General features: G+C 40.4%; 5 protein-coding genes and 3 non-coding genes across 8 annotated transcripts; 4 read left to right on the top strand and 4 right to left on the bottom strand.

The window, feature by feature from the left end:
- Nucleotides 1-7,273: 7,273 nt before the first annotated feature.
- LOC127682266 (late cornified envelope protein 3D-like) lies at nt 7,274-7,570 on the bottom strand. Its single transcript, XM_052178642.1, has one exon. It carries the CDS (start codon nt 7,568-7,570, stop codon nt 7,274-7,276), a length of 297 nt encoding a protein of 98 aa, XP_052034602.1.
- An 8,753-nt stretch (nt 7,571-16,323) lies between these two features.
- Nucleotides 16,324-16,620, top strand: LOC127682265 (late cornified envelope protein 3B-like). Its single transcript, XM_052178640.1, has one exon. It carries the CDS (start codon nt 16,324-16,326, stop codon nt 16,618-16,620), a length of 297 nt encoding a protein of 98 aa, XP_052034600.1.
- A 3,698-nt stretch (nt 16,621-20,318) lies between these two features.
- Nucleotides 20,319-20,421, bottom strand: LOC127683834 (U6 spliceosomal RNA). The gene has a single exon (XR_007977634.1). It is a non-coding gene; the product is annotated as a U6 spliceosomal RNA (small nuclear RNA).
- A 6,453-nt stretch (nt 20,422-26,874) lies between these two features.
- On the top strand, nt 26,875-27,171 carry LOC127682264 (late cornified envelope protein 3D-like). Its single transcript, XM_052178639.1, has one exon. The coding sequence runs from the start codon at nt 26,875-26,877 to the stop codon at nt 27,169-27,171; it is 297 nt and encodes a 98-aa protein (XP_052034599.1).
- Nucleotides 27,172-38,238: 11,067 nt separating this feature from the next.
- On the bottom strand, nt 38,239-38,342 carry LOC127683823 (U6 spliceosomal RNA). Its single transcript, XR_007977625.1, has one exon. It is a non-coding gene; the product is annotated as a U6 spliceosomal RNA (small nuclear RNA).
- Nucleotides 38,343-51,817: 13,475 nt separating this feature from the next.
- LOC127682263 (late cornified envelope protein 3D-like) lies at nt 51,818-52,114 on the top strand. Its single transcript, XM_052178638.1, has one exon. The coding sequence runs from the start codon at nt 51,818-51,820 to the stop codon at nt 52,112-52,114; it is 297 nt and encodes a 98-aa protein (XP_052034598.1).
- Nucleotides 52,115-55,729: 3,615 nt separating this feature from the next.
- Nucleotides 55,730-55,833, bottom strand: LOC127683836 (U6 spliceosomal RNA). The gene has a single exon (XR_007977636.1). It is a non-coding gene; the product is annotated as a U6 spliceosomal RNA (small nuclear RNA).
- A 4,653-nt stretch (nt 55,834-60,486) lies between these two features.
- On the top strand, nt 60,487-60,783 carry LOC127682261 (late cornified envelope protein 3D-like). Its single transcript, XM_052178637.1, has one exon. The coding sequence runs from the start codon at nt 60,487-60,489 to the stop codon at nt 60,781-60,783; it is 297 nt and encodes a 98-aa protein (XP_052034597.1).
- Nucleotides 60,784-72,089: the final 11,306 nt, after the last annotated feature.

Here is a 72,089-nt window from a genome sequence, read left to right as displayed (position 1 = left end):
TAAATAAATGTCGGTAAGCGCATACTAAATATTAACACAGCAGCTGTTTCCTGTCAAGAGTCCTGGAAGAGGAGCAACAAATGACTTTAGAATTCATGGAATTATGCCCACCCGCCACTTAGCACAACCTCAGTGGGTGTGCCTGGGAAAGGCGGAAGCCCAAGGATGCCTGTGTCCTGAGGACCTCACACTGCTGTCTGCCGAGTTTGACTCTGCCGGTTGCCTTCACATCCCTCTTAACCTAAGCACTGTATGAAAACACTAAGGTGAGGGATGATTTCTTGTACCCATTTTCGCCTTCAGCGTCATAATATGATTTAATAAAAAGTGCTAATGAGTAAATGTGAATTTTGAGGATTTAAAGTAGAAATGAATGATAGTTTTCTTTTAAATAAAAGTTTAGATTTGTGATTCTTTTGACCTTTTTTATAAAATCGGTTTTTAAGAGAAAGAATTGGTCCTTTTTTTTAGAACCACAAATTTCTGCCTGCCAGTAAAAAAAATAAAATAAAAATAAAAATAAAAAAACCAAGTTGGCTGAGAAAACTGCTTTGCTTGCTTACATTTTATTAATCTATAAAAAAGTTGCTTAGTTTTGAATGTATATGGGTTTTTGGGAATAATTTGTGGTTTTTCTTTACCCATACTATGTAATCTTTAGAGAACATACTGCTTTTTCATAATCATTCACTAGAAGAAAAATAGAATGTAATCATAATTTTATACTACTTGAAAGGTTTTGCTGTGATATATAAGCTATGGGATAAAAAATGAAGTTGTTTGGAGCCAGTTCATGGGAGTTTGCTCCATCCACCAAATATGTGTGTGTGTGTGTGTGTAAAGTTAGTTGGAGTTTTGCTCCATCCACCCAATGTGTGAATGTGTGTGTGTGTGTGTGTGTGTGTGTGTGTGTAAAGTTAGTTGGAGTTTTGCTCCATCCACCCAATATGTGGATGTGTGTGTGTGTGTGTGTGTAAAGTTAGTTGGAGTTTTGCTCCATCCACCCAATATGTGGATGTGTGTGTGTGTGTGTGTGTGTGTGTAAAGTTAGTTGGAGTTTTGCTCCATCCACCCAATGTGTGGATGTGTGTGTGTGTGTGTGTGTGTGTGTGTGTGTGTGTGTGTGTAAAGTTAGTTGGAGTTTTGCTCCATCCACCCAATATGTGAATGTGTGTGTGTGTGTGTGTGTGTGTGTGTATCTGTGAAGTTGTTGTCTTGTTTCATCCACTCAGTGTGTGCGTGTATGTGTGTAATTGTCTTCCCCTCCTTCCCCTCTCTCCCATCACCGGCTGCTATCAGTGACATCCTCCAGTCTCAGTGACATCCTCCAGTCTTTAACTCTACACTCCACCTCAGTTTACCCTGGCTGTCAAAGCTGCCCTTTGACACTTTCCAAGAATATTCTCAGGACAAACTAAAGCAAGCACAGGTGCCCAGCGTGAACTATAAATTCTATCTGGGGAAGCAGGAAAGCGAAACAGAAGGCCGCCCGCAGAGTCAGGGCTCGCTGAGGACAGCCCTCGGCGTATCCTTCCAGCAGGTCGGTTCTGTAGCTACGATGTGACACCCAACAAGAATAAACACCTCTATGAATTCAATAGAGATGTTTGTCAAAGGAGGCACAAAATCACATCCAAGAACAGAATGTACCTGAGGTAAAAGGCCCTCTGCCTTTTCCCCTGGAGCCTCCTGTGGCTCCCTAAGGTGCTGCTCATCATGCGCCCTCCCCCCCTTTATAACACAGTTCTGACAGTACAAAGTTTTATTTTTTCTGTTTCATATTATGCCAAGTAATTAGCATGTTGGATATTTTTATCATTTTAAACAAAGCTTAGGTTCTCTTTCAAATCCTACATAAAATGTTCATATTTTGTTCTAACAGCCAATTAATTGAATAAATAAGCCTTTCAAGTTCCAACCCATATTGGACAAATTTCAAAGTGTTTGAAGCCGTCTCCATATCTTTCCAGGCAACTACTGTGAGCCTGAGAATGGGCAACAGAGTGAAAATTCTCAGACCCTTGGTGTGTGCAGCCCTGCGTTAACCTCTGAAGCTGATAAACAGCTTAAGGAATCTTTTTTCCTAAGGGCTCCCTCCAATACTTTCTGGTTCCCTGGAACTAAATAAACTTCACGGTTAACTGATGCCCTTGAATCTCACTGCCATGTACAGGATCCTACTGAAGAGGGGAGAGAACTGGAGAAGAGCAGAGAAGACAGACCACATCATTCTGGACCACAGCCCTACCAAATGGACAAGGCTTCCCTCTCACAGTTCTGACTCTTACCAGCCTTTGGGCCAGCTGTACCACTGCTGCAATCAGAATTGTGTAATAAATGGACTGTGAAAACAGCGATTAATACCCTCCGAGTGACCAGCTTTCAGCGCTTGCACCCAAAACTAACACTAGATGGCGCTTAGTGCCCCTCTCTGAGCTTGGCAGGACACATTGACAGGTCGTCCCAGCTGCCTTGCCTAAAAGCTGGAAAAAATGCCAGAGCAAAAAAAAGGTTGTCTCACCACCATCCCAGGTCTACTTACAATCCTCAACGTGTGTTCTGGGTGTTGTTTTTAGTATCAGGAGCAAAATATTGATAAATGAGAATGTATTTTACAGAATACACAATGAGTTTCACTTTACGTAGGTGTTCATAACAAATGAACACCTTCATTCAAATTCACATTCAAACTTCTGATATATCTGCTCATGTTAGAATATTTTAATATTTTTACCTGTTTTGACATTAAGCCAGTGAGTTTCTGATTTCCTACCAAGTAGTAACTATTATGACTGGAGATAGTTATGATAAAGTTCCAGAATATGTATATATAGTAACATATACTATACAATCATATATTTTTTATATATAATGAGTCTTTCTTTATAAAATCCAAGCACAAAGCCTAGTACAACTCATCAGGTGAGCACTTTCAGAATCTCTCTCCTCCATGCAAATAGAAATCATTAACTGCTTTTTAGATTGTAAACAATAAGTGGAAATTTGGAAACTCAAGGCAAGTTAATTTCCATCTTATTCTCTGAGTAGGGTGCGTCTGTGTTGCCCCAGTAAGCTGCTCGCTTGTGGAGTGTAAGCCTCCTTTGCTCGCTCCTGGCTACTGTTTTCTGGGATGTGAAATGTTTTGGCAAGAGTGTTTTTTCCTTTTTACAATAAGGTAAAATTTACCGGTTCTAAATTAGGCACAGAAGCAGGGACGAATAAGCTAGGCCACAAAAGAAAAGTCGTAATTTAGTAATATGAAACAGAGTTCTAAATCTTCAGAATGGCAATAAACCTAATAGTTTAAAAAGGTGTTTAAAAGAGAGACATGCACAAGCATGATGACGTGAGTTCAGATCCCAGCACCTGTGGAAGACTCAACACGGCCACACTGGAAGACACACTGTGTTCACTGGATCCCTTTGTCCCTCTTTCCAGTGCAACCACATTGAATAAATTTCTAACTTCCACTTTTCAGAAATTTAGCTCTTTTAATTGGCTTATTGAGTATGGGCAGCTGGACTTGATTTGGCGCACAAGATTTAACACAAGTTTGGTAACAACTGCCTTGTCTGAATTTTCTTGTACATAATGTGTTATTTTCATAACGTTCATTCAATAAGTTATATAATATATCCTTTTTTCATAGCTACAATTTTTTTTTTTTGCATCTAGAATGATACAGAATAGGCAGTTAGTACTCTCCACTGTTGGGCAGCTCTTTTGTTGGGGGGGGGGGCTGCTCTTAAATATCTGAAAAATGTTGGGTGTGTTTGTATATGGTATGTATGGAGAACAGAAGCCACTGGCATTTCACAGGACTTTAGCTAAGGTGGACATTAGTTTGGAAGCACTTACCAGAGGACTCACCTCTGAGACACTAAGGAATCCCACACATAAATCTTAAACAGTACTTTTGTCTATGGCTTTGCTCCATTTAAATCATCTTATTGCCTTGCTTATTTAATTATTAATAAATTTTACAATGCCAGTTTTATCCTCATTTTAATAATGACATATGAGGCACTGGGATATTGAGTTTGTGATAAACAGTTAATCCATAGAAGCAAATAGAGACCCTGCCTGTTTGCTCCCTCTAAGGCCCTGCATGCCTTTCACATAACTCCATGTGGTCAGTTAAGCCTGCTCCCTCAGAAGCTGCAGAGCTCCTGTGTTCAGAAAAATGACTGGTTGACCTCATCAATTTCCTCCTGGAACTTTCAAAGGCATTCCCCTAAACCCAGACAAATTGCTTTTAACACTGAGATTCTCATCAAGTCTAACATTCAAGCTCCTGGTTTTGGAGTGTGGACACCTTCCTGTGAGTCACTGTCATCCAAAGATTCATCTCTGGAGAGCTAAAAAGTTAACTGTTCCTGGGTTCACACTAGAAACCCTGCAGAAGTGAACCAGGGTGTTTTCAGGTGTCAATGCCTTTTCTGAGAAAACTCAGATGACATTATTTCTTCCAAGCTCTGTCCTAGAATCCCAAATTAATCTCCAGTCTCCTTAGGCCTCTATGACTTTCAGCTTGTGAGACCTTCTGACTATTCCAATAAGAAGGCTCCTCAACCATCACAGGAACTGCTGTTTCCGTAGCCTACACAGCATTCACCTGGCTTTGCACAGAGCAAAGGAGAGGTGTTTCAACAAGAGAGGTGCAGAAATATTGGAGCTAGAAACAGCCTCATCTATGGCAGTGTTTCTTAACTGCAGAAGTTCAGATGTGGGTCAAGAACATAAGTATATACCAGTCAGCGGGATTCCTCTTGAAAGCTAACTCCCTGGGGCACTGACTTTCTTCTTACCAATCTCCAATTTTATTTTTATATTAAGTCAATCGACCAAGATCATTGTCTTTCTTTAAATGATCTTAATCTTCTCGGAGCTTTTCATTTAATTCAGCAAAGATTAATAAAATACCTCTATGTGGTCAATTTCCAATCCATCATACTTTAGGAATGCAAAAATGATAACACAATAAAAAACCTACCCAACAAGCTGTGTAGTGTGTTTGCCTAATGGTGCTTATAAACTAATGCTAATTTGGGGTCCCCAAAACTGTCAGCCCCAAAGACCAAACAGTCTACACAAAGCCCCTGTAACTCTACCCACGGTTAAATGTTTTTCTCTGTTCTAACCCATTCTTTGGAATATCTTTCTCATTCTTAATAAATATTTCTATTTCTAATCATGTGTCCTGGGTATAATTCTCTACTCTGAGATATAAAAACCTGGAAGTCTCAGGAGCCCTTCCTGCCCCACTCAGCAAACTCTGATTTATGTCTATAACCTAACCAAGTCTAAAGAACCAATTTTCCCTCTACCTGCTAGGACCTCATCTGACAGGAAACATTTCTAGTGACACAGCTATGTGTAATTAATTATATGTCTATTCTAATAACTGGCCTGCATCAGGTTGTGCTCTCCTTCCTCACTCCCTTTAGACTTACCAACAGCAAAAATCCTGATGCTGCTTTATTTCGAGAAGCCCAAGTCTGACTTACAAGTTTTTGAGCCCTGACCCTTCTTTTCGAGTTTTCACATTAAAGAACAAATGATAAAAATTAGTATTTATTTACATAAACCATTTAGTTCTCCAAGAAACTATTGTCCCATATGTTGGGTGAGGAGCATAGATGGAAACAGAGAGGAAAGCTGTTGTGCTCAGCTATTGTCTTCCGAGTTGTGATTTAACCTGCTCATCTCCCCTCCCCCAGGTTGTGCTGCTGGGATGTAACTGATGAATCTTAGTTTATCCACCCTGAAATGCACATGGTTCCCTGAGCTCAGGGTTAACCAGCACAGATTCACCAGTGTTTATAATTCTAGGTACGCAGTTTAACTAAATATGAAGCTGGATGTTCTCAAAAAGAGTTTGTCCATTATTTCCCTTTCGTCTGTGACACATTTTAATTCCCACTCTGTAGAGTACTTCCCAAGAACATCATGAAGATCATAAAGCCTATCCTGTAAATCCTCAGTCCTACTCAAAAGGGGTCCAATGTCCATGCTTACTTTCTCACAGAACTCTGTTCCAGTCAGTTGAAGGATTTGAGTCGTGGAGCAGAGGTAGCACAGACTCACATTCAAACTTCCTTTTGATATGTTTTCTTCTTTTTCATAAGAAGGTATGTATCGAAAAATAGTATTGCAAAGTAGGTGCCCAGTTGACTTTGGGAGAAAATGAAAAAAGAAAAGGTATTTGAGATATTTTATCCCATTAAATTCCCATCATTTTACACAGGTTTTGTTCTTAATCTAGACTCTCCATGCTCAGCCTACAAATACACTCAACTTCAACTGTGACTATTTTCAAGGTCTGGACACCTTTCTGAGGTTAATTTAGGAACCATAGGGCATATGATCTTCTGTAATAATGCAAAACCCAAACCATCAAGATGAAGACACACACACACAATTCACATGGAAAATGACCTTCATAGTTCACAGTAGAGATAAGCTCTGCTCTACTCCATAGTCAAAGTAGGTGACCCAAAATGGATTTCCCTTTGTAAATCCCATATCATTTTACCTCTTCATTTTGTAAGAGAAATTGAACTCTGCAATCTGCAGCCACTGAGATACTTCCCATATCCTCTTTTTCACAGTTTTTTTTCAACATGCACAATGCTTAGTTTGCTCAACTCCAATTTCATCAATTTACTAACTTTCCACTTGCTCAGTTTACCCTCTGGGATCTATTGTGTGTAGCTTGGCTTAATCTTCTACATATAGCCCTTTCTCCATATCTGCATCCTTTCTTCCATCTTACACAGAGATTAGGAATTTTGGTATCAAATAGTACTAATCCTCAAATACACAAGAAAACTCAGCCCTTTCCCAAGAGGCTCTTCAAAAACCTCATAGCATTCCCCCCTTCTATGCACACTTCTATCCTGAAAGTTCCCACAGAAGTCCTTTGTATGAAGAAGAATCTAAGGCATTATTTCTTCATTCTCAAGCTAAGATAACCCCAAGTGTTGGGTATCTTGAGCCTTCAAAGAAAGGGGGCACTGAGCAATGCTGTATGGAATAAATCAAGGAACAAGTAACACACTGGTGACATAGAAAAAGAATTTTATTCACCTACATGTCCGGATTCAAGAGATGGAACCATGAAGAGAAGAAGAAACCAGAATTTTGGAAAATCCATTAGAACGGCCCAAGAAAATATAGCCCAAGAGAGATTAGGATGTCTGAGAAAGAACAAGCCAACATGGCACTACTGCTCAGTACTCCAAACTTTCTTGTCTCAGCCTCAGGATCCAGGTCAGCAGCAGCCCCCAGAGCTGTGGCCACAGCCTGAGCCCCCAGACTGCTGACCACTACCACGGTCACAGGAACTGGAGCTCCTGCGCCTGCATCTGTGGGACCTGTGCCTGTGGTGGCTCAGGCAGCAGCCTCCCTCAGAGCTGGGGACACTGCAGCCCCCAGAGCTTGTAGCACAGCAGGAAGAGGCTGCAGGCAGACACTGTGCTGTGCTCTTTGGGGGACATTTTGGGGAGCACTTTGGGGAGGGGCACTTGGGAGGAGGCTGGCACTGCTTCTGGCTCTGCTGGCAGGACATCTTGGCAGGAACTTGACCTAGAAGAGTATAATAGAAACATTATAGAGAAGCTTCTGGTGAATGTCTACTGACTTACTCTATCTAACACCTGGCTCCCGTGACCTATCTGCTTCCTAAACCAAGATCTCTATGAAATAAATAGGACCATGGAGGCACACATCTATCTAAAGTATGCATTCTTAAGACTGTAATACAGAGCTACATGACTCTCTAGTAAATACACTCAGAACAATGTTTTTTAAAAAAAAAAAAAAAAAAGTTATCCTGATGTCATGTGGCTTGTAGGATTCTCAACTCCCTGATTGTGAGCCAAACACTGCTTCCTCCCTCACCATTACCTTCCCAGCATGGCCTGTTGTGGGACTTTTCCTGGGTTCTAGTTCAGATCTGGAGGGCATGCTGTCCCACACAGTCCCACATGATGACATGGCCCCAGATGTGCACTTACCAAATGCAAAGGTGACAGGAGACTTTCTGAGCAGGCTGTGGACGAGGGATCCAGAGCAGGCGCCCTTTTATTCTGTGTAGATCTAGTGAAGCATCACCCAAGCATGTTGCTGTTTTCACAACTAGGGGAGGTGACAATGCTAGTTACTTCCCAGTTACTGGCTTCCAGTGCTTTCCTGTGCACGTGTCTAAAGAACCTATAAGGTGGAACCAGGAAGCACTTGTGACTGTAAAATCGCTTCCTTTTATTCTTCCCCAGACATTGTCCCGTCTTTTCCCATTCATTCACAAGCTCTAACCCTGTTTTGATCACTTAAGAGCATTACCGTGGAGATGTATATAGAATGCCCATCATTCAAAATTTGAATACATGACAAGATTGCAGTTATCATGGATGTATTTATGAAGAGCTCAAGCATAAGGCTCCAGACTTTATAAGGCAAGTCCCCATTGTACTGAATACCAAAAATTATGGGACAGGACCTTCAGATGTTCTCTGGGGTAACAATAGAGAAAAGGCAGTGCTGCGTAGGGATACAATGTATAGAATAAGACAACAGAAAGATACCTGAGACCAGTTTCAGAGAAGGGATTTAGAGATAACAAGACTCACAACATTTATCATTAAGAAGAAAGATCTCCCCAGTCTTCTCACCCCCACCCTCAGAACTTGCCAACCTCCATTTTACACCATGCTCCTTTGAGTGCAATTTATTTAGAATCCAAACATAAATGTATTATGCAAAATATATCTGTTTATAGCTTATTTCACTTAATGTGATTATTTTCTATATTCATTCCTGTTAGCTCAAATGACAGGAATGCCTGTCATTTTTTCCAAAGGATGAATATATGTCACGTGTTCTATATGCATTCATCCACAAATACGCATTTAGGCAGATTCTTTATTATAGATCTTGCAAATGGTGCAGCAGTAAGTTTGAGGGTGTGTATATCTTTTCAGTGCATGAATGTCCCTTCCCTTTGGCCATATACACACTTAATGACACTGATGATCACACAGTAATTAATTTTTAATTTTTCAGGACCTCTATACTATCTTCTACAGTGGCTGGGACCCTTTACATTTCCACTAAATGTCCTCTTTTTTTCTTCTAAATTCTTGGCAATACTTGTTCTTTCTTGCATATTTGGTAATAACCATGCTAGCAAGTGTGAGGGGATATTTCATTGTAGATTTAATTTGTACTTCTCCGATGATTAAGGATAGTAAACCATTTTTCATACAGCTACAAGCCATTTGCATGTCTTCTTTTAAGGACTATTTCCTCAGGTAGTTTCTCTGATTTTAAGATCAGGATATTTTTCTTTGTTATTGAGATCTTTTAATTCTTAATATACTATGATATTAACTCTTTATAAGATGTATCATTCACAAATATTTCCCACCCTATCAGTCTTGACTCTTTATTGTTTCTTGGGCTGTGCATAAGAATTTTGTTTTGATAGAAATACATTTGTCTTGGTTTGGTTCTTCTTTGTTTTTTATCTTTTAGTTTCTTATTTGGTTGTGTGTGTGCATGTGTGTGTGTGTGTGTGTGTGTGTGTGTGTGTATAGCATTAAAAGTGCGTTAAATTACAAAAGTCTAGCACTTTGTATTTTAGCTTCATTCTTTTTGTTTCATAGATCAATAGTTCTTTTCTTCTTTATTTCTTTAGTGTGTGTGTGTGTGTGTGTGTGTGTGTGCACATACACACCATTTTTTATCCCATTCAGAAGTTGAATGTCATTTAAGATTTTTTGAGTTTGAAACAATTGTGAATAAAAGAAATACCCATACAAGTTCTGATATTTTCTATAAAAAATGACTTGAGTTTTTCTTGAACCAATATTAAAAAATTGAATTTCAAAACCAAACAGCAAGTACACGTTTAATCATTCAGGACAATTTTCAAAAACTTCCGACATGGTTCTGTATTTAGTCTTCTCACCAGCAGTGGCTGGATCTGGCCCCTCCACAGCCTCGACAAGATTCCAAGCTGCCCGCTAAGAGCTTTAGTCTAGCTGTTGCAATGTATACACGTAACCTGTCATTTTGCTCTCAACTACGTTTCCCTAGTGAGTAATGGCACTGATTAATTATGTTCCATGTCCCTTCTTGTTTGTTGAAGTATTGCCCTTTTTTAATAGCTTTCTATTTAATCAGATTGTCTGATTATTGCTTTAGAATGTTCTAAACACAAGCCTTCAATTAGATATTATTAATGTCTTCTTTGAGTTTATGAGTTTTAATTGTGAACTCCTCAAAATTTGCTTGTAACGCATACTTTTTCATTCTTTACTTGTTATACTGTTCTTTGTATCAATCTCACTGTACCTAAAAGTGGCCACAAAGTCATCTTTCTGTCGCAGACTCACAAGTACTAAAATTAGTCATAAATCAGTACAGGTATGTTTAATCATGTGCCATTACCTCAAAAGTTTAAATTGTGGATAGAGTTTAGCATTTTCCCTTTGAATTGTGTCTTTTTGTCATATATTAAAAATTATCATAAAAATTACATAATCATTGTCATAATATTTTGTCCTATATTGTATTTTAGAAGTTTGTATTTTGTTTTAAGCATTAAGATAATCTTTAATTATATAGTTTTATTCTTTTATTTTATCATATTATTTGTTATATATATATAGAATATTTTATTATTATAGCTTTTCATTTATAATATAATGCTAAATATGTTTTGATTAACATAGAGATGCCATTTGTTTCAGTATAATTTTTTTTAATTTGAGAATTTCAGTCAGACGTGGTGGCACACACCTGTAATCTCAGCACTTGGGAGGCAGAGGGAGGCAGATTTCTGAGTTTGAAGCCAGCCTGGTCTACAGAGTGAGTTCCAGGACAGCCAAGACTACACAGAGAAACCCTGTCTCAAAAACCAACAGAGAGAGAGAGAGAGAGAGAGAGAGAGAGAGAGAGAGAGAGAGAGAGAATGAATTTCATACATAAGAACAGTGTTTGTTACATTTGGATTTTTCCACACCCCCTTTCAACTCCTCTCTTGTCCCTCCATGACCATCTCTCAAATTCATGACCCCTTTGCATTCATATAGTCACATACCCCCCAACACACACTCACATAACACACATATGCACACACACACACACACTACTGACTTCAGTTGTCTTGATTTGCATGTGTTTAGAGATGACTACTGAGAATTGGGATCTCAACCCTTGAGAACTAAAAGAAAAACAGAAAAGGAAAGAAAAGAGAAGAGAAGAGAGGAGAGGAGAAGAGAGAAGAGAAGAGAAGAGAAGAGAAGAGAAGAGAAGAGAAGAGACGAGACGAGAAGAGAGAGAAGAGAAGAGAAGAGAAGAGAAGAGAAGAGAAGAGAAGAGAAGAGAAGAGAGAGAAGAGAAGAGGAGAGAGAGAAGAGAAGAGACGAGAAGAGAAGAGAGAGAAGAGAAGAGAAGAGAAGAGAAGAGAGAGAAGAGAAGAGACGAGAAGAGAAGAGAGAGAAGAGAAGAGAAGAGAAGAGAAGAGAAGAGAGAGAAGAGAAGAGAGAGAAGAGAAGAGAAGAGAAAGAAGAGAAGAGAAGAGAAGAGAAGAGAAGAGAAGAGAAGAGAGAGAAGAGAGAGAAGAGAAGATCTTGTCTCTTGTCTTTCCTCTCCTACAGTCTTTGATTTTCTGTAGCTCTTCATGTAGGAATGCAGTCGTGTGACATATTCCTTCATCCATGTTGACATCACCTTCCTCCGGTAAGCTGTCTTTGTGTCTTTGTTTGAACTATATTCTAGGCCTAATATTGGCCCCTAAACAGCTTACATCTACCTCTGTTCTGCTCTCCATCTTAAGAATAAAGGCCCATTCTCTCACTACTAGGTATGCTGGTAATCATAAGGCTTTGTTGATTGCCTTTTTCAAATTGAAGATGCTCTTTTTTGATATTTGCTGAAATTATTTTTATTATCGGTTGCTAATGGTTTTGTTATATTATATCTTCATTTCTATAAAAACAATCCCATGTTTTAGCAGCTCTTTGATATAAGATCCAGTCTTGCTACTTCACACATTTCTCTAGAACTGAAACCTTGTCTGCATTTTTAGAAATTATGAATATTTTTTCTAATGTATTTGTAACATGATATAGAAGGTAAGATCACAGTAACTGTATTTGCTTAAATCAAAGGAACTAAGAAGCAAAGAAGTACATGATTGCTTGGAATCTACAAAGGCATGTGTCACATAGTCATAGAAGCCAGACAGACAGCCCTGGTGACACAGCCCACCAAGCTTAGCCTCTCCTACTCTAGCTCATGCCTTCAATGCCCAACTGGCTCAGAGGAATTAAGGAGCTTCTCCTTGATGAGTCACCCAGAACCGTGAATTGATCAACCAGTGAAATACTGCTCTTCAGTTGCTGCCTCATGACTCAAGATTAAACCTGTTTAAAGCAAAGTCAGTCTTTGTACTTGGTTGTATAGAACAAAAAAGTCAAAATCTATTCAACTATCCAGAGACCTGAGGTTAAAACTAATGAGGTTAAAACCTCTTTTAAAAAAGACTATTTATGATTTATTTATTATATATAAATATACTGTAGCTATCTTCAGATACACCAGAAAAGTGTATCAGATCTCATTACAGATGGCTGTGAGCCACCATGTGGTTGCTGAGATTTGAACTCAGGTCCTCTGGAAGAGCAGTTAGTGTTCTTTACCACTGAGCCAACTCTCCAGCCCCCATTAAAACCTCTTCTTGAAATGTAAATAAAGAAGATATAGAATAAAATAATTGTTATTTCACACAAAAAATAAATACATAAAACCTCTTCTTAAGTACCTCACAGAACCTTTTATGTGAACCACAGCTACAGTTTATCACTTGGTATATTTCCCTTTGAATAATTATACCAGTGAGGACAATCTGGGTCTCATTACAGTTGTGTCATCAGTGCTAAGCCCACAGCTGACACATAATCGAGGACAGAAGTTAATGAACCAGTGAGAAGAAATTCAAGAAAAAAGCTAATGATGGTCATTAGAAGAAGTGGATCTGGTTTGTGTGAAGACACATAGAGGTGTGCTACACTCCAGTGTTCTGTTAACATCACCTCTACTAGCTGACTCCATGGTGATTACCTACACCAGTGGTTCTCAACCTGAGGGTTGCAACCCACTGACCCTTTCAGAGAGATCACCTAAGAACATAGGGAAACGGATATTTACATTTTAATTCATAACAGTAGCAAAATTACACTTAAGAAGTAACAACAAAAATGATTTTATGGTTGGGGGTCACCACAACATGAGGAATTGTATTAAAGCATTAGGAATGTTGGAAACCACTGCTCTATTCCAAGGCCCTCCTGAAGAACTACATTAGGATGTAGGTTGTAAATTCAGAGTGCTCAGGAAAGTCAAAAGAGAGACTAAGCACGTGCATAGGGTGTTGTCTGAGGCTTGCTCTGCCCAGCACAGCTGCTGAGAACAGAAACATATTTTCTACTCTTTTCTTCCTGTGTCTGCATCACTGAGTCTTCGTGGAAAACTGTCTATAATTTCATCACTCATCTGATCCCCTTTCCATCTGGTATCTAGTTACAGGCTCTCAACAAGGCGAGAAAAATGGCAATGAAGCTAAAGCCGAAACTTAAGCACCAGGGACCAATAACTTCATTCTGTAGAGGGAACATCTAGATAGAGAACAAAGGAAGCTCCTGGCATAGTGGGATGTGACAGCCAGCCCTAACCCGATGACACTAGTTTTCTGCCTTCTCTATCTCAGTTACTGACCCTTCCCCCACAGTGCTCAGAACTGTGTAGTAATTTACTGGTAACTCCCCAGTGATGGCTAAAGAAACTTAATATGGTGCCAGGCATTCTTTAAAGACTGCTGATCGTTGCCCTAGAATGCCTGTGAGATCCTAGTAGCCTACAGGTGAGGTAAGAATAGGATAAGGATGTCCTGCTCTGAGGTATTTAACCACTTGCTTTCTGCTTTTGTAAATTTTTCTTATTGCTGTGGGATTGGAATCAAGCAGTCGTTTTATTTACTAAACAACTGGAAAGAAAACTAACTGAGGTGAGCAAAACAATTTTCTTTGCCAGGTAGTGGTGGTGCACGCCTTTAATCCCAGCACTTAGGAGGCAGAGGCAGGCAGATTTCTGAGTTTGAGGGCAGCCTGGTCTACAGAGTAGGTTCCAGGATAGCTAGGGATATACAGAGAAACCCTATCTCAAAAAAAAAAGGAAATAAAATAAAATAAAAATTCTTTCCCAGCTGTGCGGTGTGGACAACGCCTCCAGTTTTAGCTTCTTTCTGCATGACTTGCTCTTTGGTTATAAGGATGCTGTTTGCCTGGTAGAAGTAAGAATAAATTCATTAAATCTATTGAATTGAGTCTAAGTCTTTTTTTTTTTCTCAGTAGATTTGAATGTTGCAACAGTATGATCCAATGAATTCCATATACATCAGCTTTTCTCATCTTCCTACAGTTTTTGGCTCAGAAAGGAGACTACACATTAGTATCAATTAATGTTAGAATGCAATGAAGCAAACCTAATTGTTTAAATTATCACTTAAGTTTTAATGGCCATAAATAATGAAACATCTTTATTATGATGATTTCTATTCACAATATAATTAATTACAAGATATAAGTAATTGTGTATACTGCCTATCACTTGCTTTTTATGGATTAATTCTAAGTCATAAATATTTCTCTCTGTAAGAAAACACAAATATATGATGTGATATTTTAACTACAAAAATATTTAAATTGTATGTGATTTACTATAGCCATAAATAATGAAACATCTTTATTATGATGATTTCTAGTCACAATATAATTAATTACAAGATATAAGTAATTGTGTATACTGCCCATCACTTGCTTTTTATGGATTATTTCTAAGTCATAAATATTTCTCTCTGTAAGAAAACATAAATATATGATGTGATATTTTAACTACAAAAATATTTAAATTGTATGTGATTTACTATAGCCAAAATTATGTTTTACCCTAGTATAGTATTAAATCACATAAGATTCAGCTTACATGAATTTACTAATATCAAGCATAAGGCATCTTTATCTGTGTAATGCAATTATTTCTTAAAGTTAATAACTCTTGTTCATCTGTGTTCAGAAAGTTTCTATCATTGTTAGAAGCCATGAGGTTACACAGGGACTGTCACCATACAAGGCCTCACACTCCCCCATCACTTCCAGGTGCCCCACTGTTGGAGCTGAGGGGACAGCTGCAAATGACATCTGAAGGTCATGTTCCTTGGTCAACATGGAATTTGTGGACAACAATATTTTATGATTTAAGATTTGTTTTTGTGAATGTGTGTGTGTGTGTGTGTGTGTGTGTAGAATTCATTCACAATCATGCCAAAGAAAATAATAAGATACAATATTCTCCAAGGCATGCGGCTTGGAGAGGAGAAAAAAAGGTGGTGGAAAGAAGGGAGGGAAGGTAGGAGAAGGAAGAGCCGTTTCCTGGAGACCTCATGGGTATGTATATGAACAATCCTTGTTCCTTGTTCCTGGTTCAGTCCTTAGTTGGACTTCATGGATGATCCAGGAAAAACAAAAACTGGACACGTGTCTAGGTAATGCCTCCTCTGGTTGTGACAGCAGAAGCATGCCCAGATGACATCATCAACTGCACAGGATAAAAGAGCTGCTGCCCTGGGCGCCTCTGCCACAGCATCCTCAGGCACGAACTTCTGCCTTCTTTGAATCCGGTGAGTATCCAGCAGGGGTGGGCCTTGGAATAAGAAGTTAGAAGGAAACATTAAGATCACAGTAGTAGAGAGAAAAATAACAAGAACTTCCATAAAAACCCAGACACAAGTGCAACAGGGAAAAAGGTCAGTTTCTAGCATTCAATTTAAAAACAATGAGTCTATAGTAGGAGAGTATTTAAACAGGTAGAATGAAGGTAGTTGACAAGAATTCTACAATCTACAAAAGCCACGGGCTCAGCACCCACTTCTCACACCTCATGCCGTTCCCAACTAGGTATTCACATGTACCCTGTGACACCCATTCTCCAGATTGCTACTCTCCCCAAACACATTCACCTGCCTGGTACTCTTCAAAGATACAAAAAGCCGCATTACCAGACAGACTCAACCCGTATTTCTAGTACATGGGTAGTGAACAGAGTAGGAGGCACCTGGCACTATCCAGTGAATTCCATTCATATCAACGTTCCCCAGTTCTTAGAGCACAGAAAGAAAATACCAGAGATGAAGAAACACTACACTGTAGATTACTAACAGTAGTTTTCTTTTCTTAACCAGGACGACTGACTCCTGCCAAGATGTCCTGCCAGCAGAGCCAGAAGCAGTGCCAACCTCCTCCCAAGTGCCCCTCCCCAAAGTGCTCCCCAAAGTGTCCCCCAAAGAGCACAGCACAGTGTCTGCCTGCAGCCTCTTCCTGCTGTGCTACAAGTTCTGGGGGCTGCAGTGTCCCCAGCTCTGAGGGAGGCTGCTGCCTGAGCCACCACAGGCGCAGGTCCCACAGATGCAGGCGCAGGAGCTCCAGTTCCTGTGACCGTGGCAGTGGTCAGCAGTCTGGGAGCTCAGGCTGTGGTCACAGCTCTGGGGGCTGCTGCTGACCTGGAGCATGATGCTGGGATAAGAGACTCTGGAGGAAACAAGCATCCCAGGTGTCAAGGAAAGCCCAACCTGTCTTGTCTTGTCTGATCCCAGAAGCCCTTCTCTGCCTGTCTGATGTCCAGGGCCCTTGTTCCCATCCTTCCTGTGGAATGTCAGTGTCCAACCCTGATTCTGAACAAGAATAAAGCTTCTATCCACATCACACTGGTGTGTCACTGTCATTGTTCCCTGTCCCTCCATAAATGGTAGGTGTGTGTCCCTCCCCTCTAATTCTCAATTCCAGTATTACACACATCCAGAGCATAAAAGCACCATAGCTGTACACCAGAAAATGTTGTAAATCTGTCAGAAATGATAATGCTCACTTGGATTAAAGCCCAGGGGAGGGGGGAGGGGGGAGGGAGGAGTGGGGGTGGGTGGGTGTGAAGGGGGTGTTGGACAGGACTGGGTTCTCTAACAAGGATCTGTATGCCCTATGACATGTGGAGTGTATATTCATCTCACAGTACAAACCTAAGCATACTGAGAGGAGTATTGCTTGTTTTTATGAGAATGTCTAGAATGTAATTAGTAAACAATGACTTTGCAGTTAGGTAAGTATTCAAATAGAATAGCCCATTCTTTTTAATTAGGGATGTTGTGGCTTTCTGAGGGGTGACTAGAAATATCCAGAGACAATTTTTACCATTAAAAAAAAATGGACTTCACGTCAGGAAAATGCAAATTAAAACCACTAATAGATCCCATCTCACCTAATGACTACAATAAAGAAAATGAATGTTAACATATCAGGAAAGGTTGTGGGGAAGAGTAGCTTAATTTAAATGAGTAAAGGCACTCTTACAAGTCAGAATGTAAGTTCCTCAACAATCACAACCAGAACCACCATGTAACTCAGCCATACTGCTTCTGGGCACATACACAGAGAAGTTCTTATCCAACCACAGAGACACTTGTGCATCCATGTTCATTGCTTATCTATTCACAATAGCAAGGAAATGGGGCCAGCTAGATGCCTATCAGTAGAAGAATAGGAAGTTTAAAAATGTAACACGTTTCACAATGGGATTTTACTTACCTGTAAAGAAGACTGAAATTGTGAAATCTGCAAGAAAATGAATGGATCTGTATAGTCTCAAAGTGAGGTCACGCAAACTCAGAAAGACAAAATCTGCATCTCTCTCATAGGAAGATAATTTTAATGTTTGTGTGTATGCTTTTAAATGAAAGTATTGTGGTAGATTTAAACTATGAAACCACGAAATAAGAAGACTTGTTAGGAAAGGGGGTCAACAAAAGAAGACACAACATGAAAGAGGAAAGGAAAGTAGGGAAGTGAGGGGGACAGGAGAAGAGCAGGTGTAAGGAAGAGAAGGAAAGAGAACAAGATTTTGTTGATTTTTACATAATTAAACATCTTTGTATATTGTATACTAATAAAAATTTTAATGAAAATAAATTTGGACTAATGATCAATGTTGCTGGCATTTTAGTGGATAGAAACCGGGGATAGCCCTCAACTTCCTAGAAATCACGGGCTAGACCCTAAAGCTTGGACTATCCATTCCAAGACACCAGTAACCAAATGAGTAAAAACCTTCCAAAATCAGTAAATAAGTAAAGAGTACAGGAAGTACAGACATAACAAAACTGTAGCATAGAGGTCAGGTGAGGAAATTAAGTTAATGGAGAGTAAGTCAAGAGGACAGATGGAACTGACGATTTAGAAAAGAACATGACAGGTGTGAATACCAAGCAGAACAAATGGGAGGGGACAAAGAAATGCTGGTCAGATTACGAATTTATTTAACTGTGTGATTAATAGGTCACTAGAGCTTATCATGTGAGGAACTCCTAAAAGACACTCAGTTTTTTAAGTAATCTGTAAGGTCATTTCTCTGAAATGCCACACATCTTACAACAGAGAAACTGCTTTATCCCAGGACCCAAAATGCACAGCTTATAAATCCCTGCTCCTAGCAACTTGGCACTTGACTCTCCATTGAGATTTTTTTCAAGTGCTCTGCAGAAACAACAGTCCTTTATTTAGCCTCTGTCAAGTTGATTTTTATTCTTATATTTAATTTTTTATATTGAGAATATTCTAATAAAGGACTCAATAATCTGGGTCCCGCATTTGGAACCTAGAATGTAAGACTTAATATCCCTCTAGACAGATTGTAATCATTTCTTCCACTTCCCTCGTCCACCTGACAGACTCTAAAAAATATTACTGTGAAAGAGCAGTCCACCCAACCCAGGAAACTACAGAGGTTTATCGAACTTAAAAACCAAGACTGGAAAATACCTGATGATTTTCATTCCAAGACACAAAGACTCAGGGTTTTTTTTCTAATCTTTATAATCTAATGAAGAAAATGATTTCCAAAGAGTGACACAAGATACCCTAGCCAGGTCCTTTTGGGACCCATTCTCTGGAACAACCCAGTTCCCAAAGTGGAACCCTCAACTGCCGTGATTGAATCTATGACCACAAGATGGTCATGAATCACTAATGGAAAAAACATTGGGTTTCCCTTTATCTTGGGCCAGAATGCTGTCAAGTTATCAAATATGACCCAAAGAAGTTCAGAATGATAAGTTGAGCTGGGAGCTGCAACAATGTATATATGTTGTGGATATATATATACATATATCTTGCTATGTGGACCAGGAACCATGAACCTAGAACCAGCAGACACCCAGAACACCAGAAAGTGGAACTGAAAACCACCTTGTGAATTAGTGGCTGTAATTCATGTTTCATGTGTCTAGTTTAGGAGCAGAAGGAAATGTATCTCTAGTGTTAAGAGGAAATTTTAACAAAGCTAATTTAAATGCACCTTGCATGGTGTGCTACATTATGTCATCACCACAGTCACGGGTATACAAAATCACTGCTACATTTATCTGTTATTAATCAACTGATTCCCTTTCTGTATCTCAACCCAAATGAGTTAGCTTCTTATATGACCTGGGTCTGAAGCTTAGAGATATGCAAAGTGGCAGACACACAAGTTGTTGAGGAGCTGTTGATTAGGTCTTGATCTGACATCTGAACTAAATTGTGCTTTCACTACACAGTAGCCTGGTCTCTCCGGGAACACCCATTCCTTAAGGCAGTCATTACCCATAGAGATCAGGATGAAGAACCAGGAATGCTGGGTTCATGAACGAGCATTTTTACTGAGAGTATTCGTCTGTTCTTAGTATACATAAAATTTTACTCTAAGATATGAGCTATGTGTGCAGTCTGCTCTTTAGAGACCTCACTGTTTCCTGGGTTTCATGCATTGCACTAAGTGCTCCAGGACCAGCTACCCTACACCTACACCTTTACTGGGGTGGAGTTTCTCATCCCACTGTTCCTTCTGCATTCCCAACACTGTCATCTCTGACAGGCTGCTGACCTCATCTCAGGCACTCCCAGGTGACATTAAATGATGACATCCCAACACATAGGACAGCAAAATACTGATACCTGTGAACTCTTGCCTAAACCTGATTACTCCTCAGGTGTTCATCTGTGACATTGTCACTTGATGCAGTGATTTATTTCCCTGTCTGTCTGTCCCGTTACACAGTATATTATCCACCCAGAACTGTGCCATATGCATTTGTGGTTAGATGTGTTTATCAACTCATGGGTTAAATGCCTACCACAGTTATCTAGTCTGTAATATCAGTTGATTTCTGTTTAAATAAGTAACACTACATGAATTTACATGTCATCCTTGCAGAGGGCTATGCTAATCATCTCTGTACCATTCCAATTTTAGCATATGTGTTGCCAAAATCAAGCATTATTTTTAAATAACTAAGAAAATCAGGGCACAACACTTTAAGAATACCAGCTTCTCTTGCAGATGATCCAGGTATGGTTTCCAGCATACACATGATGTATCACAGTCATCAATAGATGCAGGTCTAGAGGATTTGACATCCTCTTTTTGCTTCCATATACACTGAACACAAGTGGTAAACAGAAAGACATATATACAAGTAAAACTTCAATACACATAAAAAATTAAAGCAAATAATCAAGAAAAAAATAGTTTTAAAAGAAAAAAAAGAGTGTAAAAAGGAAAGAAGCCCTCAGTGAGGTTAAGAAGCAACAACTTGGAAGACTTTAGGAAACTTCTCAGGGAACTTATGTTTCTCCTTTCACTTCTTCCACTAGCCCTTGGGCCTATGAACAAGAAACACAAGAACTGATAAGGTCTGTGGCCTTCGTCTCTGACTCCCGAATCTTTCCCCAAGATGTTCATGTAGATACTCTGAGTGCTAAGCCTCAGTCACTAAGGCATCCTAGTGGCAGCTCCAGGCAAAAGTTCTTGGGACTCTGGGTATTCCAAAAATGTGAGGAGTTGGAGGAGCTGGAGGAAGATTTTTAGGGGAGAAGAGCAGAAGTAGTGAGGATAGAAAGCAGCCAACTCCTGACTGGCAGCAGATTAATACCAAGGGAGAATTTGTCTATGAACTAGAGTACAATACACCAAGGAAATTCCATTCTCCAACTCTGGTTATTTCTTTTCCTTTCATGTGATTTGTTGGGGGAGGGGGAAGGAAACGGAAAAGTATCCTTACTTCAGATATGGGCACCAATATCAGATGATTCGCCCAGCGTTCAGCCTTACAAACTAATATTTATTGGGCTTAAAGGGCAACTGGATCATCGCCATATCCAACTAACATAGGTGATGACTCATGAAAGCTGTATCCCTGAAATTTCTTGTGGAACTTTCAGGCAGCTCCAATGGCTGTAAAATCCCATTCCCAGCAATCATTACTACAGATGTAAATCTTGTGGAGGGGTTTTGTGAATCCTATATGTATCAAGAGTTTCTAGGGCCTTGTGAGTTATTTATTTTCTGGGTTTTGAGCCTAAAAATCAAACGATAAAATAATACGTGAACATGATGCTGGGAGGTTCCCAGTTTTGTTGTTCAGTTTAATTTGGTTTGTTTCTTTGTTTCTTTGATTCCCTACATGCCCAGCTTGCACCTTACATGCATGGTGATTTAATCTGTTTCTGAGAATCATTGCAAATCAGCAAAAGGTACAAATAACAGGAGCCCAGCTATAGGGGGGAAGCCACAGAAGAATGATTAGATTTCAGTCCCTCACAGACATTCATGAAAACTGAGAAGTGATGGGAGATTTAGAGAAAAGGTTCTTTCCAATGTTGTTTTCTAAATATCTACACATCTTTTTTAGCACAAAACTGAAGAATAATGCCAATAAAGAGGGATTCCAGAAAGAAATCTGGAAAATATTGCACAATCTGAGGGGATTCTAGCCAGCCGAAGTACGCTAAACATGATTGAAACATTGCACTTTCCCTTTGTCATGCTAAAACTCAATAGATTACATTTTTGAAATTAGCCACCATTCACTTAGTTGGCCACTTCATATTCCTAAGTCTCACTACCATGGACTAACCCTAACCCAACCCTAACCCTAACCCTAACCCTAACCCTAACTCTAACCCTAAATCAAAGTTGGAATACCAACAACCCAAAACCTTCCAGTTAAACTGTTCAGTCAAAATTAACTACCTCATCCTAACACTGGGTTTCTCCTTTTACCTTTATAAACTTCCATTTGCCTATGGACCACATCTCTCTCCTTTGTATCCAGAGGCAGTCCTTTGTCACTAGACTCCAGCCCCTGCCCAGGAAAAAAATATCCCTTCACCCTTTCTCTTGTCCTATTTTCTCTTATCTATCACCCGTTTTGTCTCATATTCTATCTCCTTTGTCCTGAGAACTTGGTCTTGAACAATACCAGTCCCTACAACTACTATATTGAAAAGGAGGAAACTATCAGACAAACAACCTAACATCATTAAGACACTGAAGAAAGAAAAGTAAACAAAGCTCAAGAATTAAAGAAAAATAGCAAAAGTGGTGTTCTATATTATCTAGAAAAGTGGAAAGTTATGTATAGCACTAATGTTAACTACTAGGACATACAAAGAATATTAAAACAATAGGAATAACTCTACAAAGCAAGATGATGAAAGTATTATCCAGGTAACTTCATCTCCACATTGATAAGCTTCTTAGGAACAACTTTTTAAACCTTTTGAACTTTTATTTTATATTCACAGGTATTTGGCCTACATGTATGTCTCTTCACCACTTACATGCTTAGTGCCCACAAAGGCCAAAAGAGGGTGGCATATACCATGAAACAAGATTTATAGGCTGTTGAAAGCAACCATGTAGGTGCTAGGAATAAAAACCCAGGTCTTCTCAAAGAGCAGCCAGACCTCTTAACCACTGAACCAGCTCTCTAGCTCTCCTTTTAAGAAGAATTTTTAATAAATGACTTATTAGAGTTTTAAAAATAAACGAAGTGGAAAAGATCAGAAGAAGAGGCTCTTGTTCTTGAATCACTTCAATTACATAGTGTCTTGTGGGGCAACAGGGAATTGGGAATTCAGGTGATTGTGGGTGTGGATTCTCTTCTGACAGTAATAGAAGTGCTGCAAAATTAGAAATTATAATTGTATTCTTTGAATATCTTAAGTCTACCAAACTTCACACCTTATAAAGGTGGGTTTTCTGACATGTAATAGAGTCATGGTTTGTATTGTCCATCTCTCCTCCAGGTTTGTCTAAGTATGACTCAAATCAGTGTCATTACAGTAACAAGAAAACACTGAATTGGCAATTAGTTCTGCCCAGTTGGGAAGAAGGAGTCACCCCTGACTTAGAAGTTAAGTGATCTGAACAGGAGGTAAGCCTGAAAGGCTGCATGCCTGTATCATAGCACCTATGGGCATTATTAAGTCCAGAACGCCTCACTGAGCCATCCTTCCTGACTAGTAGTCATCTTCTGTGGATAACAGGATGCCCATTCTCCCTGATATGGTACTTGTGCCATTTGGAACCCTGCACAAATGCAGTCCTTATATGTTTTGCTTTCCAGGGCAGAATAGTTTCTTCTACAGGATAAAAGACTCAGTGGGCAAGTAGGGATAAAGCATCTGAAAATACAACAGAAGGTGGCTTACATTTCATGTGCAGATTCTTTGATGATAGTTTCTGAATACTTTGATGTGAAGTTTGCCAAAACACGACCGAAATTACTTTTCAAGTGTGGTTCTCAATAACTTAAGATTCTACCCACCTAATTAAAAATGGTACCTGTCTTTCTTCTGAAGAATTACAAAATAGGTGAAATCAGTGTTTCACATCTGCCCATCATCTGAGGCTCCTGTTTTTTTGCAGCACAATTGAGAGAATGGTGAGCCCCAGCTCTAGACAGTAAAGTCCTTATTCTCTTGCTCTTTGTCCCATATAAGCTCCCTTTGGCTCCCAGATGTACTCAAAGTGCAATCCATGCTGCTTGGCTCAAGAGGCATGCTCTGACAAATATGTTAAACTTAAAATACAGAGAGAAGCATGGCATATGTGAGAGGAAGTTCCAGTAAGAAGGAGATGTAAAATATGTAGAAAGGTGGAGGCCTTCTAGAAAATGGGGATCACTCAAGATGGTCACATAAAGAAAGCTGGGGTCTTACTTAGCTCTTTCAGGCTTCTGAAACACATGGAATCACAACAGCAAAGAAATATTTTTCACAACATTCTTATAACCCAAATGTTCTCCTAATGTTTACTCTTCTACTAACATAAAATTAGGGATTAGGATTTCCACACGAGTTTGAGGGAAGGCAAATATTCATTCTACCACAGGAGCACAAGGTAAACACTAAGCCTGTGGAAGAAACCCAGAATTCCCTGAAGGTAGCTGCTAATGAGAATATGCCCTTCTTCTAATGGTGCATTTCCCAAGTCCTGGCACCATCAGCAAATCAAGGGAATGAGAAGCCACGTATTGCCCATTCCACATCCATCCACAGCATTGCCAGTAGTAGGCTAGGTAGATTCCTATTACTCTTCATTGTGAGCACCTTCTCCTGGCAGGATAAGGTTTATGGGCATCAAACAATGCTAGTAAAATGGAGATTGAGAGAGAAACAATGGGTGGGAGTCCCTCACTCTCCAAAATGGCCATTGGGAGAGAAATGGTGGATGGGGTCTCCACCATTCTTCAGTCTCCAATTAGCACACTGAGCTGCTCTTTCCTTTAATAAGGATACATATTGCTGCACATGTCTCTGAAGACAAAGCTAATGATGTTAGTGGCAAAAAAGAGGACTTCTAATGGGAGACAGAGAGAGAGAAAAAAATAGAAAGACAGAGAGAGAGACAGAGAGAGACAGAGAGAGAGGGGAGGATATCCTATTAAAATATATTTTATTCTCTAATGACAAACAGTCACTTAGTCTCTGATTGTCACAGAAGAATAAGAAAATGTAAAAATATTACATATAAGGCTTCTCACATATAATCCGCTACATTTTATGAAGGGTTACAACCAGTCATAAACAATCCAGGAACACTTGTCTCTGTTTTAAAATATAAACATGTTACATAAATTAAAATATAATTTAAATGAATTATTAAATTTTGATCATGTTCTTATTTTGTTTTATTTTTATTTGTTTTGTATGGGAGTGGCTGCATGTATGCCTATGTGCCACATATGTGTTTTGTGCCCATGGAAGTCAGAGTAGCTGGAATTGCAAACAGTTGTGAATATCCATCCGTGTGGTTGTGGGGACCAAACCTAGGTTATCAGCAAGAGCTACAAGCGCTCTTAACTGATGAGCTATCACTCTGGCACTATTGGTTGGGGCTTTGATAGCTATCTTTTCTCAATAAAATTGTAGGAAACAAATGGTAAACTAAAGAAAAGCTTGCAAGATGATTTAACTAGATTAGTTTCATACATTATAAATTATATTGAGTTGTTCTCATCAGACAACCATCAACTCAGCAAAAAATCCCTCTTCACCAGAAACCCTAGGATGAGATTTCTGAGTTCCATGAGTTCTTCCTAGGAGTTTTTATCATCTACAACTACACCTTGAATCTACTTTGACAGTTTTTACCTACTCTTCTCATCGTCAGAGTTCAAGAGTATAGTCATTGGCTACAACCTGCTATGAAAGGATACTCTGGACTACATATAAGGGGAAAACAAAATTCATACTAAAGACCATGTACTGAAGCTTGATGACATAGCACACAGGAGGATTATACCATTTGCCAGGAGATAAATGACTCTGTATTTACATCTGTGTGTATTGATATTTTCACCTCTTTCCTAATATATTGTAATATATCCAAGAATTAAAAATACAACTGGAACCTAAGTTATAGCTTACCAGCAAAGACACAGGCACAGAACTTATGCTTAAAAATATAAACAGAGTAAATATGGTAAAGGTGGCAGGAGAGCCTCACCTCTACCCCTTACTAGGCAGGTCTGAATGAGAAATCAACCAGAGAAACATCACATTTTCCAGGTTCCCTACTGGTGGTAATTGTTGTAGGAAAGATGATGAATGAATGGTCCTGGCTCTGTCAACTCCCTATTGTGAAAGCAGCAGCATGCTTGGACTGTGCATCACACACCTGCCATGGATAAAAGGGCTGCTGCCCTGGACCATTCACCACAGCCTCTTCAGCACAGCCTTCTTCTCCTGCCTGTGCTCTATTTGGTGAGTACCTAACTAGGGACAGGAACTCAGCTAAGACCATTTGTAGAGATGGTAAGCTGGATGAGACTGGACTGAAAGGGCCTCAGCTGAGACCATGTGGAGATTAGAAACTGGGATTGGGATTAAAGAAACAGAAGTATCTAGAAGAGAATGTAGGAATTAGACCTGCCAGAGGCCAAGAGACAGGGAGGAGAACACAGACAGGAGCCTCTGTGGGTACATCAGGACCTGTGATAAACCAGAGTCCTGGTTCTCAGCATTGCCTTCACTCTGCACCAGTCCAGAGGTTTCTCCAAGAGTCATTTTCTCATTACCGGTATTTGCTACAGTCCATTAGAGAGCTAATTAGAAGTATCACATCCCCTCCTGCAAAGAGGGAAAATGTAAGACAATGCCTTGCAGGTCATGAAGATCAGTTATCCTAAGCCTTTGTAAAGCTCACTGTTTTGAGTGCACTTACTGGAGATGCAGAATGATCTATCTGATAGTTTTAAGAATGCTATATTCAAATGGATGTGTGCTTCTGTTGTCTCTGTTTATTTCATAGAGACCTTGATTTTGAAAGCAGATAGGTCATGGAAGACATGGGTTTGATAAACTAAGTCAGTAGACATTCACCAGAAGCTTCTCCCTATAATGTTTCTATTATATACTTCTAGGTCAAGCTCCTGCCGAGATGTCCTGCCAGCAGAGCCAGAAGCAATGCCAACCTCCTCCCAAGTGCCCCTCCCCAAAATGCTCCCCAAAGTGTCCCCCAAAGAGCACAGCACAGTGTCTGCCTGCAGCCTCTTCCTGCTGTGCTACAAGCTCTGGGGGCTGCAGTGTCCCCAGCTCTGAGGGAGGCTGCTGCCTGAGCCACCACAGGCGCAGGTCCCACAGATGCAGGCGCAGGAGCTCCAGTTCCTGTGACCGTGGCAGTGGTCAGCAGTCTGGGGGCTCAGGCTGTGGCCACAGCTCTGGGGGCTGCTGCTAACCTGGAGCATGATACTGGGATAAGAGACTCTAAAGGAAACAAGCATCCCTGGCATCAAGGAAAGCCCAGCTAGTCTCGTCTTGCCTGATCCTACAGAACCTTCTCTGCTTGTGTGATGTTCACAGCCCTTGTTCCCACCCTTCCTATGGAATGTCAGTGCCCAACCCTGATTCTGAACAAGAATAAAGTTTCTATTCCTATCACACTGGTGTGTCACTGTCATTGTTCTCTGTCCCTCCACAGGTGGCAGGTACATGCCCCTCCCCTCTAATTCCCAATTCCAGCACTACAAGCATCTTAAGCATAAAAACGCCATATCTCTATACCAGGAAAAGTTTAGAGGTCTATCAGGAAAGTTAATGCTCACTTGGGTTTAAGCATAGGGGAGGAAATGGACAGGACTGGGGTCTCTAACAAGGAATGCTACGTCCTATGACATGTGGAGTATATATTCATCTCACTAGTAGAAATAGATCAAGAACAAGGCCTGGTAGAAAATAAGGGCAGCAAAAGAAGATACAACATGAAAATGGAAAGGAAAGTAGGGAGGTGAAAGGGAGGAAAAGAGCAGGTTTCAGGGAGAGGAGGAAAGAAAATGATATTTTGTTAGGTTTTTTTTATAATTAAACATAAACCTTTGTATTCTAATACAAATTTTTAATTAAAATAATTTTGTGCTTTTGATGTTCACATTTTGTGGGTAGAAGCCAGGGATGGGCCTAAGCATCCTACAAGTCACAGGTTAGCCCCTAAAGCAAGGAATATCCATCCATTCTAAGACACCAATAACACAAAGACTGAAAATTTCCAAATCAGTAAAAATGTAAAGAACGATGGTATAGGAAGTACAGACAAAACAAAATTCTAGCAGAGAGGTCAGGAGAGGAAATTAAGTTAAAGCAGAGTAAGTCAAGAGGACTCACAGAACTGATGACTTAGAAAATGAGAAGGTGACAGGTATAAATAGCAGGCAGAACAAGGAGGAGGGCAACAGAGAAATGCTGGTCAGATTATGGATTTATTTAACTGTCTAATCAATAGTTCCCTAGAGCTTTTCATGTGAGAAACTCCTATGAGATAAAGACTCAATTTTGTAAGTAACCTGTGAAGTCATTTCACTGAAAGGTCATACATTTTACAGTGGAGAAACTGCTTTGTCCCAGGACCGAGAATGCACAGCTTATAAATCCCTGCACTTGGCCACTTGGCACTTGACCCTCCCTTGAGATTTTTTTCAAGAGCTCTGCTGAAACGATGACATTGTATTTAACCTCTGTCAAGTTGATTTTTCTGCTTATCTTTAAATTTTTATATTCAGAGCTGGTATCCTAATATATGACACGAATCCCTCTTTAATAATCCGGCTCTGACATTTGGAACATAGAATGTTGGATCCTTCACTTGTCTCATCCACCTGCCAGACTCTAAAATTATTACTGTGAAAGAACAATCCACCAAACCCAGGAAACTATAGAGCATTTTCTAACTTAATAGCCAAGGCTGGAAAATATCTGATTATTTCCATTCTAAGATTCAAGAACTTAGAGATTTTTTTTAATCTTTATAATTTAATGAAAAAATAGTTCCCAAAAAATGGCATGAGCCAGGTCCTTTTGGGACCCACTCTCTTTAACAGCCCAACTCCCTAAAGTGGGACCTTCAGATGTTATGATTAAATATATGACCAACATGCTCATGACTCACTACTGGAAAAAATGTTGGGTTTCCCTTCATTCTGGGCCAGAATGTTGTCAAGTCATTGATAATATATGACCCAAAACAGTTCGAATGATCAGTTGAGCTTGTAGCTGCAGCCATGTATATATTGTCTTGCTGTGTGGTCAAGAACCATGAACCCAGAACCAGTGAACATCCAGGAGCTCAAGAAAGTGGAAAAGAAAACCACTGTGTTGATTAGGGGTTGTAATTCATGTTCCATGTGTCTCCTTAAGGATCAGAAGAAAATGTATCTTTAGTGTTAAGAGGAAAATTTAACAAAGCTAATTTAAATGCACCTTGAATGGTGTGACTACATTATGTCAACAGCACTGTCAGGTGTACACAAATCACTGCTACATTTATTTGTTATTAATCAGCTGATTTCCTTTCTGTATCCCAACCCAAATGAATTAGTTCTTTCTGTGACCTGTGTCTGAAGCTTGGAGAAATACAAAAATGTAGATTTGCAAGTTGTTTAGGAGATGATGATTAGGTCTTTACCTGACATCTGAACTACTTTGTACTTTCATGACATAGTAGCCTTGTCATACCTTAAGACATTCATCACCAAAGAGATCATGATTCAGAGCCAAAAATACTGGGTTCCTGAGTGAGCATTTTTATTGGTAGTATCATTCCACTCTTACTATACATAAAATTTTACTCTAAGATATGAGCTCTATGTGGACTGTCCACTCTCTAGGGACCGCTCTGATTCCTGGGTTTCATTCATTACACTCAGTGCACCAGAACCAGCTACCCTCTCTCGGCCTGGGTGTGGTGGAGTTCCTCATCACACTGTTCCTTCTGCATTCCCAACACTATCATCTCTGACAGGCCACTGACCTCATATCAGGTATTCCCAAGTGACACTGAATGACAACATCCCAGCATGTGAGGCAACACAAAAACTTATACCTGTGAACTCTTGCCTACATATGATTACTCCTCACGTGTTCAGTTGTGAGCTTGTCACTCACAGTGACTAGATTACCTGTCTGTCCTGTTTCACAGCAAGTTATCAAATTAGAACTGTGCTGTAGGAGACCTGCGCCACTTCCTGATACTCTCTAGAGAACCGACAGGAGCAGTGTATTAGGTAAGCATCACCGCCCAACACAGAATGTCACAGAGCCCCTCTGCTCAGGGACTCACTACCCAGCAACCTCCAGTTTGCCTATCCTTTTCCACCCCTTCTACCCCTCCCTTCTCCCTTGTCACCACCATTTGCTGCCTGGTGTGGGAGACCTGCACCACATTTGGCACAGAGATCACCACTTCCTGATACTCTCTGGAGAACCTACAGGAGCAGGGTATTAGTTAGCCTATCCCCTTCCACCTCTTCTACTACTCCCTCCTCGCCTGTCACCGTCCCTTGCTGGTGGGTATGGGAGGCCTGGGCACAGAGAGGATACCACTTCCTGATACTCTCTAAAGAACCTACAGGAGCAGGTTATTAGAGAATCTACAGGAGCAGGGCATTCGAGAATTGGCAGGAGCAGGGCATTCGACACTTGCCAAGTCTGCCACAGGGGAGACCTCATCACCTGATCCTTCCTGGAGAATCAGCTGTTTGCAGAGCATTGGACAGAAGGAGAATCCCAGCAGTACAGAAACACAGGCCTGCAGGATAGAGAAGATAGTGTCAGCAAGGCCAGCTAACACCAGAGATAATGAGATGGCCAAAGGCAAACACAAGATTATTACCACCAGAAAGCAAGGCAACATGGCACCATCAGAACCCAACTCTCCAACAACAGCAAATCCTGCATACTCCATCACATCAGAAAAGCAAGAACCAGATTTGAAATCATATCTCATATCACTGATGGAGGACTTCAAGAAGGACATAAATAACTCCCTTAAAGAAATACAAGAGAACATGGGTCAACAGGTAGAAACACAAAAATCCCTTAAAGAAAAACAAGAGAATATGGATCAAAGTTAGAGGCCCTTAAAGAGGAAACACAAAAATCTCTTAAAGAAATATGGAAGAATATGGGTCAACAGGTTGAAGCCCTTAAAGAGGCAATACAAAAATCACATAGGGAATTATGGGAGAACATGGGTCAACATGCAGAAACCCAAAAAGAGGAATCACAAAAATCCCTAAAAGAAATACAGGAGAACATGGATCAACAGGTAGAAGCCCTTAAAGAGGTAACACAAAAATTCCTTAAAGAATTTCAGGAAAAAAACAAACAAACAAATGAAGGAACTGAACAAAAATATGCAGATTCTAAACCTGGAAATAGAATCAACAAAGAAATCACAAAGTGAGACATCTCTGAAAATAGAAAACCTTGGAAAGAATTCAGGAGATATAGATGCAAGCAACAACAACAGAATACAAGAGAGAGAAGAATCTCGAATACTGAAGATTGCATAGAAATCATTGACTCAACAGTCAAAGAAAATGCAAAATGCAAAAAGCTTGTAATCCAAAACATCCAGGAACTCTAGGACAAAATGGGAAGACCAAACTTAAGGATTATAGGAATAGAAGAAAGCGAGGATTTACATCTTAAAGACCCAATAAATATCTTCAACAAAATTATAAAAGAAAACTTCCTAACCTAAAGAAAGAGATGCCCATGAATATACAGGAAGCCTATAGAACTCCAAACAGATTGAATCAGAGCAGAAACTCCTCTGTGACATAATAATCAAAACACCAAATGTACTAAACAAAGAAAGAATATTAAAAGCAGTGAGAGAAAAAAGTCAAGTAATATAAAAAGGCAGAATTGCCAAAAGCAATATACAGATTCAATGCAATACCCATCAAAATCCCAACTCAATTCTTCACAGAGTTAGAAAGAGCAATTATCAAATTCATCTGGAATAACAAAAAACCCAGGATAGCTAAAACTATTCTCAGCAACAAAAGAAATTCTGGGGGAATCAGTATCCCTGACCTCAAGCAATACTACAGAGCAATAGTGTTAAAAACTGCATGGTATTGGTACAGTGACAGGCAGGAAGATCAATGGAACAGGATTGAAGATCCAGAAATGAACCCATACACCTATGGCCACTTGATCCTTGACAAAGGGGCTGAAAACATCCAATGGAAAAAAGATAGCCTTTTCAACAAATGGTGCTGGTTCAACTGGAGGTCAGCATGCAGAAGAATGCGAATTGATCCATCCTTGTCTCCTTGTACTAAGCTCAAATCCAAATGGATCAAGGACCTCCACATAAAGCCAGACACTCTGAAGCTAATAGAAAAGAAACTGAGGAAGACCCTTGAGGACATCGGTACAGGGAGAAAGTTTCTGAACAGAACATCAATAGTATATGCTCTAAGATCAAGAATTGACAAATGGGACCTCATAAAATTACAAAGTTTCTGTACGGCAAAGGACACCATCAAAAGGACAAATCGGCAACCAACAATTTGGGAAAAGATATTCACCAATCCTTCATCAGATAGAGGGGTAATATCCAATATATATAAAGAACTCAAGAAGTTAGACTCCAGAAAAACCAAACAACCCTATTAAAAAATGGGGTACAGAGTTAAACAAAGAATTCTCTCCTGAAGAACTTTGGATGGCGGAGAAACATCTTTAAAAAATGCTCAACTTCATTAGTCATTAGGGAAATGCAAATCAAAATAGCCCTGAGATTTCACCTTACACCAGTCAGAATGGCTAAGATTAAAAATTCAGGAGACAGCAGGTGTTGGAGAGGGTGTGGAGAAAGAGGAACACTCCTCCACTGCTGGTGGGGTTGCAAATTGGTACAACCACTCTGGAAATCAGTCTGGTGGTTCCTCCGAAAACTGGGCACCTCACTTCCAGAAGATCCTGCTATACCACTCCTGGGCATATACCCAGAGGATTCCCCACCATGTAATAAGGATACATGTTCCACTATGTTCATAGCACCATATTTATAATTGCCAGAAGTTGGAAAGAACCCAGGTATCCCTCAACAGAAGAGTGGATGCAAAAAATGTGGTATATCTACACAATGGAGTACTATTCAGCCATTAGAAACAATGAATCCATGAAATTCTTAGGCAAATGGATGGAGCTGGAGAACATCATACTAAGTAAGGTAACCCAGACTCAAAAGATGAATCATGGTATGCACTCACTAATAAGTGGATATTAACCTAGAAACCTGGAATACCCAAAACATAATCCACACATCAAATGAGGTACAAGAAGAACGGAGGAGTGGCCCCTTGTTCTGGAAAGACTCAGTGAAGCAGTATAGAGCAAAATCAGAACAGGGAAGTGGGAAGGGTTGGGTGGGAAAACAGGGGGAGGGAAGGGGACTGATGGGACTTTCGGGGAGTCGGGGTCCAGAAAAGGGGAAATCATTTGAAATGTAAATAGATATATCAATAAATTAAAAAAAAAAAAAAGAATTACACCAGCCTTCTCACCAGAGACTATGAAAGCCAGAAGAGCATGGGAAGATATCATACAGACCCTAAGAGAACATAAATGTCAGCCCAGACTACTATACCCAGCAAAACTTTCAATTACCATAGATGGTGAAAACAAGACATTCCATGACAAAAGCAAATTTGCACAGTATCTTTTGACAAATTTAGCTCTGCAAAGGATAATGGGTAGAAAATACCAACACAAGGCAGTGAACCACACTATAGAAAAATCTTTCATCATATAGATAATCTTTCATCAAACTCAATAGAAGATAGCCACACAACCAGAATGCCACCTTTAACTAAGAAGATAACACTAAGCAACAATCACTTTTCCTTAGTATCTCTTAATATCAATGCTATCAATTCCCCTATAAAAAGACATAGACTAATTGACCTGATATATAAACAGGACCCAACTTTTTGCTACATACAAGAAACCCACCTCAGTGACAAAGACAGGCACTGTTTAAGTGTCAAAGGATTGAAAACAATTTTCCAAGCAAATGGTCCCAAGAAACAAGCTGGAGTGGCTATTCTTATATTGGATAAAATTGACTTTCAACCAAAACTTGTCAAAAAAGATAAGGAGGGACACTTCACACTGGTCAAAGGAAAAGTCTACCAAGATGAACGCTCAATTCTGAACATCTATGCCCCAAATGTAAGGGCACCCACATTCATAAAAGAAACTTTACTAAAGCTCAAAGCACACATTGCACCCCACACAATAATAGTGGAAGACTTCAACACTCCACTGTCAAAAATGGACAAATCATGGAACAAGAAACTAAACAGAGATACAATAAAGCTAACTGAAGTTATGGACCAACTGGATCTAACAGATATTTATAGAACATTCCACCCTAAAGCAAAAGAATATGCCTTCTTCTCAGCACTTCATGGTACCTTCTCCAAAACTGACCATATAATTGTTCACAAAACAGGCCTCAATAGATATAGAAATATTGAAATTATTCCATGTAGCTTATCAGATCACCATGGCCAAAGGCTGGTCTTAAGCTAAAAAAAAAAAAAAAAAAAAAAGCAATGGAAAACACAAATACACATGGACTTTGAACAATGCTCTTCTCAATGAAAGCTTGGTCAAGGAAGAAATTTAAAAAGAAATTAAAGACTTTTTAGAATTCAATGAAAATTAAGACACATCATACCAAAATTCATGGGACACAATGAAAGCAGTGCTAAGAGGAAAACTCATAGTTCTGTGTGCCTCCAAAAAGAGAATGGAGAGAGCTTACACTAACAGCTTGACAGCGCACTTTAAGGCTCTAGAACAAAAGGAAGCAAATACCCCCAAGAGGAGTAGATGGCAGAAAATAATCAAACTTAGAGCTGAAATCAACCAAGCAGAAACAAAAAGAGCTATACAAAGAATCAACAAAACAAGGAGCTGGTTCTTGGAAAAAATCAACAAGATAGATAAACCCTTAGCCAGACTAACCAGGGGGCACAGAGACAGTATCCAAATAAAATCAGAAATGAAAAGGGAGACATAACAACCGAAACTGTGGAAATTAAAAAAATCAACAGATCCTACTACAAGAGTTATACTCAACAAAGTTTGAAAACCTGGATGAAATGGATAACTTTCTAGACACATACCAGGTGCCAATGTTACAACAAGATTAGATAAACCATCTAAATAGTCCCATAAGCCCTGAAGCAGCCATTAATAGTCTCCCTTCACAAAAAGCCCAGGACCAGATGGGTTTAGCAGGAAATTCTATCAGATCTTCAAAGAAGAGTTAATACCGATACTCTTCAAACTTTTCCATGAAATAAAAACTCAAGGAACACTACCTAACTCATTCTATGAAGCGACAGTCACACTTATACCTAAACCAAACAAAGACCAAACAAGGAAGGAGAACTTCAGACCAATCTCCCTCATGAACATTGATGCAAAAATACTGAACAAAATCCTGACCAAATGAATCCAAGAATGCATCAGAACTATAATCCGCCATGATCAGGTAGGCTTCATCCCAGGGATGCAGGGATGGTTCAATATACAGAAATCAGTCAATGTAATTCACTACATAAACAAACTAAAGGAAAAGAACCATATGGTCATTTCATTAGATGCTGAAAAGGCTTTTGACAAAATTCAGCATCCCTTCACGATAAAAGACTTGGAGAGATCAGGAATCCAAGGCCCATACCTAAACATAGTGAAAGCAATATACTGCAAACTGGTAGCCAACATCAAACCAAATGGAGAGAAACCTGAGGCAATCCCACTAAAATCGGGGACCAGACAAGGCTGCCCACTCTCTCCCTATCTATTCAATATAGTACTTGAAGTCCTAGCCAGAGCAATCAGGCAGCAAAAAGAAGTCAAAGAAATACAAATTGGAAAGGAAGAAGTCAAACTATCACTATTTGCAGATTATATGATAGTATACTTAAGTGACCCCAAGACTTCCACCAAAGAACACCTAAAGCTAATAAACAACTTCAGCAAAGTGGCTGGATATAAAATTAAGCAAATCAGTAGCCTTCCTCTACTCAAAGGATAAACAAAATGGGAAAGAAATTAGGGAAATGACACCCTTTACAATAGTCCCAAATAATATTTCTCACCTAGGTATGACCCTAACAAAGCAAGTGAAGGGTCTCTATGACAAGAACATTAAGCCTCTGAAGAAAGAAATTGAAGAAAGTCTCAGATGTAAAGATCGCCCATGTTCACGGATTGGCAGGATCAATATAGTAAAAATGGCCATCTTGCCGAAAGCAATCTACAGATTCAATGCAATCCCCATCAAAATTCTAAATCAATTCTTCATAGATCTAGAAAGAGCAATTCTCAAATTCATCTGGAATAGCAAAAATGATTCTCCATGACAAAAGATTCTGGGGGAATCGCCGTCCCTGACCTCAAGCTCTACCACAGAGCAATAGTGATAAAAACTGTTCGGTATTGGTATGCAAACAGGCAGTAAGATAAAAGGAATAGAATTGAAGACCCAGAAAAGAACTCACACATGTACGGTCACTTTATATTTGACAAAGGAGCTAAAAAAATCCAGTGGAAAAAAGACAGCATTTTTAACAAATGGTGCTGCAAATGGAGGTCTGCATGCAGAAAAATGCAAATCGACCCATTCTTATCTCCTTGCACAAAGCTCAAGTCCAAGTGGATCAAAGATCTACACATAAAATCAGACACACTGAAGCTTATAGAGGAGAAAGTGAGGACAAACCTTGAACACATGGGCACAGGGGAGAAGCTTCTGAACAGAACACCAATGGCTTATGCGCTAAGAACAAGAATTGACAAATTGGACCTCATAAAACTGCAAAGCTTCTGTAAGGCAAAGGACATAGTCAATAGGACAAAAACGGCAACCAACAAATTGAGAAAAGATCTTTACTAACCCTACATGCGATAGAGTGTGAATATCCAATGTATACAAAGAACTCAAGAAGTTAGTCTCCAGAGAATCAAATAACCCTATTAAAAATGGGGTACAGAGCTAAACAGGGAATTCTCACCTGAGGAAACTCAAATGGCTCTAAAGCACCTAAAGAAATGTTCAGCATCCTTAGTTATCAGGGAAATGCAAATTAAAACAACACTGAGATTCCACCTTACACCAATCAGAATGGCTAAGATGAAAAACTCAGAGGACAGCAGATGCTGGAGAGGATGTGGGGAAAGAGGAATACTTCTCCATTGTTGGTGGGAATGTAAGCTGGTAAAACCACTCTGGAAATCAGTTTGGCAATTGCTCAGAAAATTAGACACAGTACTTCCTGTGGACCCAGCTATACCACTTCTGGGCATATACTCAGAAGGTGCTCCTACATGTAATAAGAACACATGCTCCACTATGCCCATAGCTGCCTTATTTATAATAGCCAGAAGCTGGAAAGAACCCAGATGTCCCTCAACGGAGGAATGGATACAGAAACTGTGGGTTTATGTACACAATGGAGTAGTATTCAGCTATTAAAAACAATGAATTCATGAAATTCGTAGGCAAATGGATGGAACTCGAAAGTGTCATCCTGAGCGAGGTAACCCAGTCACAAAAGAACGCACATGGTATGTACTCACTAATAAGCGGATGCTAGTCCAAAAGCTCAAAATAAACAAGTTACAATTCACCCAGCACAGGAAGCTCAAGAAGAAGAAGGACTTAAGTGAGGGTGTTATGGTTCCTCTGAGAAAGGGAACAAAATACTCACAGGAGCAACAAGGGAGGCAATGTGTGGAGCAGAGTCTGAAATAAAGGCCAACCAGCGAGTGCCCTACCTGAGGATTCATCCTATAAACAGTCAACAAACCCCGACACTACAACTAGAAGGGCATACTAAAAGGAGCATGCCTTGGCTGTCTCCAGAGGGGCCCTGCTAGAGCCTTACAAATACAGAGGCAGAAACTAGCAACTAACTATTGGACTGGGCTTGGGGTCCCCAACAGAGGATCTGGAGGGTGGTCCGGAGGAGCTGAAGGGGTATGTAGGCCCATGGGAAGAACAATGACTTTGGACACCCAGACACCCCAAGACTCCCAGGGGTACACATACTTCCAGCCAAAAATGTGGCAGAGGAATGCCTTATTGGGCATCAGTGGGAGGAGTGGTCTTTGGTCAGGTAGAGGCCCCAACAAAAGGAACTGGACTGGGGCGGGGGAACTGGTGGGGGAGGTGGGACTGTGTAGAGGGGCATATACATGGAGGCAAGGTGTGAGGAGGGAGTAGAGAATCGTTGGGGAGGGGGGATTTTGGAAGGGGGGAAATTGGGAAAGGTTTTATCATTGGCAATGTAAATGAAGAAGATAATAAAAGAAGATTATAAAAAAATAAAAATAAAAAGAAGTGTGCTGTACACATTTGTGGATAGATGTGTTGATCACCTCATGGATTAAATGTCTACCACAGTTATCTGGTTTGGAATATCAGATTTATTTCTTTTTAAATATGGAATGCTTCATGAATTTGCATGTCATCCTTGCATGAGGACTATGCTAATCTTCTCTGTATCATTCCAATTTTAGCATATGCACTGCCAAAAGCAATCATTATTGTTAAAGTAACTAAAAAAAAATCAGGAACAGAAACACGGCAAAACAGTGTAAGAGGACCAGTGTCTCTTCTGGATGATCCAGATTAGGTTCCCAGCATCCACATGGTGTATCACAGTTACCTGGAGATGCAGATCCAGGGGATTTGACACCCAGTTTTGCCTCCATACACACTGCACAAAAATGGTAAACAGACAGACATATGTACAACCAAAACTTCAGTACGCATAGAGAAGTAAAGAAAATAAAGCAGAAAAAAAAATAGTTTTAAAAGAAAGGGAAGAAGAGCAGGAAGGAAGAAACTCTCAGTGGGGTTAAGAAGCAAGGACTTGGAAGGCTTTAGAGCGCTTCTCAGGGAACTTTATGATTCTTTCTCCTTTCCCTTCTCCCAATAGATCTTGAGCCTGTGAACAAGAAACACAGGATCTGATGATTAGGTCTGTAGTCCTGAACTCTGACTCCTGAACCTTTTCCAAGATGTTCATGTAGATACTCTGAGTGCTGAGCGTCAGTCACTAAGGTGTCCTACTGCTAGCTCCAGGCACAAGTTCTTGGGTCTCTGTGTATTGCAAACATGTGAGGAGTTGGAGGTAAGAGTTTTAGGGGAAGGAGGCAGGAGTAGTGATGAGAGAAAGCAGCCAGCTCCTGACTGACTGCAGACTAGTACCAAGGGAGATATTGTCTGTGAACTAGAGAACAGTACACAGGAAATCCCATTCTACAAAGCTGGCTCTTTCTCTTCCTTTCATGTGATTCCTTGGAGAAAAAAGGAAAAGAAAAAGTATCCTTACTTCAGATATGGACACCAATAGCAGATTAGAGTAATGATTCTCCCAGAGTTTAGCTTTGCAAACTAATATTTATTGGGCTTAAAGGGCAACTGGGCCATCACAATGTTCACCCAGCATAGGTGATGACTCATGAAAGCTGTATCCCTAAAGCTCCTTGTGTGACTTGAAGGCAGCTCCAGTGGCTGTAAAGTCTCATTCCCAGCAATCATTAGTACATATGTAAATCTTGGAGAGGGGTTTTGTGAATCCTCGAAATTTCAAGAGTTTCTTGGGCCCTTGTGTGTTTAATTCCTGAGTTTGAGTCTCAGAAAGAGCTATAAAATAATATGGGTACATGGTATTGAGTAGTGCCCAGTTTTGTTGTTTGGTTTAACTACGTTTCTTTGATGGATTGTTTGTTTGTTTCACTAGTGCCCACCCTGAACCTCAGCTGCATGTTGACTTAATCTGTTTCTGAGTATTATTGCCCATTAACAACATGTTCAAATAACAGAAGCCCAGCTCAAGGAGGATAGCCACAGAAGAGTGGTTAGATTTTAGACCCTCAAAGTTCATGAAAACTGGTTGTTTGAGGAGTGATAGGAAGTTTAGAGGCACAGTTATTTCCAGTATTAATTTCTGAATATTTACACATCTTTTTTTTTAGCACAAATTTGATGAAATGTGCTAACAGAGAGTGTTCCGCTAAAGAAAGCTGGAAAATAATACACACTCAGATGGGACTTGTGCCACCTCAAACATACCCAAAATGGCTGACAACCTTGCCCTTCCCTGCCATCCCCTAGCTAAAGCCCATTAGATTACATTTTTAGAACTAACTACCATTCCCTTATTTGGCCACTTCCTCCTCCTATGACAAACTACCAAGGTCCAGTTATCACAGTTTGAAAAGCAGCAATCAAAGAACCCCTTTTGGCAGCCTTCATTAAGATGTTTAGTCAAAATTGAATACCTCATCCTAACACTGGTTTTCTCCTTTTACTTTTATAAACTTCCATTAGCCTATGGACCACATCTCTTTCCTTTCTATCCAGACCTTTGTCCTTCTGGGACACATAAATCTCCTTTGTCCTGAGATCTTTCTCTTGTGTTGTCTTGAACAATACTAATCCTTACAACTAATATATTGAAAAGGAGGCAACTATCAGACCAACAACCTAACTTCATTTTAAGACACTTAAGAAAGAAAAGTAAACAAAGTTCAAGAATTAAAAAAAAAAGAAATATGGTATTCTATATTATCTAGAAGAGCAAAACATTATATATAGCCCAAATATCAACTAATAGGACATAGAATGAATATTAAAACCACAAGAAAAACTCTATAAAGTAAGACAATGAAAGTATTATACAGGTAACTTTGTCTCCATATAGATCAGCTTTTTAGAAACAGCTTTTTAAAACTTATTTTAATTTTTATTTTATGTTTGTGGGTATTTGGTCTGCATGTGTCTCTTCACCATTTACCTGCTTAGTACCCACAGAGGCCAGAAGAGGTGTCATGGGTGTCCTATATGATGTAACACTATTTACAGGCTATTGAGAGAGGCACCACATAGGTGCTGGAAATAAAACCACATCTTCAGAAAGAGCAGACAGAGATCTTAACCACTAAACTATCTCGCTAGCTCACCTTTCAGGAAGAATTTTTATTAAATGATTTCTTGAGGTTTTAAAAATAAGACCAGAACATGAGGCTATTCTTCTTGAATTACTTCAATTACACACTGTTTTGAGGGTTAAGAGGGAACTGGGAATGAATGTTATAGTGATTATAGATTTTGTTCTGATAGTAATAGAAATGTTTAAAAAAAAAAGTAGTGACAATAATTGTACCCTTTGAATATCCTATGTCTACCAAACTACACACCTTACAGAGATGGATTTTCTGACCTGTAATGACAGTCATGGTATGTATTGCGCATCTCTCCTCCAGGTTTACCTAAGTGTGACTCAAATCAGTGTCATTATGCTTGAATTGGCAAGTAGTTCTGCTCAGTTGGGAGGAAGGAGTCACCACTGACTTAGAAGGAATATGATCTGAACAGAATCAACTAAGGAGGTAAACCTGAAAGGCTGCAGGCCTCTATCATAGCACGTGTGGACATTAGTAAGTCCAGAACTCCTCCTAGCTCATCCTTCTAGACTGGCTGTTGCCTTCTATGGATTACAAGATACCAATTCCCTCTGAAATGGCACTTGTCCCATTTGGAACCCTGCAATGCAGTTCTCATATCCTTTGCTTTTCCAGGGAAGGACAGTTTCTTCTCCAGCATAAAAGACCCCATAGACAGGTTGGAATGAAGCATCTGAAAGTACAAACAGAAGATGGCTTGTATTTCATGAGAAGATTCTTGGCTGAGACTTTCTGAAGGGTTTGATGTGAAACTTGCCAAAACATGACAGAGGATACTTATCAAGTGTAGTTCCCAATAACTTAAGATTCTACCCACCTTTACAAAAATGGTGCCTGTCCTTGGTTCCCAGATGTATTTAATGCAATCCATGCTGCCTCGCTCATGATGTATTCTCTGTCAAGTGTGTTTAACTTAAAATGCAAAGAAAACAACAGCTTTCATGAAAGGATCTTCTTTAAGGAGAGCATGTACAAAATCTAGAAAGCTGGAGGTCTTCAAGAAAAGGGGTGGGAGGTCCTCAAGACAGTCACGTACAGAAACTGGGGAAACCTTAGCTCTCTCGGGCTCCTGTGACAAATGACCTCAGAGCAGCTAAGATGTATTTCTCACACATTCTTATAATTCAAATGTTCTCCTAGAATTTACTCTTTTTTTTCTCAGAGAAAAGTGCATTTTAATTTAGATTAGAATACAATGTCAGCATGTAGCCTTTAGTAGCCCGTTTAACCTTATTGAACCTCAGTTTCTTCAACTGAATGATAGGTATCTCTCTCATTGGATTAGTTAACAAAATAAATTAACTAATATTATACTCAATGCAATTCAAAATAGCACAAGTTGTATTTATATTTAACTCAGAGCGTCTTTGAAGGCAAACTTTGTCTTTCAAGGATGGATTTAAGACACTTGGTGGATTTACTCTCCTAATACTATAAAATTAGGGGTTAGAGTTTCCACATGAGTTTGAAAGAAATCAAATACCCATTCTACAACAGGAACACAGGCTAAACAGTATCCTACAGAAGATGATAGAAGGTTCTCTCACACCAGGATCTTAGACTAGAAAGCAGATAGGTCTTGTACATAGCCCAGAAATTCCTGAAAGTAGCTGCTAACTAAAATATGCCCTTCTTCTAATGGTGTATTTCCCAAGGCCTGGCACAATCAGCAAATCAAGGGAATGAGAAGCCATGTATTGCCCATTCTACATCCATCCACTGCATGTCAGTGGTAGGCCAGGTAGATACCAATTACCCTTTGTTGTGAGCACCTTCTTCAGGCAGGATAATGTTTATGGGCATCAAGCAATGCCAGTGAAATGTCCATTAAGAGAGAAATGGTGAATGGGGGTTCCTCAGTCTCCAATTATCACACTGAGCTGCTCTTTCCTTTAATAAAGTTAAATATTGCTGCACATATCTCTGAAGAAAAAGCTAATGACATTAGTGTCAAAGAAGAGAACTTCAAATGTGTGTGTGTGTGTGTGTGTGTGTGTGTGTGAGAGAGAGAGAGAGAGAGAGAGAGAGAGAGAGAGAGAGAGAGAGATCCTATTAAGAAATATTTTCTTCTCTAACATCAAGCAGTCATTTAGTCTCTGATTGTCACAGGAGAATAAAATAGTGGGAAAATATTACAGCTAGGGTATCATATAACAATCTAGATTTTATAAAGGTTTACAACTATATAAAGAACTCAGGAACACTTGTTTTTGTCCAAAAATACAAACATGTTTCATAAACTAAAATATAATTTAAACAGGTTATTAAATTTTGATCATGGGAGAAGCCACATCAGAACTCTGCCTCCCGCCAGTCAGTTACGAGGGCTCCATATTGGTTCTCGGTCGCCAGAGAAATCAGACTGAGGTACGCAAATATAACCCGAGACCAACATCGCGGGGGTCTAAGCCCGACGGGCGTTGGCCTGCACCCAGGCCCTGGGCTGATCGGGAGGGGGCCACCGGGGTACAAACCCGGCCAGGAGGTTTTTTTCCTCCCGGGCCGGCGCGCGCACCACCGCCATTTTGCCTAAGGGAAGCCAGGGAGACCTAGCAGGCAAAACCAAACCGGCTAACAGGCATAGCCCGAAGCGGACATAGCAGGGGTCTCAGACGGTCAGGCCCTGGACTGCCCCCAGGTCCTGGGCTGCTCGGCGAGCCATCTGTGTGCCGACCCAGCCAGGAGCTTGTTTGCCTGGGATGGCGCGCGCCTCCGCCATTTTGCCTACGGGAAGCCAGAGAGACCTAGCAGGCAAAACCAAACCAGCTAACAGGCATAGCCCAAGGTGGACATAGCAGGGGTCTCAGACGGTCAGGCCCTGGACTGCCCCCAGGCCCAGGACTGCTCGGTGGGCCATCTGTGTGCCGACCCAGCCAGGAGGTTGTTTATCGGGGCTGTTTGCGTACCACCACCATTTTGCCTACGGGAAGCCAGAGAGACCTAGCAGGCAAAACCAAACCGGCTAACAGGCATAGCCCGAGGCGGACATAGCAGGGGTCTCAGACGGTCAGACCCTGGACTGCCCCCAGGTCCTGGGCTGCTCGGTGGGCCATCTGTGTGCCGACCCAGCCAGGAGCTTGTTTGCCAGGGCCAGCGCACACCGCCGCCATTTTGCCTACGGGAAGCCAGAGAGACTAGCAGGCAAAACCAAACCAGCTAACAGGCATAGCCCAAGGCGGACATAGCAGGGGTCTCAGACGGTCAGGCCCTGGGCTGCTCGTTGGGCCATCTGTGTGCTGACCCAGCAAGGAGGTTGTTAGCCCAGCAGACTCTCCCAGCACTCTCAGGGAACTCGCGCACGCCACCATCCTAGCCACCAGACACACCCAATTAACACCCACAGCTGAGGGGAACTTTGCACCGACATTGGCCTGCCAGGCTTTTGCCTAGACTCAGGGCCTGAGCAGCTAGGCTAGCCTTGTGTGCACCAACCCGGTTGGGAGTTCTGCTGCCCAGATCAGCCTGGGCGGCATCTCCAAGTCCTGCAAGTGGCTAGCTGGGTTTCCAGGCGGCCAGCTGGGAGAAGTCAGTGTGCTCCAGTGAATCCAGCGGACCCCAGCGGGAGCCTTTGGGTGCCTGCTTTGGGATCTGAACAGCCTGGGCAGCAGCACCCTGTCTACAAGCAGTGCAGGAGGTAAGCTGTGCACCAGAGGCCAACTGGGAAGGGGCAGCTTGCACTGGTGAGTCCAGCACTGACAAGACAAACTAACACCAGTGAGAACTAGATGGCAAAAGGCAAACGCAGGAACGTCACTAACAGAAATCAAGGCAATATGGCAACATCTGAACCCAATTCTCCTCTACCAACATGTCCTGGATACCCCATCACACCAGTAAAACAAGATTTGGATTTAAAATCACTGGTCATGATGCTGGTACAGGAACACATGAAGGACACACTTAAAGAAATTCAGGAGAAAATGGATCAAAAGTTAGAAGCCCTTGCAAGGGAAACACAAAAATCATTGAAAGAAATCCAGGAGAATACAAAAGCCAACAAGGAGGAAATGCAAAAAACACTTAAAGAAATACAGGAGAACTTTGGTCAACAGGCTGAGGTCATAAAAGACGAAACACAAAAATCTCTTAAAGAAATACAGGAGAACTTTGGTCAACAGGCTGAGGTCATGAAAGACGAAACACAAAAATCTCTTAAAGAATTACAGGAAAGCACAAACAAGCAAGAGAAGGAGCTAAGCAAAACCATCCAGGATCTAAAATCAGAAGTAGAAACAACTAAGAAAACTCAAAGGGAGACAACTTTGGAGATAGAAAGCCTTGGGAAGAAATCAGGGGACAGAGATGCAAATATCAACAACAGAATACAAGAGATAGAAGAAAGAATCTCAGATGCTGAAGATTCCATAGAAACCATGGACTCAACAGTTAAAGAAAATGCAAAATGCAAAAAGCTTGTAACCCAAAATATCCAGGAAATCCAGGACACAATGAGAAGACCAAACCTAAGGATTATAGGCATAGATGAGAGTGAAGATTTACAACTTAAAGGGCCAGCAAACATCTTCAATAAAATTATGGAAGAAAACTTCCCTAACCTAAAGAAAGAAATGCCCATGAATATACAAGAAGCCTACAGAACTCCAAACAGACTGGACCAGAACAGAAATACTTCCCGTCACATAATAATCAAAACACCAAATGTTCTAAACAAAGAAAGAATATTAAAGGCAGTAAGAGAAAAAGGCCAAGTAACATATAAAGGAAGACCTATCAGAATCACAGCAGACTTTTCACCTGAGACTATGAAGGCTAGAAGGTCCTGGGCAGATCTCATGCAGACTCTAAGAGAACACAAATGCCAACCAAAACTACTATATCCAGCAAAACTCTCAATCACCATAGATGGAGAAACTAAGATATTTCATGACAAAACCAAGTTTACCCAATATCTATCCACAAACCCGGCCCTAAAAAGGATAATAGGAGGACAACACCAATACAAGGAGGGAAACTTCACCCTGGAAAAAGCAAGATAGTAACCTTTCATCAAACCCAAAAGAAGTTAAGCATTCAAATTTAAAAAATAACGTCAAAAATGATAGGAAGTAAGAATCACTATTCCTTAATATCTCTTAACATCAATGGACTTAATGCCCCAATAAAAAGACACAGACTAACTGACTGGATATGTAAACAGGACCCTACATTTTGCTGCTTACAGGAAACACACCTCAGGGTCAAAGACAAACACTGCCTTAGAGTAAAAGGCTGGAAGACAATTTTACAAGCAAATGGTCTCAGGAAACAAGCTGGAGTAGCCATTTTAATATCAGATAAAATTGACTTTCAACCCAAAGTCATCAAAAGAGACCCTGAGGGACACTTCTTGCTGGTCAAAGGAAAAATACAAAAAGAAGAACTGTCAATCCTGAACATCTATGCCCCAAATGCAAGGGCACCCTCTTTCGTAAAAGAAACTTTATTAAAACTAAAAGCACACATTGCACCTAACACAATAATTGTGGGTGACTTCAACACTGCACTTTCCTCAATGGACTGATCAGGAAAACAAAAACTAAACAGGGACACAATGAAACTAATTGAAGCTTTGGACCAATTAGATTTAACAGACATATATAGAACATTCTATCCTAAAACAAAAGGATATACCTTTTTCTCAGCACCTCATGGTACCTTCTCCAAAATCGACCATATAATTGATCACAAGAGAGACCTCAACAAATATAAGAAGATAGAACTAATCCCATGCCTCCTATCTGATCACTATGGACTAAAAGTGGTCTTCAATAGCAACAGAAACAACAGAAAACCCACATACACGTGGAAACTGAACAATACTCTACTCAATGATACCTTGGTCAAGGAAGAAATAAAGAAAGAAATTAAAGACTTTTTAGAACACAATGAAAATGAAAACACAACATACCCAAATCTATGGGACACAATGAAAGCAGTGCTAAGAGGAAAACTCATAGCCCTGAGTGCCTCCAAAAAGAAAATGGAGAGAGCATACATTACCAACTTAATGACACACCTGAAAGTCCTAGAACAAAAAGAAGCTATTTCGCCCAGGAGGAGTAGAAGGCAGGAAATCATCAAACTCAGGGCCGAAATCAATCAAGTAGAAACAAAGAGAACCATACAAAAAATTAACAAAACCAGGAGCTGGTTCTTTGAGAAAATCAACAAGATAGATAAACCCTTAGCCAGACTGACCAAAGGGCAGAGAGAAAGTATCCAAATTAACAAACTTAGAAATGAAAAGTGAGATATAACAACGGAAACTGAGGAAATCCAAAAAATCATCAGATCCTACTACAAGAGCCTGTACTCAACACAACTGGAGAATCTGGAGGAAATGGACAATTTCCTTGACAGATACCAAATACCAAAATTAAATCAGGACCAACTAGACCATCTAAACAGTCCCATAATGCCTAAAGAAATAGAAGGAGTCATAGAAAGTCTTCCAACCAAAAAAAGCACAGGACCAGATGGCTTCAGTGCAGAATTCTACCAGACCTTCAAAGAAGAGTTAACACCAATACTCTTCAAACTATTCCACAAAATAGAAACAGAAGGAACACTACCCAATTCCTTCTACGAAGCCACAATTACGCTGATACCAAAGCCACAAAAAGATCCAACAAAGAAAGAGAACTTCAGACCAATTTCCCTTATGAACATCAATGCAAAAATACTCAATAAAATTCTTGCCAACCGAATCCAAGAACACATCAAAACGATCATCCACCATGATCAAGTAGGCTTTATCCCGAGAATGCAGGGTTGGTTCAATATACGGAAATCCATCAATACAATCCACTACATAAACAAACTCAAAGAACCAAACCACATGGTCATTTCATTGGATGCTGAAAAAGCATTTGACAAAATTCAGCATCCTTTCATGCTTAAAGTCTTGGAGAGAACAGGAATTCAAGGCCCATACCTAAACATAGTAAAAGCAATATACAGCAAACCGGTAGCCAGCATCAAACTAAATAGAGAGAAACTTGAAGCAATCCCACTGAAATCAGGGACCAGACAAGGCTGCCCCCTTTCTCCTTATCTTTTCAATATTGTACTTGAGGTACTAGCTCGGGCAATTCGACAACATAAGGAGGTCAAAGGGATACAAATTGGAAAGGAAGAAGTCAAACTATCATTATTTGCAGACGACATGATCGTCTACCTAAGTGACCCAAAGAACTCCACTAGAGAGCTCCTACAGCTGATAAACTACTTCAGTAAAGTGGCAGGTTATAAAATCAACTCAAGCAAATAAGTGGCCTTCCTATACTCAAAGGATAAGCAGGCTGAGAAAGAAATTAGGGAAATGACCCCCTTCACAATAGCCTCAAACAGTATAAAGTATCTTGGGGTGACTCTTACCAAACATGTGAAAGATCTGTATGACAAGAACTTCAAGACTCTGAAGAAGGAAATGGAAGAAGACCTCAAAAAATGGGAAAACCTCCCATGCTCATGGATTGGTAGAATCAATATAGTTAAAATGGCCATTCTGCCTAAAGCACTATACAGATTCAATGCAATACCCATCAAAATCCCAACTCAATTCTTCACAAAGTTAGAAAGAGCAATTATCAAATTCATCTGGAACAACAAAAAACCCAGGATAGCTAAAACTATTCTCAGCAACAAAAGAAAATCTGGGGGAATCAGTATCCCTGACCTCAAGCCATACTACAGAGCAATAGTGTTAAAAACTGCATGGTATTGGTACAGTGACAGGCAGGAGGATCAATGGAACAGGATTGAAGATCCAGAAATGAACCCACACACCTATGGCCACTTGATCCTCGACAAAGGGGCTGAAAACATCCAATGGAAAAAAGATAGCCTTTTCAACAAATGGTGCTGGTTCAACTGGAGGTCAGCATGCAGAAGAATGCGAATTGATCCATCCTTGTCTCCTTGTACTAAGCTCAAATCGAAATGGATCAAGGACCTCCACATAAAGCCAGACACTCTGAAGCTAATAGAAAAGAAACTGGGGAAGACCCTTGAGGACATCGGTACAGGGAGAAAGTTTCTGAACAGAACACCAATAGCGTATGCTCTAAGAGCAAGAATTGACAAATGGGACCTCATAAAATTACAAAGTTTTTGTAAGGCAAAGGACACCATCAAGAGGACAAATCGGCAACCAACAAATTGGGAAAAGATCTTCACCAATCCTACATCAGATAGAGGGCTAATATCCAATATATATAAAGAACTCAAGAAGTTAGACTCCAGAAAACCAAACAACCCTATTAAAAAATGGGGTACAGAGTTAAACAAAGAATTTTCACCTGAAGAACTTCGGATGGCGGAGAAGCATCTTAAAAAATGCTCAACTTCATTAGTCATTAGGGAAATGCAAATCAAAACAACCCTAAGATTTCATCTTACACCAGTCAGAATGGCTAAGATTAAAAATTCAGGAGACAGCAGGTGTTGGAGAGGGTGTGGAGAAAGAGGAACACTCCTCCACTGCTGGTGGGGTTGCAAATTGGTACAACCACTCTGGAAATCAGTCTGGCGGTTCCTCTGAAAACTGGGCACCTCACTCCCAGAAGATCCTGCTATACCACTCCTGGGCATATACCCAGAATACTCCCCACCATGTAATAAGGATACATGTTCTACTATGTTCATAGCAGCCCTATTTGTAATTGCCAGATGCTGGAAAGAACCCAGGTATCCCTCAACAGAAGAGTGGATGCAAAAAATGTGGTATATCTACACAATGGAGTACTATTCAGCCATTAGAAACAATGAATTCATGAAATTCTTAGGCAAATGGATGGAGCTAGAGAATATCATACTAAGTGAGGTAACCCAGACTCAAAAGGTGAATCATGGTATGCACTCACTAATAAGTGGATATTAACCTAGAAAACTGGAATACCCAAAACATAATCCACACATCAAATGAGGTACAAGAAGAAAGGAGGAGTGGCCCCTGGTTCTGGAAAGACTCACTGAAACAGTCTAGGGCAAAACCAGAACGGGGAAGTGGGAGGGGGTGGGTGGGAGGACAGGGGAAGAGAAGGGGGCTTGCGGGACTTTCGGGGAGTGGGGGGCTATAAAAGGGGAAATCATTGGAAATGTAAATAAATTATATCAAATAAAAAAAAGACAAAAAAAAAGACAAAAAAAAAAACATAGGCCGATGAATAAAATTGTAATGATATTTATGAAACACCGAGGCCTTGACTCAGAAAAAAAAAAAAAAAAAAAAAAAGACTGTTAAAAAAAATGGTCCAGTTCTGTAATTTGACAGATAATAAAACTGTACCTGTATTAGTCAAAAAAAAATTTTGATCATGGTCTTTTCTGTGCATTTTTTTACTTTGTTTTGTGGGGTCGTGTCTCCATGTATACCTATGTGCCACATATATGTTTCATGTCCAAGAGGTCGGAGGAGGCATCGAATCTTCTGGAGATGGATTGCAAGCAGTTCTCAATATCCATGTGGGTACTAGGAATCAAATCTAGGTCTTCAGCAAGAGCAACAAGTACTGATAAGTAATGAGCCAATTCTACAGTCCCATTGGTCAGATTCTTTTGGTAGCTTTTTGTTGTTGTTCATTAAAACAATAGGTAACAAATGGTAAACTCAGGGATAACTTGCAAGGTGATTTAAGTAGATCAGTCTCATATAAGTTAAACTAAATTGTTGTCAACAAACAACTGTCAACTTGACTCAACCTCCCTCTTCACCAGAAACCCTATGATGAGATTTCTGAGTTCAATGAGATCTTCTTGGGGATTGCTATCATCTCAACAAGGTCTTGGATCTACTTTGACATTTTTTACCTACACTTCTTATCTTTGAAGTTCAAAAATATAACCATTGTCTATATCCAGATAGGGCAGGATACTCTGGATTACATGTAAGGTGAAGCAAGGTTCACACCACGGACCATGCACTAAAGCCTGATGACATAGCATGTAGGTAGATTACAGCATATGATATATGGCTCTATATTTACAACTGTGTGTATTCATACTTTCATTTCTTTCCTAATAGGTCATAATCCACCCAAGTAGAAAACATACCATAGTAACCCATCTTATGACTACACAGACAAGACTAGCGCAGAGAGCTTGTATTTAAGAATATAAACAGAGTAAATATGGTAAAGATGACAGAAAAACAGTCTCATATCTTCTTGTTACTAGGCAGACCTGAGTGAGAAGTCAAACAGAGAGACCAAAATGTACTGGTTCCCTACTGATGGTAATTGTAGTAGGAACACAGAAAGATGATGAATGGATGGTCCTGGCTCTGTCACCTCCTCTGTTATGAAAGCAGCAGCATGCTTGGGCTGTGCATCACACACCTGTCAAGGATAAAAGGGCTGCTGCCCTGCACCATTCAGCACAGCCTCTTCAGCGCAGCCTTCGTCTCCTGCCTTTGCTGTATCTGGTGAGTACCTAACTAGAGACAGGGCCTCAGCTAAGAGAGTATGGAAATTAGAAACTGGATTTGATTGGGGTGAAAGAAACAGAGGTGTCTAGTTGGAGACAGCAAGAAGAGGACAAGCCAGGGAGAGACGGGGAGGAAAAGACTGAGAGGAGCCTCTGTGGGTGCATCAGGACCTGTGACACACCAGAATCCTAGCTCTCAGGTCTGCGTGCACTCTCCTGAGAGGTATACATCAACCCAGAGGATTCTCCATAGGATAATTATCACTTTACCTTTATTTGCTACTATTTAGCAGAGAGCTACTTAGAAGTATCACTGTCCCTTACTAAAAACAGGGCTAAAAGACAATGTCTTGCAGGTCATGGAGATCAGTTACCCTTTGCCTTTTTAAAGTTCAGTATTCTGAGTGCATTTACTAGGGATGCATGCTGGTCTGATAGTCTTGAGAATACTATATTCAGATGTCTACTTCCAGGTTGCTGTTTATTTCATAGAGATCTTGGCTTTGAAAACAGATAGTTAATAGGAGGGGTGTATTTGACAGACTGTCAGTAGACATTCACCAGAAGCTTCTCTATAATGTTTCTATTGTACTCTTCTAGGTCAAGTTCCTGCCAAGATGTCCTGCCAGCAGAGCCAGAAGCAGTGCCAGCCTCCTCCCAAGTGCCCCTCCCCAAAGTGCTCCCCAAAATGTCCCCCAAAGAGCACAGCACAGTGTCTGCCTGCAACATCTTCCTGCTGTGCTACAAGCTCTGGGGGCTGCAGTGTCCCCAGCTCTGAGGGAGGCTGCTGCCTGAGCCACCACAGGCGCAGGTCCCACAGATGCAGGCGCAGGAGCTCCAGTTCCTGTGACCGTGGCAGTGGTCAGCAGTCTGGGGGCTCAGGCTGTGGCCACAGCTCTGGGGGCTGCTGCTAACCTGGAGCATGATGCTGGCGTAAGAGACTCTGGAGGAAACAAGCATCCCAGGTGTCAAGGAAAGCCCAACCTGTCTTGTCTTGTCTGATCCCAGAAGCCCTTCTCTGCCTGTCTGATGTCCAGGGCCCTTGTTCCCATCCTTCCTGTGGAATGTCAGTGCCCAACCCTGATTCTGGACAAGAATAAAGTTTCTATTCCTATACACTGGTGTGTCACTGTCATTGTTCCCTGTCCCTCCTCAGGCTACAGGTATGTGCCCCTCCTCTCTAACTCTTATTTCCAGCACTATACACATCCAGAGAATTAAAAAGAAAAAGAAAAGAAAGAAATCATAGCTCTACACCAGAAAAAGTTTAGAGGTCTATCAGAAATATTAATCTTCACTTGATTTTAAACAGCAGAGGAGGAAATGGACAGGACTGGAGTCCCTAACAAGGAATGGTATAGCATGCAACATGTGAAGTGTGTATTCACCTCATGGTGGAAACCTAAGCTTACTGTGAGGAGCTACTGTCTGCTTTGATGAGTGATTTCTAGCATCTAATTAGAAAACACTGACTTTGCAGTTAGGTAAGTGTTCAAATAGAGTAGCCATTCTTTTAAGTAGGGATGTCACGGCTTTCTGAGGGGTGTCTAGAAATACCCGTAGGCAATTTTGGCTGTAAAAAAAAAATGGGCTTCAGGTGAGGAAAATGCAAGTTAAATCCACCATTAGGTTCCATCTCACCTAAGTCATTATGGCTCAGATGAAGAAAATAAATGACAATATAATGTTGTGGAGAAGAGTAAAAGTGATGGAAATAAAAAGGAAATATTATGTAGCCACTGTACAGGCCAGAGTTTAAGTTCTTCAACAATCAAAAACAGAATCAGAATGTAACTTAGCGATACTGCTTCTGGACACATACATAGAAGAAATATTATCCAACCACAGAGATAGTTACACATCCTTGTTTATTACCCATTCACAGAGCAAGGAAATGGAGCCAGCATAGATGCCCATCAACAGAAGAGTGGATAATTAAAAAGTGTAATGTGTTTCACAGTGGAATTTTACTTACCTGTAAAGAAGATTGAAATTGTGAAATCTGCAAGAAAATAAATGGATCTATAATATATCATAAGAAGTAATGTCACCCAGACACAGAAAGACAAACTCTACCTCTCCCACATATGAAGATATATTTCATGTTTGTGTGTATGTTTTTGAAAGAAATGAGTGTGGTTGGTTTAGCCTATGAAACTAGATCGAAATCATGAAATAAGAACAAGACCTGGTAGGAAATAAGGGCAACAAAAGGAGACACAACGTGACGGTGGAAAAGAAAGGAGAGCGGTGAGAGGAAGAGCAGGTGTCATGGAGAGGAGGACAGAGAACTAGAGTTTGTTGATTTTGACATAATTAAAAATAAATATTTGTATGCAAATACAAATTTTTAATTAAGATAATTTTGTACTTATGTTGTTGCTCACTTTTGTGGGGAGAAGCAAGGGATATCCCTAAGCATCTTACAAGTCACAGGCTAGCACCTATAGCAAGAAATATCCATTACAAGACACCAGTAACAGAAGGAGTAAAAACTTCCAAATCAGTAGATAAGTGGGAACAATGGTACAGGAAGTAAGACACACAACAAACTCTAGCGGAGAGGTCAGTTGAGGAAATTAAGTTAAAACAGAGTAAGTCCAGAGGACAGAGGGAGCTGAGGATTTAGAAAAGGAGAACATGACAGGTGTGAATACCAGGCAGTTAGAACAAGTGGGAGGGGAACAGAAAAATGCAGGTCATATTAGGGATTTATTTAAGTGTCTGATCAATAGTTCCCTAGAGCTTCTCATGTGAGAAACTCCTAAGAGATAAAGACTCAATTTTGTAAATAACCTGTAAGGTCATTTCTCTGAAAGGCTACATATCTTACAATGGAGAAACTGCTTTGTCCCAAAACACAGGATTTACAGCTCATAAATCCCTGCTCTTAGTCACTTGGCACCTGACCCTCCCTTGAAATTTTTCAAAATCTCTGCAGAAACAATGATCTTTTATTTAGCCTCTGTCAAGTTCAATTCTCTTATCTTTAAATTTTTATATTGAGAACTAATACCTTAATATATAACTTAAACTCCCCTTTTAATAATCTGGCTCTCACATTTGGAACCTAGAATGTTGGTTCTGTCACTAGTCTCATGCACCTGCCAGACTCTAAAAATTATTACTGTAAAAGAACAGTTCACAAAACCCATAAAATTATAGAGATTTTTCTAATTTAAAAACCAAGACTGGAAAATACCTGATTATTTTCATTCCAAGATCCAAGGACTCAGGTTTTTTTTTTATCTTTATAATATAATGAAGAAAATAGTTCCCAAAGAATGACATGAGACATTCCTGGACAGGTTCTTTTGGGATCCACTCTCTAGAAGAACCCAACTCCCTAAAATGGGACCCTCAGCTGCCATGATTAAATCTATGACCACAAGATGCTCATGACTCACTACTGGAAAAACTGTGGGGGTACCCCTTCATTCTGGCCCAGAATGCTGTTATTGATAAATTATCACTGAATCCAAGTCAGCACGGAAAGGTGGGCTGGGAGCTGCCACCATGTCTATAGTGTGCTGCCCTGTGGAACAAGAGGCATGAACCCAGAACCAGTGAACACTCAGAACCACCAAAAAGTGGAAAAGAGAACCACTGTGTGGATTAGTGGCTGTAATTCATGTTCCATGTGTCTGGTTCAGGATCAGAAGGAAATGTATCTCTAATGTTAAGAGGAAAATTTGACAAAGCGAATTTAAATGCACCTTGCATGGTGTCACTACATTATGTCATCACCACTGTCACCTGTACACAAAATCACTGCTACATTTATTTGCTATTAATCAGCTGATTCCCTCTCTGTATCCCAACCCAAATGAGTTAGCTCCTTGTATGACCTAGGTCTGAAGCTTAGAGATATGCAAAGTAGCAGACTCACAAGTTGTTGAGGAGCTGTTGATTAGGTCTTGATCTGACATCTGAACTAAGCTGTGCTTTTGCCACACAGTGGCCGTGTCTCTCCCGGAACACCCATTCCTTAAGGAAGTCTTACCCATAGAGATCAGGATGTAAAGGGCAAATGCTGGGCTCCTGAATGAGCATTTTTACTGAGAGTATTCTTCCGCTTTTACTATGCATAAAATTTTGCTCTCAGAAGTGAGCTCTATCTGCGTTTCATGCACTACTCTCAGTGTCCCAGAACAGACTATCCTCCCCCTCTTTGGTGGGTGGAGTTTCTCATCCCACTGTTCCTTCTGCATTCCCAACACTGTCATCTCTGACAAGCTGCTGACCTCATCTCAGGCACTCCCAGGTGACATTAAATGATGACATCCCAACACATAGGGCAGCAAAATACTGATACCTGTGAACTCTTGACTAAACCTGATTACTCCTCAGGTGTTCAACTGTGAGCTTGTCATTCGATGCAGTCACTTGATTAACTGACTGTCTGCCCTGTTACACCAGAAGTTATTCACCCAGAACTGTGCCATATACATTTGTGGTTAGATGTGTTCATCACGTCATAGGTTAAATGTCTATCACAGTTATATGTACATTTGTATCAGTCTGATTTCTGTTTCATATAAAACTACATGAATTTTCATGTCATCCTTGCACAGGAACTATGCTAATCGTCTGTGTATCATTCTAATTTTAGCATATTTGCTACTAAAAACAAACATTATTTTTGAATAACTAAAGAAAATCGGGGCCAGAAAGAAGGCACAACAGTGTAAGAGTGCTAGCTGCTCTTCCAGATGGTCCAGGATTAATTTCCAGCGTGCACATGCTGAATTACAATTATCTGTAGATGCAGTTCCAGTGGGTTGACATCTCCTTTTTGCCTCCATGTACAATGTACACAGATGTACACAGACACATATGTACAACCAAAACTTTAGTATACATAGAAAAGTAAAGAAAATAAACCAGAAAAAATAGTTTTAAAAGAAAGGGAAGGAGAGCAGGAAGGAAGAAGCTCTCAGTGGGGTTAAGAAGCAAGGACTTGGAAGGCTTTAGAGCACTTCTCAGGGAACTTTATGCCTCTTTCTCCTTTCCCTGCTTCCAAAAGATCTTGAGTCTGGGAACAAGAAACAGAGGATCTGATGATTAGGTCTGTAGTCCTGGACTCTGACTCCTGAATCTTTCCCCAAGATGTTCATGTAGATACTCTGGGGGGCTGAGCGTCAGTCACTAAAGTGTCCTACTGCCAGCTCCAGGCACAAGTCCTTGGGTCGCTGGGTATTGCAAACATGTGAGGAGTTGGAGGAGTTGAAGGTAAGTGTTTTAGGGGAGGGAGGCAGCAGTAGTAATGAGAGAAAGCAGCCATCTCCTGACTGACTGCAGACTAGTACCAAGGGAGATTATGTCTGTGAACTAGAGGGCAGTACACAGGAAATCCCATTCTACAACGCTGGCTCTTTCTCTGCCTTCCATGTGATTCATTAGGGGGAAAAAAGAAAAACAAAAAGCATCCTTACTTTAGATATGCACACCAATAGCAGATCAATGTAATGATTCTCCCAGAGTTCAGCTTTGCAAACTAATATTTATTGGGCCTAAAGGGCAGCTTGGCCATCACAATGTTCACCCAGCATAGGTATAGTTCATGAAAGCTGTATCCCTACAGCTCCTTGACTTTATCCTGTGACTTGCAGGCAGCTCCAGTGCCTGTAAAGTCTCATTCCCAGCAATCATTACTACCTATGTAAATCTTGGAGAGGGGTTTTGTGAATCTTGGAAATTTCAAGAGTTTCTTGGACCCTTGTGTGTTTAATTCCTGAGTTTGGGTCTCAGAAAGAGCTAAGAAATAATGCATGAAGAGAATGTTGATTGTCTTAACTTGGTTTGTTTGTCCATTTGTTTCTGTACACGCCCACACTGGACATTGGCCGCATAGACATTTAAACTGTTTCTGAGTATCATTGCCCTCTAGCGACAGGCACAAATAACAGGAGCACATATCATGGAGGTTAGCTCCAGGAGAGTGATTAGATTTCAGTCCCTCACAGAAGTTCATGAAAACTGGTTGTTTGAGGAGTAATAGGGAGTTTAGAGACACAGTTCTTCCCAGTGTTAATTTCTAAATATATATATATATATATACACACATCTTATTTAGTACAAATCTGATGAATAATGCCAACAAAGAATGTTTCCCTAAAGAAATCTGGACATTATTATACATTCTGAGGGGATTGTAGCCAACCCAAGCTACCAGCCAACCCAGCTACTGACTGGCCTGCCCTTCTCCCTCATTCATTTTGCCTTGCTAATACCCATTAGACTACATTTTTAAAACTAGCCACCATTCACTTAATTGACCACTTCCTCCTCCCAAGGCTGACTCCCATGGTCTAACTATCAAAGTTTGAAGAATAATTAATCAAAACCCTTTTTGGCTTCCCTAATTGAGCTGCCCAATCAAAAGTAAATACCTCATCCTAACACTGAATTTTTCATTTTACCTTTATAAACTTTTATTTGCCTATAAACCATATCTCTCTCCTTTCTATCCAGTGGTAGTTCTTACTCATTACCCCACAACCCCTTCTCAGGACAAATATTTCTTCCCCATTTCTCTTGTCCCTTTTCCCTTTATCCTCTATCTCCTGTCTTTGTTTCTTATTCCCTGGCCTTTGTCTCTCTAGAAAAGAGAAAAATAATACATATCCCAAATGTCAAGTACTGGGACATAGAAAGAATATTAAAACAACAGGAACATCTCTACAAAGCAAGATGATGAAAGTGTTACCCAGGTAATTTCATCTCCACATTGATCAGTATTTTAGAAAAAGCTTTTTAAAACTTTTGGAACTTTTATTTTATACAAATGAGTGTTTGGCCTGCATGTATGTCTCTTCAACACTTACATGCTTCTTGTAGTGAAATGGCCATTGAGAGAGAAATGGTGGGTGGGGGTCCCTCACTCTCTGATTAGCATAATGAGCTTCTCATTCCTTTAATAAGGATGCGTATTACTGCACATGGCTCTATTGACCTTCGTCCCAAAGTAGAGGACTTCAAATGGGAGAAATGGAAGACAGATGGGTGGGAGAGAAAGAGAGAAGGAAAGAGAGAGAGACAGAGACAGACAGAGAGAGAGAGAGAGAGAGAGAGAGAGAGAGAGAGAGAGAGAGAGAGAGAGAGATTCTATTAAGTAATATTTTTTTCTAATAGTCTGCAGTCATTGAGTCTCTGTCACAGTAAAATAAGATTATGGAAAAATATTACATTTATGGCATCTCACATATAGCCCTCTATATTTTATAAAGGGTTGCAACCAGTCAGAACAATCCAGAAACACTTTTCTCTGTCCTAAAATGCAAACCTATTACATAAATTAAAATATAATTTAAACAAGTTATTAAATTTTGATCTTGTTTTTTTTGTGCTTTTTTTTATTGAATATAATCTTCATTTACATTTCAAATGCTAAAAGTTTTCCAGGTTTCCCCCCTCCCCGAAAATCCCCAACCCCTCCTCCCACCCCTGCCTCCAAGTATATGCCCCTCCACCCAACCCACTCCCACCTCCCCCACCTCGATTTCCCTTTGTTAGGACATCTATTGAGCCTTCACTTGACCAAGGACCACTCCTCCCACTGATGCCTGACAAGGCATTCTTCTGCCAACCACACAAAAATGTTTTATGTGTAGGTGTCTGAGTGTATGCCTGTGTGCTATATATATGTTTTGTGCCATTGAGGTCAGAGAAAGCACTGAATCTCCTGGAGCTGGAGTTGCAAACAATTGTAAATATCCATGTGGGTGCTGGGAACTAAACCTAGGTCCTCAGCAAGTGCTACAAGTGCTCCTACCTGATGAGCTGTCTCTCCAGAACTATTGGACATGTTTTTTGGTAGTTTTAATTTTCATTAAAACTGTCAGTAACAAAGAGTAAACTTGAGGAAAGGCTGCAATCTATTTAAGTAGATCAGTCTCATATATTATAAATTCTATTGAGTTGTTCTCAGCCAACAACCATCAACTCGACTCAACCTCCCTCTTCACCATAAACCCTATGATGAGATTTCTGAGTTCCATGAGTTCTTCCTTGGGATTTATAGCATCTAGACAAGGACTTGGATCTACTTTGACATTTTTTACCTACACGTCTCATCACTGGAGTTCAAGAGTATAGTCACTGGATACAACTAGATATGGCAGGATATTCTGGATTACATATAAGGTGAAGCAAGATTCAAACCAAAGAACATGCACTAAAGCCTGATGACATAGCACATAGCATACAGCATTTGCCGTGTGATACATGATTCTGTATTTACAGCTGTGTATATAAATATTTTCACTTCATTCCTAATAGATCATAATCTACCCAAGAAGAGAGGACACCATAATAACCCATGTTATGGCTTCCCAGAGACGACACAGGCACACAGCTTGTGTTTATATGGTAAATGTGGCCGAAGAACACCCTCACCTCTTCCCCTTATTGAGTGAGAAGCCAAATAGAGAGACATGGAAATTTCCTGGTTCCCTACTGGTGATAATTGTAGTAGGAACACAGAAAGATGATGAATGGATGGTCCTGGCTCTGTCAGTTCCCTATTGTGAAAGCAGCAGCATGCTTGGGCTGTGTATCACACCCTTGCCAATGATAAAAGGGCTGCTGCCCTGGACCATTCAGCCACAGCCTCTTCAGCACAGCCTTCTTCTCCTGCCTTTGCTGTATCTGGTGAGTACCTAACTAGGGACAGGGCCTCAGCTAAGAATGTGTAAAGATGACAAGCTGGATTTGACTGGGATGAAAGAAACAGAGGTGTCTAATATGGAGATAGTAGGATGAGTACCTGCCAGGGGCCAAAAACACGGAGAACAAAGACAGGAGCCTCTGTGGGAACATCAGGACCTGTGACACACCAGAGTCCTGGCTCTCAGCACTGCCTTCACTCTGCTGAGATGTTTACATCACACCAAAGGTTACTCCAAGCATCATTTTCCCATTACCTGTATTTGCTACAGTACAACAGAGAGCTATTGAGAAGTATCCAAATCCCCTGCTGCAATCAAGGCAAAATGGAAGACAATGTTGCAGGTCATAGAGATCAATTATCCTTTGCCTTTGTAAAGCTCCTTGGTCTGAGTGTATTTACTAGGGAGGCCTGCTGATCTATCTGATAGTCCTGAGAACAGTATACTCTAATGGATCTGTGCCTTTTTGTTACTGTTTATTTCATAGATATCTTGGCTTAGAAAACAGATTAAGTTAAGGAAGGCATGTGTTTGACAGACTAAGTCAGTAGTTATTCACCAGAAGCTTCTCTCTATTCTGTTTCTATTGTACTTTTCTAGGTCAAGTTCCTGCCGAGATGTCCTGCCAGCAGAGCCAGAAGCAGTGCCAGCCTCCTCCCAAGTGCCCCTCCCCAAAGTGCTCCCCAAAGTGTCCCCCAAAGAGCACAGCACAGTGTCTGCCTGCAACATCTTCCTGCTGTGCTACAAGCTCTGGGGGCTGCAGTGTCCCCAGCTCTGAGGGAGGCTGCTGCCTGAGTCACCACAGGCGCAGGTCCCACAGATGCAGGCACAGGAGCTCCAGTTCCTGTGACCGTGGCAGTGGTCAGCAGTCTGGGGGCTCAGGCTGTGGCCACAGCTCTGGGGGCTGCTGCTGACCTGGAGCATGAAGCAGAGCCAAGGAATTTCAGAGGGAACAAGAATCTCAGGAATCAAGGAAAATTCAGCCTGTGTTTTCCATCCCCAGATGCCCTGTTGGTTTCTTCTGACCAGGGTTTCAATTCCCCTAGGAACTTCTCTTCCTGTCTGCTGTCTGAAACCCCACAGTCCCCATTCCTGGGCTAGCTTAGGACTGCATATGTCCTAAACATATCCATTTCAAAAATAAAGCTGCTCGAACTGTAACCGCTGGAATCTTGTGAGTTATTTCATTCTGGGCCATTCTTGAAGCCCCAGAATACTTAGTTCTTTGCCCATCACAACCATCTCTTAGACAGATTCCTAGTTAGATATACAATGAAGAAATATCTGCGATCACTTCTGCCTGCTTATGGAAGGGCTTCAGAGAGTCTTACTACAAAATAAGAGGAGGAAAAGTTGTGGGTTGTTGGCTGGTGCTCTGAAATCTCTGAAGGACTGTTTCATCCTCTGAACCATGACAGGACCCTGATTTACCCTGGAAATGTATAACCTATTATATGATACTTATTTTGATGAGTTGTTCTTGAGGGCTTCATTACAAAGAAGGCATCAAAATCTTGAGGCCAAAGCATAACTATTAGGCCATGGGTGAAACAAATACTAAGCTTCAGGATCTGGTTATGGAGGTCAGTGAGAGGTTTTCCCTGGCAAGTTTACATGTGTGAGACCCGTGTTCTCTTCTCAGCAGAAGAACATCAACCAACCAACCAAGCAACCAACCAACCAACCAATCAATCAATCAATCAATATCAAGCAAGTAAGATGAAGGAAGTAAAAGGATGGAGTGGATAGGCATTATTGTATAAAGATCAAGGGGAAAGAAACAAATCTTAGATGACTGTTTAATAAGGTCAAGGGGAGGTGATGTAGCCAGAGTATTGGAGTTTAGTCTATGAGGTTACTGGAGTGTGCAAAAGGAGATATTTAGGGGAAAGATAAGAGGAAAAGGTTGTCTTTAGTATACAGACCATTTTTAAAGCAAATATTTATGATTTTGAAACTCTACACTATCCCAAATCCAACATATGGGATCTACAACATAAACACAGACTTGCTATGACCTAAATTGTGAAATTTAGGTTCTTCTGGGGTTGAAATAGTTTGCTCAAACTTTGATGATCAAAAAAAAAAGGAAAGAAGTTAATATTAGACATCTACTGACCAATTCTAGAAAGCAAGATATCCATTGGATAGCTATTGAAACTCTAGCCTTAGAGTTTTTAATAATATCACTGGGCACAGGACACTTGACAGGCTGTGGACAGGAAGGGCAACCCAGGATGAGAAAGAACTCTACACACCTGTGCCAGCCTGAGAGGTATCACACACTAGGTATGAGTGACATGATGCAAAGGTCTCATAGCTCTGTGCAGCCTCTCCACAGTGTGCCACAGGCTGGACAGAACTAGAGGATCAGAGGTTGCCATCTGACAGAGGCTGTAAGCACCTCTGATCCCTACTTCAAAAGCACAACAGAACCCCGTACTCTGAATAAATCTTACCCAAGTGAAGAGGGAAGACAGAAGGCTTACCAATAGATGCCTGAGTGGGACACTAAGAAGTGGGAAGCTCGGAGTAAGAAAGTGAGGTAACCCAATCACAAAAGAATACACATGGAATGCAGTCTCTGATAAGTGGATATTAACTAGCCCAGAAGCTCTGAATACCCAAGACACAAGTAGCCTATCAAATGACTCCCATGAAGAAGTAAGGAAAGGGCCCTGATCCTGGAAAGGCCTGATCCAGCCTTGTAGGGGAGTACCAGGACAGAGAAAAAAGGAGGGAGGTGATTGGAGAATGGGTGTAGAGAAGGTTTGTGGGACATATGGGGTGGGGGGAACTGGAAAAGGGAAAAGCATTTGGAATGTAAACAAAGAATTTAGAAAAAAAAAGTTAAAAAAATTAAAGTATGTCACAACCAAAAAAAAAAAAAAAAAGAAAAGAAAAGAAACAAGTGACAAACACATCCACAGATTCAGCAGGGAATCGGGTGATGGTTCCTGATTTCACAAGCAGTGAAACACCATGGTTTATACCTCAGGGGTCAGCCTCTCATTCTCTGGAATTGAGTGGACACTGGCATTTACTTAGTGAGTCCAGAGAAGACACCAGCTTGGACAAAGTATTGGGGCCTTTAGACACGGGTTTTAGAGGTGTCAGTAAAACACAAGCATTTCCCAGCATCGACACAAATCATTTATCACCAATGAGATAAAGTCAGTGCATGAGTATCACTCTAGACACAAGCCCTTCCCCATCTCTCTTTTTTCTCTCTCCACAACACCAAAGATACCTGTGGTTCATCCTTCCCATGACTATCACCCAAAAGGGAAGGCTTACACCTTTAATTCTTCCTTTAACAGGACAATTAGACACATGATTTTCTTTGATATTTATTAAAAAATGATTATGCCTCATCATACTTATAAGTGATATTTGTGACTTAAAAGATTTAATCCATTCTTGAATGTGATTTTTAAAAAGCAGTGTTTCTCCATTGGTATAATAAAATGCAGTGAGAAACACTTTACTCCTTACCAAGTTGCAATTTCCAAACCCTTTTAGTGAACTACTGCTGAACTTTGTCACTACAGACTTCAATAAAACCACACCCCAAATGGATTATTCACAGCTCAGGTAATCTCCCTAATCAGCCCAGCCTAGCTGAATCATTCCCTCCCGGAACCATTGGTACAACCCTGACACTGGATACCACTGAAATCATCAAGCTACCTGCACAAGGCTCTTCAATATATTAGAATTTTCAAGCCATGTTCCCTCAGATATACTGAATTTCTTGTCTCTTCTCCTTTCACTTTAGAGAGACCGAGTGTTATCTAAAGACAACAGGATTCAGATACAGAAACATCCAATTCCAATGTGAACTTGAACAAGTTTAGCTTCCCAGCACCCTATTTGCCACCTTCCATCCAAGATAGCGCCATCTCTCTGCTGATGTGGATAGCCTCAGTTCAAGGAGCCCCTCTCCTTGAGCTCTTATCCCTCCATCAGATTGGCTTCCCATGAACAGATCAAACACCACAGTCCTGGGACTGCTTCTTCCTCTTCAAATGCTGTTCATACAGTTCTGATCAAATCCTGCCACCTGATGGGGATTGCAGAACATAGCTCAGAGACCCTCAGTCCCATTTCTATACAGCAACAGTGAAGCGCCTGCTTCTGTGGCTCATTTCATTGTGCCTATCTGCTCTGCTGCATGTGTGCTACTTAAGGACATATCTCTTTTACAGAATGTATGGTGTGTGATATCCTAGTGATACACCAAATATTGAGTAAATAGTCAGATGAGTGAGTGACAGAATGGAAAAGTTAGCATGGAGGAAGGACAGAAAGTCTGAGTCACTGGGAAGTCATTTTGGCAGTGATGTGAGTGCTCTAAGAATAACTCTTCTCATCTTCCCAGGATGATGTGGAAGGCCTGGGATGAAGACTATGAAAGGTGGGAGTTGGGGGGGAGCACCATCATAGAAACAGGGGGAGGGGAATGGACAGGGGGTTTGTGGAGGGGAAACCAAGAAGGGGGATTACATTTAAAACGTAAATAAATAAAATAACCAATTTTTAAAAAGCTGTCCACCTCACCACATTCTGGAGAAGGAAGAATGGAAGAGAAAAAGGAAGAAAAGGAGGGGATGGAGGGAAAGAGGGAAGGAGCAAGAGAGGGAGAATTTGGAAGCTGCTTGAATTCTTTCCATCAGAATACTTTGCTATCTCATCCACTCTCCTTTCAAACTGCTATGATATGGGATGAGGACAGTGAGCTACAGGCAACTAGGCATCTCCATGTAGTTCTGGATCTTTGTCAACAGTGTAAGAACAAACTGAGGGCCCAATATTAGTGCCCTTCTCAAGGAACAAATGTGCACACCTTCCACACACCCTATAAGTGACTCTCTCCACCCCTTGGAACTTGACTGTCTAAGAATTTCTAGTAGAAGCATCTTGTTACAGAGGTCCCCCCTCTCTCTCTCTCCCTTACTTTCCCTCTCTCCCTTTCTCCCTCCCTTTCTCTCTCCCTTCCTCTCTCCTCCCTCTCTCTTTCTCTCTCTCTCTCTCTCTCTCTCTCTCTCTCTCTCTCTCTCTCTCTCTCTCTCTCTCTCTCCTCTTTTGCTCTCTCTCCCTGATAATTGTTTAGCCCTCACTTCCTAAATACTGTAAAAAAGACCCTCATCTTCAAAGACATCCATAAAACGTAATTATTTTAATAATAGATATTATCTCCAAAATTAAAATGACAAATAGGGAAAATATGTATTATTATGTTTACATAAACTCACCAAAGTACTGCAGATGTCATGGTTAGTTACTTATAGTATTTATCCAGTCTTGCCCCTAATTACTCTGAGGTTACTCACTCTAATAGAATGTGTGTCTCATTCTATTCTGAATCCTACTGTCAGGAACCAGACATGGCCTTTACTAGCCACATACTATTGACTAAGAAGAGGACATAGGTAAATGTCAGGGCTTCCTGACCTGTTGTCTATGCCTCACCCTATTATCAGAATTATTTAGGTCTAGTGCTGAGTTGCAATGTTTGATTCTATTACCCATCCTCAGGTTCCTATTCCTTGGTGTTTCAGAGACAATTCTCTTCAGTTCACATGATCTTCTGATGTCCATTAAGTTTAATGAATGGTTAGTTTAAGACTATTCTTGCATTGGAAGTACTTCGAAGACCAGGCCAGCATTTCTCAGAGAAAAAGAAGCAGAGAATGTGGAGGGAAGGCAGCAGGAAGGAAACAGCATGATGAACATCTTCATGGATATGTCAGGGGTTCTGTCACTACAAAGGTCGCTGTTTCCGCCACTTATGGGCTCTTTATGTTTGGGTTCTGAAAAATTTGGTCATCCTGCCAGACCTTCTCCAGGAAGCGTTCACCTGTCAGGTAATCTCATCTTGGAGGATATAAAAATAGAGATGTTAGTAAACCAACTAGAAAAGACTAAGTAGTCTTTTATAGCAGGAGACCAAAGAAAAGGGGCTTCTTTATCTGATGAGATCAGTTTTATTTCCTTCTTACATTTTCTTGGTTCAAAAATAGATCTCCTCTATGAAACCCATCAGAGAAGACATACTGACTAAAGGCTTCTATGCTTCCAAGCTTGTTTGATTCTAGGGTCATGAACTGCCTAATATACTCTGCCAACAAAACCAGCAGTGGAACTGATGCCTGAAGTAGATGCTCAGTATTCTGTTGTGCACCCAGCTCCCAGAGTTGCTGAAACTGGCACTGCAGCTGCTGCCTGAGCCATTTCGGGTCTTTTCTCTTCCATTCACACCACACACAGAGCTCCAACTGCTGTGAACCTACTGGAGATTCTGGCTGCTACTTTTGATCTGGACCATGTATCTGAGAAGAACAATTTTAGAGGGATCAGAAACTCAAAGTGCAAAGGAGAGGTCTCAATCTAGGGTATGTCCCACAACTTCTCACTCATGTTCTGAGCACCAATACCTATCCTTAGTAGGATTAAGTATTACCTAAATGTACACCATGTGTAATATCCATGTTCTTGTCAGCCCTTGAAAGGACTGATGTCTGGGTATGGTAAAGAAGTTAATGGGAGGGGGAGTTTGGGAAATATAGCAAAGAAATTTATGTGTCTATTAATATATAAATATATTAAAATTGTAATGGTTTTCTAAAGCTCTTAGGAAATAAAAAACCTACAAATTTGTTTTCTCTCTCACATTATAAAAAATTCATTTACTTAAGACTAGGGGATCAGTAATAGTGTCAGGCATTGGGGCTTCCCCTTTAGCTCGATCCCACTTTGGGACTGTCTCTAGACCTTCTTTTCCTCAAGCTCTTCTCCATTTCCATCCCTGTAGTTCTTTCAGACAGGAACAATTATGGGTCAGAGTTTTGGCTCTAGGATAGCAACCCCATCCCCTATTTGATGCCCTGTATTTCTGCTGGTGGTAGTCTCTACAAGTTCCCTCTCCCCAATATAGGGCATTTCATCTAGGATCCCTTCCTTTGAGTCCTGAGAATCTCGAATCTCCCAGGTCTCTGGTACATTCTGAAGCATGCCCTCAACCTCCTACCCCCTGAGGTTGTCTGTTTCCATTCTTTCTGCTGGCCCTCAGGGCTTCAGTCCTTTTCCCCCACCCAATTTCAGATTATGTTCCTCTCTCCCCCGGCCCCTGTCCCCTTTCCCTAAAGAGCACTCACAAAAAGGGATCTATCATGACTGCCCTCCAAAAGACCCAACAAACATCTGAAGAGTCAGATGCAGATATTTGCACCCAACCAATGAACAGGAGCTGCTGACCCCTGTGTTTGAATTAGGGAAAAGCTGGAAGAACCTGAGGAAGAGGGTGACCCTATAGGAGAACCAGCAGTCTCAACATGGATGCCAAGATCTCTCAGACACTGGATCACCAACCAGGCAGCATATACCAGCTGATATGAAACCACCAACACATATACAGCAGAGGACTGCTGGGTCTGGGTTCAGTCAGAGAAGATGCACCTAAGCCTCAAGAGAATGGAGGCCCCAGAGAGTTTAGAGGTCTGGTGGGGTGGGAGTGGGGTGGGAGTGGGATAGGGGCATCCTTATGGAGACATGGGGGCTAGGAGGAGGTATGGGATGTGGAAAAGTCAGAGGGTGGACCATATTTGGAATATCTGGAGTGTTAAATAAACAAAAAAACAAATAAATAAATAGAAAATAATAAAATAAATAAATACAAATAAATAAAAAATAAAAGACTAGAGGATCAAAATAATACCAAGATAAGGTCTAAGAAGAATCTGGCTAAGACAATGTCTTCCAAGAGCTATCAGGGCTGAGATATTAATATTCAAACAAACTTTGAGTTCTCTGCAGGACATTAATCACTGCTCACAATTTGAAAGCTTCAAACATCAAGACTTTTCACAGCAATGCTAGGTTGTTCAACCTGACTCTAGAGATTCCTGGCAGATGACATGGTACAGGCCTTAAGATGCAAACCAAAGACCTAGAACTGCTTCTAAAGTAGAACTGTGCTTTCCCTATAAATCTCATCATGTCTATCCAGAACTCCTGTCCTTAGGACCATAAAGTGTATATAGGAAACATGTATATCCATCATTAAGGAATGAGGAGCAAACATGAAAACACTCATTCATTAATGCTTTTATTCACTCAATATGTCAATGAGTTATGTAATATCCATCTAGGCACTCAAACCACTATGAAACCAAAGTCCCCATACCAATGGGTCTGTAGGAAAAACATCTAATTTCCTTCCAAGGCAGGAATGCCAAACACAAATGGTTTTGTGTTCAATTCTATTTTATTCTAGGGCATTGTATAGACTGCAACAGAGTCGCTAAACTCAATGGAAGCATACATAAAAATAAAATTTTAAGACAGGAACACCATTGTTTTGATGGGCATAAAAGGCCCTTCTAATGTCTGCATGCTTCCATGCCAAAGGAAGTCTAACAGCTGAAAAGACAAAAGATAAATTGAGGAGCCCAATGGTGAAAGTCTTGGGATTTACTGTCCCTGTTTCCTTCACACCCTCCTTTACCCAGATAACAAGCCTCTGCCAACAAGCACATTCAGCAAGTGTTTTAAAAGAGCTCCCGGGCTGGAGAGATGGCTCAGAGGTTAAGACTGCTCTTCCAGAGGCCCTGAGTTCAATTCCTAGCAACCACATGGTGGCTCACAACCATCTGTAACAGGGACCCAATACCCTGTTCTGGTCTGAAGATAGCTATAGTGTACTCATATAAATAAAATACATAAATATTAAAAAATATTTTAAAAGAGCTCCAGTTTTTCAGTGGGCCATTTCTGACCATCTAAAACCTGTGGCCATACAATCTTTCCTATATTATAATAACATTATAAGATACTTTTTATAATAATGCTTCATCGGGTTTTGCCATTGTGAGATATATTTGAAATCTAATTGGTTGTCACATTCTTCTATATTTCAATAGATTGACCCAGGATTAAGCACATGTACTCCTATGAGGAATGTAATGGGAAAATTCTGTGGAGCATAAACAACTATACTCGTCACTCCCTCCAAGCATTTTATGTCATATTAAATATGCACAACTATCACCATAGCAACCTTATTACATGACTGTTCATCAGTTAGCATTCATCTTTAGGCTCACACCACCAACTTAAATAACTTTCTTTATTACTTTGCTTAGAATTAGGCTTATAGTCAGTGAGGTAATGTATTCAACTGTCACAACTCCCACCAGTTAACTACATTAATCTCTAAGACACATAATCATATCCTAAAGATTTCTTACTGTCTGTAGTTTTACATATCGGTGCCCCTATATAGCTATTTCTCCCAGACATTGATACTTTAATGTAGCTATGGGGAAAATCATGAAAGGTTTCAAGTCTGAAGATACATGTCTCCAACAATATGCTCTTTGTGATGACATCATTCTATTTCTGAGACCTAGAATGTCCTTGAACTGTCATGAGCATCAGTGACCCTGAACACAGAATTGATCCTACCTTCTGCACGGCTTGATAGCTTTAGGGTCTATATCTCTTTTAATTGTACTGATCGAATTTTTTCTCTTGAACAGAACAGGCCTAAGGATGGGTAGTATCTTCTTTGTTTTTGAGTCTCCCATGCTCAGCTCAGCATATACCATTAGCTTAATATGAATTGTTTAAAAAGCTGAATTATTTGAATGAGTGAAACCCCAAGAACAATAGAGCTACAGAAAGACTGCAGAACATATATTTTAATAGCTCAGGGCTTTTTTTATCCTTTCTCTCTGCAGAGTACTTGATGCTTGTTGTCAAAATTCAAATGGGTAGGTGGATATTGATGAAACCAGCCCACTAAGTAATGTTTGCCACCCCCATTTCATCCACCCTTAACTATTTTCCATCTGCAAAGTAAAATAAGAAAAAAAAACTCAATTTAGTTAGGCCTCATTAGAATCTGGATCCCTCGACTTAGCATTTTTTCCCCTGTATTCTCAGAAACTATTTCTAACTTGTAGATTCACAACCTCAGCCCTGAAACAGGGAGAAAAATAGTCAATTTTTAAACAGGTGCCATCACATGCCATGGGTTTCAATTTTACTTCATGCAGCATCTAAACTTCCTCTAAGGTGTCCTGAAGTAAATCCAGGGCAAATCAAAGATACCATGAGTGTCTCTCAAAGTACACACCCCAATAGCCTGCCTGGTGCATACCTACAGTCTCATTTTACTGAGCTTTATTTATCTCTGGAGAGTAGAGGGTGTGCCACATCTTCAACCCTGGAGAATGCTTCTGCCTCAACAACCCTGGGTACCACAGAAGCAGGGTTGGATGACCAGTAAAGCAAACAGATGATGCTTTTCTCATTCCATCCTCTCTATAGTCCTTCAAAGCATAGGTTTAACCTAAAGCATTATGCATGTATCACACACTTTGTTAAACCCTGTAAATCAGTAAATGGCTGGTCTCCAGTCCTCACCATGGCCTGATCTTAGTAACATTATCTTGAGTCTCATTTTCATAAGTCTCTTACTCAATAAGATCTCTTTTTTGTTGTTTTCCCAGGGACCCGATTCTTGTGCTATTTGCTCCTGCTTATCTCTGTCAAATGTCATTGCATTTTTTTCACTTGTCACATTTACTTTCTCTCTCAACCACTCTGCAGTTACCAACCCCACAATGAATGAACTTGAGTCAAGTTGAGACCTCCTAGAGATAAGACCTTCCTGAAAGTGTATTTCCTAAGTACTAAAAATTACCAAGTGGCCTGCCTACCTTGGATCTGAACCGATGGTCCATGCCCCTAGTGTGTCAACTCCTCTTCACTAACTCAGGGAAAATAATGTCTTAAGATAACAATGTAAATAAAATAATTTTAGTGAGAAATTAAAGGTGGCATAGGTATTGAAGCCAAAGGACACTGTCAAAGTCATCTGCCTCCTAGAGATTTCCATTTTCCTTCTTCCCCATGCACTACAGGTGAGCAGCACACAGGCATTCTGATCCTTCCACACCTAAATTCCTCTCCTCTCACTTCTATGATGCTCCTATCCTTAGATTTCTTCTTTGACTTACAATAATTCATTATGTGCTCCCTTAACCCTTCCAGTAACATTCCAGTTTCCACTTTTAAGCGACTTTGTACCACCTTCGTGAGGTCATTATGAAACCACTTTTCAGGAACTACTTCTGGATGTCCTCTGTGGCCTGGAATTATAGAACTTACTTTTCTGAGCTGATACTGCAGAAAGCAGAGATGCTGCAAGATGCTCACTAGGTATGATGATTCTTTCAGAGCCTTTTAAGTGCCCTTGGTTCAGTGAAATAAAAAGTGGTTTTGTTTTATTCTGTTTTCTGTCCTGATGCATTGTTGACTGAAGCATAGTATCTCAGAATACTACAGATAAAGGTTATCTGTTATTTTCAGCTTTGAAGCTTTAGCTAGAATACCAATATCAAAATAAACATCTAGTCTAAGCTTCTCTTACATGTTGCATCTATCTGGAACTTTCTCAGTGAAGACAATGAAGATACAAATACTTTGAAATGGCACAATTCATTACAGAGAGACATACGAATCTGTATAAAAACCTCACAGCACATATCTGCAAACTGACATTAAAAGTAGGTGGCTCAGACTGGCAGTGGTGGCACACAACTTTAATCCCAGCACTTGGGAGGCAGAAACAGGTGGATTTCTGAGTTCAAGGCCAGCCTGTTCTACAGAGTGTGTTCTAGGACAGCCAGGACTACACAGAGAAACCATGTCTTGAAAAACAAACAAAAACGAAAACAAAAAAAGTAGGTAGCCCAAGAGTCTCTATAGTTTGTTTGTCTGCTTCTTCTAATAAAGCCTGGCCAACTTTTTTTTGTATGGTTCTCCTTTTCAAGGCTTTTGTAGAATCCTATATATATATTGGCAATGACATTGTGCACAGATTATTAATGTGTAGATTCCTTTTGTCAGCATATATCCAAAAACAGATTGCAGATTTCTTGTTTGTATTGTAAATGATAGAATACATTTTGTTATGCTTTTTCCTGTGTTTTTATTCATTTTTATAACATTTCTGAGACAAAAAATTCCATGTTTCTTCTTCAAGAATGTAGGCAATTCAAATTACCCTAATCTGATAAAAAGTAGGTAGCTCCCCAGCTAGTCCTTCCTCTGTTACATCAGAATGTCACAGCTGCTTGTTATAGAATTCAGCTGTTATAAGGATAGGAGTGACTGAGCTAAGGAATTGAATTATAAGTAGAAGGAGATTGTT

Source organism: Apodemus sylvaticus, chromosome 4 (genome assembly GCF_947179515.1).
Source record: "Apodemus sylvaticus chromosome 4, mApoSyl1.1, whole genome shotgun sequence".
Taxonomy (NCBI): Eukaryota; Metazoa; Chordata; class Mammalia; order Rodentia; family Muridae; genus Apodemus; species Apodemus sylvaticus.
The sequence above is the reverse complement of the archived record's forward strand: the minus strand, read 5'-3'. Positions and strand labels throughout refer to the sequence as shown.

What these genes read in the sequence shown, in the direction of transcription:
- LOC127682266 (XM_052178642.1), bottom strand. Translation starts at nt 7,570, where the DNA reads ATGTCCTGCCAGCAGAGCCAGAAGCAGTGCCAGCCTCCTCCCAAGTGC.
- LOC127682265 (XM_052178640.1), top strand. Translation starts at nt 16,324, where the DNA reads ATGTCCTGCCAGCAGAGCCAGAAGCAGTGCCAACCTCCTCCCAAGTGC.
- LOC127682264 (XM_052178639.1), top strand. Translation starts at nt 26,875, where the DNA reads ATGTCCTGCCAGCAGAGCCAGAAGCAATGCCAACCTCCTCCCAAGTGC.
- LOC127682263 (XM_052178638.1), top strand. Translation starts at nt 51,818, where the DNA reads ATGTCCTGCCAGCAGAGCCAGAAGCAGTGCCAGCCTCCTCCCAAGTGC.
- LOC127682261 (XM_052178637.1), top strand. Translation starts at nt 60,487, where the DNA reads ATGTCCTGCCAGCAGAGCCAGAAGCAGTGCCAGCCTCCTCCCAAGTGC.